The 64499-nt window shown below is 39.6% G+C and overlaps 1 protein-coding gene across 1 annotated transcript; it reads left to right on the top strand.

Moving 5' to 3' along the window:
- The first annotated feature begins 21806 nt into the window (after window positions 1–21806).
- Window positions 21807–29543, top strand: MMP1 (matrix metallopeptidase 1). The gene is made up of 10 exons (XM_066360741.1): window positions 21807–22291; window positions 22696–22940; window positions 23035–23183; window positions 23415–23540; window positions 24267–24422; window positions 24560–24677; window positions 26707–26840; window positions 27767–27929; window positions 28684–28787; window positions 28981–29543. Exons 1-10 carry the CDS (start codon window positions 22190–22192, stop codon window positions 29082–29084), a joined length of 1401 nt encoding a protein of 466 aa, XP_066216838.1. The 5' UTR covers window positions 21807–22189; the 3' UTR covers window positions 29085–29543.
- The last annotated feature ends 34956 nt before the right edge of the window (window positions 29544–64499 follow it).

Here is a 64499-nt window from a genome sequence, read left to right as displayed (position 1 = left end):
TTATGCTCACTTTGATAAAGCTGGTGCTGCCCACGTGGAAGCCCATCGCCCAGGTGATATTAATGTGTGTTGGGGGCGGGTTGTGGGCAAGCAGGATCCTTGTAGCCTGGGGCTTGGTTTTAGGACTAAGCCTTTCCCACCCTTTTTGATGTGGGGTGGTGCAATCCCATCATGCCTCAGAAAAGTGACTTTGTATTAGAGACTTCTCTATTTTGTATATTGGATTAAAGGTTTGGATTTCTACACTATAAAGTGGAGCAGACAGGGAGCTTGCTCTCTCGGTTCCTGAGATTAGCATTAGAGAAAGGAGAGCAGAGAAAGGCCACATGGAGGAGGCCAAGAGAAGCAGCCAAGATGGTGGAGTGCTGAGTGAGAAGCCAGTTTGTGCAGAGTTTGTGCAGAGAGGAGATGGGAAACAGAGGTGAATAAGAATGGTGTGATTAGAAACCTTTGATTCTAGGAAACTCGGGTAAGCCAGTAGGTTTGTGAGCACTGAATGAGTGGGTTTTGGAGCCCAGTGTGTGTTTTTACTTGCCCACTGGGTGCAAGCTAGGATTAAAGATGATGGCCCACCAGTTCTTGGCTCCGTTGTTTCCTTACTGACTGTCCGAATCCAATGCAAACCTGCATGGGCCAGGTGGCTGTGATGGTGGCCCTGGCTACTGGCTTTACATCAGTGTTCTATCCACTGCACCACAACCAGTCAGGCAAGGTCCATATATTCTTTTGAATTAGTGTTTTGAATTTCTTTAGATATATTCCCAGAAAATGAATTGCTGGGTTATAAGGTAGTCGAAATGCCCATCAGTAAATGACTAAATAAAAAAAAAACAACTGTGGTATATTTATACAATAAAATACTACTCAGCCATAAAAAAGAAGAAAATCTTACCTTTTACAATAGCATGAGTAGACCTGAAGATTATTATGCTAAGTGCAATAAGCCAGTCAGAGTAAGACAAGTTCATACCATATGATTTCACTTATATGTGGAATCTAATGAACAAAATAAACTAACAAACAGAATAAAAACAGGCTCATAAAAACAGAGAACAGAGTGACAGTTGTCAGAGGGGAATGGGGTTTGGGGGTTGTTGGGAAGATAAAATGTATTATGCTCACTTTGTTAAAGATGGCACCGCTGCTCACGTGGAGGCCGTTGCCCAGGTGATATTAATGTGTGTCTCTGTGGGCAGGCAGGATCGTTGTAGCCTGGGGCTTGGTTTTGGGATTAAGCCTTTCCTACCCTTTTTGATGTGGGGTGGTACAATCCCATCATGCCTCAGATAAGTGACTTTGTATTAGAGACTTCCCTATTTTGTATATTGGATTAAAGGTTTTGAATCTACACTATAAAATGGGGGCAGAACGAGAGCTTGCGCTCTTGGTTCCTGAGATTATCATTAGAGGAGAGAGCAGAGCAGAGAGCAGAAGGAGGCCACGTGGAGGAGGCCAGGTGAAGCAGCCAAGATGGCGGAGTGCTGAGTGAGAGGCCAGTTTGTGCAGTTTGTGCAAGGAGAAGGAAGGAGATGGGAAACAGAGGTGAATAAGTCTGGTAAGCTAGAAACCTTTGATTCTAGGAAACTCGGATAAGTCAGTAGCTTTGTGAGCACTGAATGTGAGTGGGTTTTGGAGCCCAGTGTGTGTTTTACTTGCCCGCCGGATGCAAGCTAGAATTAAAGATGACAGCCCATAAGTTATTGGCCCCGTTGTTTCTTTACCGACTGTCCGAATCCAATGCGAACCTGCATGGGCCAGGTGGCTGCTGTGATGGTGGCCGTGGATACTGGCTTTACAGGGGTGGGGTGAAAAATGTAAAGAGATTAAGAAAAAAAGGCTCATAGACATCACAGACACAGGCAACAGCTTGGTGATTATGGTAGGAAAAGGAGCTGGGCGAGATAGCAGAGGGTACAGGGGGAATAAATGGTGATGGGGGATACTTGACTAAGGGTGATGAATGCATGGTGCAGTGTACAGATGATGTATTATGGAATAGTACATCTAAAACCCATGTAAAGTGATTGACCAATGTCACCTAATAAATTCAATTAAAAGTAAATGAAAAAGAGATAAAGAAAGTTTATTTTTTATTTACATCGCTTACAAGAAAGAACAGCAGTCAGGCAGGTTTTAGTTTCAGTATGATCATGAATCTGGCTCCTTCACTCTAGCCTTATCTTGACTCTGACCTCTGTGTCAATTTTACCTTTAGGCTGGCTTTCGTCACAACAGCATGACACCAGAAGTCGTTCCAGGAACCACACCTGTGTAAAGAATACTTCCAGCTTTCAAACCACACTTCTGAGCTTCCCTCTGCTGTTACATAGTGGGGCAAGGGAAAAGCTATCTCTGTCCATCCACTACAAACAGCATTTGGGAGTTGAGAAAGTAGAAACAATAACTGCAGATAATTCTTAGAAGTTGGGCTGGGAAGGAAGCAAAAAAAAAAAAAAAAAAAAAAAAAATATATATATATATATATATATATATATATATATATATATTTCTTTTTGTACTATTCTAAACTAATGGTTTTAGATGTACTATTCCATAATACATCATCTGTACACTGCACCATGCATTCATCACCCTTAGTCAAGTATCCCCCATCACCATATATATATGTTTCTTTTTGTACTTCTAAACCTGATTCATAGTTCTTATGTGTGTCTTTTTTTGGTTGAGAAAAAAAACCAGACAACTTTCTTTTTACTGACTACTTGGGGTTGTTTGTTTGTTTTTTTTATTTTGCCAAGCACTGCATTGGGGTGCACTGTTTATTTAATCCTCATAATGATTAACAAGTTGGTGGTTTGTCTCAATAGTACAGAAATGCAAGCTTAGGTGATTCAGTGACTTTGCTTTGGTTACATAGTAAGTAGCACAGTCAGGATCTAATTTCCTATCTTCTTAGTTTTAAAGATTATATTCTTATTCTGTCTAAGATAACAGACAATATATCAGTATGGATGACCTTATCTTACTTTAGCTTTGACTCTGTTCTGAACTAGATGTTCTATCATATTCTGTGGCCACAAAGGGTGGGAGCTGACTCTTCCTCTTCCATGTTTCCTGGCACCAACAAGAGGCCAAGATCAGAGACCAGATTTGTAGTCTCTGTCAGGACAAGTTTAGCCCTAATGGTGATGTGCTTCTGAATCTCAGAGTGATACTTGAGAACTGGCTAATTCCTCTTGCCTTGGAAATTTGGAGAATGTCTGCATTTATGGAAAGTGGTCCAGTAATAGTAGTTTGGGAAGATGGGGAGGGAAAGCAGAAGCTGGGAATCAGATTAGAACTTGATACTGAATGGTAGATTTAACACAGACAAGAAAATAAAAAATAAAGAAGGCACAGAATCTCAGCGTAAGTAAACAGACAGGTTATGATCTCAGAAGCATTTTTTTTTCTTTCTTTCTTTCTTTTTTTTTTTTTTTTTTTTTTGGTATTTTTCCGAAGCTGGAAACGGGGAGGCAGTCAGACAGACTCCAGCATGCACCCGACCGGGATCCACCCAGCATGCCCACCAGGGGGCGACGCTCTGCCCATCTTGGGGTGTTGCTCTGCCACAGCCAGAGCCATTCTAGCGCCTGAGGCAGAGGCCACAGAGCCATACCCAGCCCCCGGGCAAACCCTGCTCCAAGGGAGCCTTGGCTGTGGGAGGGGAAGAGAGAGACAGAGAGGAAGGAGAGGGGGAGGGGTGGAGAAGCAGAGAGTAAGTCAGAGAGAGGGATAGATAGGGACAGACAGGAACGAAGAGAGATGAGAAGCATCAATCATTAGTTTTTTGTTGCGACACCCTAGTTGTTCATTGATTGCTTTCTCATATGTGCCTTGACCGTGGGGCTACAGCAGACTGAGTAACCCCTTGCTCAAGCCAATGACCTTGGGTCCAAGCTGGTGAGCTTTGTTCAAACCAGATGAGCCTGCGCTCAAGCTGGCTACCTCAGGGTCTCGAACCTGGGTCCTCCGCATCCCAGTCCGATGCTCTATCCACTGTGCCACTGTCTGGTCAGGCTCAGAAGCATTTTTAAAAGCCCATAATAAAAAATCAAGCATCATGGAGATCTGCTGTGATCTCACTGTGAAGAGAGATAGTGGAAGAGCATGCATGCTGAGTCTATTCAAATCCTGCAGGAGTGCTTTGTGAAAGCAAGATTCTGTAAAACTGAAGAAGTTGGCAGGGCTTCATTATAAGAAAGTGTTTATTTTGATAATTTAGGATTGGGGTAGAATCCTCCTGGAATCAGTACAAAAGTCCTTTGCCTTGATCTACCATCATTGATAATGATCATTATGTATAACTTTAGTAGCTATAGGAGACTTGAAATAGCAATTTTCTTTCTGTTTGGGAGAAAATTAGCCACTTCTGGGAGGAGGGTATAAAAATGAATGCAATAGAGACTATTATTTATGCTGTGCTACTCTTTGTAATTATCCTACTGTTTTGGATTTTTTTTTTCTGCTTTTAAGGTGTTTTAAAAGTATATAAGAACATTATTTAAGGTATTTAATTTGTTGCTTTTTTATTAATGGATATTTAAATATTTTTAAATACCTTACTTGTTGGATTTAAAATCTACATAATAGTTTTGGATTATTTGAAAGAATTAGCTATATTAAAATCACCATTATAATTTAAAGTGTTGATTAAATATAATTTATGAATATAAATAGTATTCAATATTTAGGAAAAATTCAATATTTGAACTATGTGATTTAATTAAATATTAATCAAAGAACTAGTGAAAGTGATAGTACTTATTTCTATACATATTTACTAGAGTAATAAACACAATAACAAAACTAAAAATTTGAATTTAAAGTTTTAAGTAAACAAGATTTGTCTTTAATGAATTATTAATTATAATACAAGTAAAACTGCTATAGGTAGGCAAATAAAGCTGACCCCAGATAGTAACAAACCCAGCTGAAAACCTAATGTATTTATTAGTCTTACTTTAAGCAGAAAAAAAATACTTTATATATACTATCTCATTTAATTCCCACGTGTGAAGTAGATATTATTAGACCAACTTCACAAATATAAGGATTGCTGTTGTTCATTGCCATAACCTCAAGGTCACACAGAAAATAAATGACAGAGCCAGAGACCTAATTCATAGTGACTAACAAGCTTGCATTTGATCCACTCTGCTCCCTTCCTACTCTTGGTCTCAAAATGAATTGATCAATAAATGTGGTTAACAGCAAAAGGGATGGACAAAGAGAGGGCAAACAGAGGTAATAGGGTAAGAGAAAAGAGATAGAGAAAGGATTTGACTCTTTGTAGCAGGTTGAATCAAAAGAGGTAAGTTGAAGTGGCATTCAAAAATCAAAAGCTCATAACTTGAGAAGTTCCTATAGGCTGCTTTATGTTATTTTCTCATTAAGATAAGAAATGTTAAGTCATGTAATCAAATATTTTATGTGCATCTGAGTACATAGGAATATAGTCTGTTATTGATTTAAAAAGTACCTATTTTTGTAATTCAGGAATACTTGATGATTTGTCAGTTGGACTAATTGATTAAAAAAACATTATTGGGAGCTTCACACTTCTAGGACAACATGTGACACGTAAGACCACAAATAGATTTTTTAAAAGCACAGAAAATTTTATATATCTGTACAGAACAATAAATCAATATCCATGACAAGTTCTACATTTGAAAATAAAAATTTAATCCTTAAAATTTTCTGTCGGTTCACTTGTTTTGCATTTCTTTTCCCACAAAGTTCTAACATGTTGCCGTTTGACTTCGAGGCAAATTACAGAGTCTTTTGCTCAATGATCTCAGCCCACATTGTCTTGTGATTAATCAGATTCAAATCACATCCTCGTGAGTGAGTGACAAATTTATGAGGAGAATCCCAACCACAAGACTAAAGTTTGCAGAAATTTACGTCAAAATTGTACTCTGCTAAGAAAAGACAGAAGTATTTCCTTTTGAGGGGTTTACAATTTGGGGATGATACCACAGACATGGAGATAAAAGTAAAGATAGAGTAGGAAATATTTATTTGTTTCTTCACTTATTCACTCTCTTGGCAATTTTTATTAAGCAATATATGCCAAGCACACTGCTAAGAGCTGGGATAAATTAGTGAACAATACAAACAAAGATTTTTGCCTTCTTAGAACTCTTATTTACAAAGAAGGCAGACAAGAAACTAAAATTATAGTCTTACATACACTATATATTCATATGTCAGAAGGAAATTAGTGCTGTGGAAAAAGAAAAAAAGCAGTGTGAAGTAAAGGGATTAAAGGTAAAGCAGGTTGGAGTGGTGATGGGTTGTATTATAGTGTGGTCAAAGTGAGCTTCGCTGAGAAGGTGGTGTCTGAACAAAGATGAAAGGAAAGGGAGAGTTTGTCTAGTGAATTTGGTGGAAGAGCACTCCAGGGAGACAGAACAGCTAGCTAGAGGAAAAAATCCCGAGGTGGAATCTGCTCAGCATATTCCAGGAACAGCAAGAGAACTAACAGCAGTAAAGTAAGTGGGAGGGGGATGGAGTTACTAGAAGACAGAGTCAGAGAGCTAAGCGTTGAAGTGGCGAACAAATTGTGTGGGGTTGTATGGGCCAATGTAAAACTTTGGTTTTCACTATGTGTGAAATGGGGAAGCCATTAGTGGGTGTGAATCAAAAGATCCTCTGGATAAAGGGAAGAGCCTCTGCTCAGTCAGATTGTAGGGGGAGCAAAGGTAGAAGCATGGAGACCTGTTAGGACTCATTGTAGTATTCCAGGCGAGAGAAGATGTGGCTCCAACCAAGGTGGTAGCAGTGGAAGTGGACAGACTTCATCCTAGATTTATTTGAATGTAAAACCAACAGGATTTAATGATGGGTGCTCTGTGAAGTGTGAGAAAAAGAGAAGAGTTTAGAATGACTTCAAGACTTTTGGACTTAGCAACAGGAAGGATGAGTTGCTAAGTTGCCGTCACCAAAGATGTGAGGGTGTGGGTGAAGCCTGCTTTGGTGGGAAGATCAGAAGTTCAGTTTTGGACCTGTTGTATATTTAAGATGTTTGTTTGATATCCAAATAGAGATGTTGAATATATAAGCCTAGAATTTATGGAAAAGACCTGGATTGGAGATATAAATTTGGGAATCATCAACATATAGATAGTTTTTATGTCTTTCTTTCTTTTTTTTTTTTTAGGTGAGAGGAAGGGAGATAGTGAAGCAGAATCCTGCATGTGTCCTGACTAGGATCCACCTGGCAACCACACCTGGAGCCAATGCTTGAGTACTGAGCTATTTTTAACACCTGAGGCAGATGCAAGCCAATAGAGTTATCCTCAGTTCCCAGGGCCATGCTTGAACAAATTGAGCCACTGGTTGTGGGAAGGAGAAGGGAGAGAAAGAGGTGGGGAGAAGCAGATGGTCACTTATCTTGTGTGCCTTGACCAGGAATCAAACCCAGGACACTATTTGTACACTGGGCCAATGCTCTAGCCATTGAGCCAGTTTTTATATCTTGAAACCGAATTTGTTTATTTATTTAATATTTTTCTGAAGTGAGAAGCGGGGTGGTAGAGAGACAGACTCCCACATGCGCCCAACCAGGATCCACCCAGAATGCCCACTAGGGGGAGATGCTCTGCCCATCTGGGGCTTTTGCTCCATTGCAACCAGAGCCATTCTAGCACCTGAGGAGAAGGCGGTGGAGCCATCCTCAGTGCCCAGGCCAACTTTGCTCCAATGGAACCTTGGCTGCAGGAGGGGAAGAGAGAGAGAGAGAGAGAGAAAGAAAGGAAAGCTGGAAGGGTGGAGAAGTAGATGGGCACTTCTTTTGTATGCTCTGGCCTGGAACTGAACTCAGGACCTCTACATGCTGGCTGTTGCTCTGTTGCTGAGCCAACCTGCCAGGGCTCTTGAAACTGATTTTTAATAGAGTAAGAATCTATAAAAGAGAAGTGGCCCAAGGACTGAGCCCTGGGACACTCTAATACTGAATTTCAGAACACATGTATGATACACTTGTATCTATCTTCTTCAATAATGAATTGAAGCATCATAGTCATCAAGAATAAATCAGGATAACAGGCATATCATAATTTATTATTATAGATTACCTCTTCTTGTTACCTGTGAGATTCAGATGTATGAATTATTATATTTATATAAATGTGTCTGACTTAGCAAGGAGAGTATAATATGTTGGTGTTATGGCTAGTTTGGGACAAGAGTATGTAAATCCAGACAGATGATCCAATGATGAGCAGATCTTGAGTAGAGTAGTGTGTCAGCAGGTCAAGGAAGGAAATCAGGAAGAAACTAGTAAAGAAAGGAAAGGATTAAGATGACAATATATAGAATCACATATTGAAAGTAATCTAGATTGGTCATGTAGGAAGTGGATAGGGAACAAGGAAGAAAGAGATGTCTGGAGAGAATTTTTATCAAGTCCCAAGGTTGAGACCAAAGAACCTGCAAGAGGGCTTTCATTCCTCACAGCCTGAGAGCCAAGAGAGTGCCAGCTGGTCCACCTGAGAAGTAAAAACTGAATTTAACCTTCAACAAGGAAAGGGCAACTGCTGTAGGTAGACTTAACTTCATCTCATTCATTGATTTATTCATTCCTTAAGCAGATATTTACAGACTGTCTAAGATTAGCATGCACTGTGCCAAGGAAAAAGATACATTCAGACAAGGTTGCTGTTTATATTCTAGTGAAAGAGACAGAAGAGTGAACAGGCAGTCAGAAGACAAAGAGCGACCTGAGCACTGCTCAGAAACACACAGAATTAAGGGAACACATGACTCAACCAATTTTAGGAGGTCAAGGAAGGATTTCAGTGGAGGTATGCCTGAGCTGAAACCCACACAGGAAATACTTAGTGAATGAAGAGGATGGATGGATGGTGTCCCTCAGACAGAAGGTACACCACGTGTAAAGGTCTAAAGAGGATAAAGTGTGGCTTTTATCTACTTCAACCCCTTATCATGGCATCAAGGGCTATCATAATTCTATCCCTGTTTGCTTCTTTATGTCACCTCTCCTTATGTTCCACTCTGAATGCTACACTCAGCCATACTGAACCATTTGAAGTTTTCTATATAAATCTCTTCCAGTCTTATGCTTGCTGTATCCGTTGCCTGGCATACTGTGGTGGACATATTTAGTATGCCTGCCCAGTTCATTTTTTCTTCTCTGGACGTATTTTCCCAAAGTCCCAGTGGATATAGGGGCCTAAGCAACCGTGTTTGTACAAGCAACCCATAGTTTTTCCCACAGCAGATTGAATTAGAGGGACATGAGAATAAAATGGAGCCAACTGGGTACTCTCTCTTAGAATTAGAAACAACAGATCCAGAGCACATGGTCAGACCATGTTGAAGACAGGGTCTATAAGATTACCCAGGGTCGGAACCAAACTTTAGGGCCAGGGCATGTCAAAGTCCTGTATAGGCTCTTGCTACGGGGAACATCAATCTTAAAGTAAAGCTGGTCTACAGAAAGAGGAAAAGCAGCAAACATTCAGGCCGAGGCTAAGAATTTGAGAAAGAGAGAGACTGAGGGAGAGAAACAGAGAAAGAGACACCCTGTGATCTTTACATTTCTCAAGAAGACAGTCCTGAGATTGGATTCCAAGAAATTTCCCAGGTTTCATATTATAAATTCTTTTTTTTTTTTAATTACAGAGACAGAGAGAGAGTCAGAGAGAGGGATAGATAGGGACAGACAGACAGGAACAGAGAGAGAGATGAGAAGCATCAATCATTAGTTTTTTGTTGCGACACCTTAGTTGTTCATTGATTGCTTTCTCATATGTGCCTTGACCATGGGCCTTCAGCAGACAGAGTAACCCCTTGCTCCAGCCAGTGACCTTGGGTTGAAGCTGGTAAGCTTTTGCTCAAACTAGATGAACCCGCACTCAAGCTGGCAACCTTGGGGTCTTGAACCTGGGTCCTCGGCATCCCAGTTCAACGCTCTATCCACTGCGCCACCGCCTGGTCAGGCTGTTACTTTTCATGAATGAATGAATAAATAAATAAATAAATAAGTTTGAGAGCAAAACAATGCTTGACCCTAGATGTGAACAACCAGTAGGAGTCTATCAGACCAAACATGGAGAGGAAGGAGCCAGCTCGTGCAATGGCGTGAAGATATGGAAGAACACACCATATCTGGGGAATCACAGAGCATTGGTTTGACTGGTTTGACTCTCTGGAAGAAAAATGCTTATTTTTTTTTTCTGAGTTATATTGTACAGGAGAGAGTATTAAGTATTCAACTTAATAATTATATTATTAAAAACATTAAATTTTACTTAATAAATGTATCAACAGAGAAAACAGTTCCCAAAGAATATTAATTAATTAATTAATTCAGTCTGTGACTAGTTCAGCAGCAAATTCATTTTAGAAGCAGTCAAGCTATAGTCAATAAATTAAGCTAACTTACTTTGCTAACCGTGTTACAAGTACTTCTTGTACAGAAGTAGATCATCTCTGAAGCTGATGGAACATGCTTCAGACAGGAGCAAAGAATATGGGGGATAAGCACTCTGGCCTTAGAGATTTAGAGAAGAGAGGAGCTTAAGGATCCACGTCAGTTATTTAATCCCTGTAGGTCAGTAGGAAAAAGCTGTTTGGGGGGAGAATTCCAAGAATTCTACCCTGGACTAGGTCCTGGTAAGTGACAGGACACAGAAAAACAGCTGACTGTTAACATAACCTACATATTAAAGAAAATTTAACATGAATTCAAGTGACCCACTCAAATATAACTCCTTCACCCTCACCCCTTCGTCCCCCATTACTCCTCCTTTGCTCCCCTCCCACATTCCCTTTGGGATTTGCTGTCCTGTTATCTGTATCTATGTGTTATATATATATAATTTCACTAATCCCTTCACTTTCTCGGATTCCATCCCCTCAACCCCCTTCTCTCTGACAGCTGTTCCTCTGCTCCCTGTGACCCCATCTCTGCTTCTATTCTGTTTCTCAATTCACTTTGTTCATTAGATTCCATATATAAGTGAGATCATATGGTATTTTTCCTTCTCTGCCTGGTTTATTTCAGTTAGCATAATAATCTCCAAGTTCATACATGCCATTGCAAAAGGCAAGATTTCCTTCTTTTTTATGGCTGAGTAGTATTCCATTGTGTATATATACCACTGCTTTTTAATCCACTCGTCCTTGTCCACTGACAGACACTTGGGCTATTTCCAGATCTTGGCTATTATAAACAATGCTACAATAAACATGAGGATGTATATCTTCTCTTGAATCAGTGATTTGGTATTTATAGGATATATTCCTAAAAGTGGGATAGCTGGGTCAAAAGGCAATTCTATTTTTAATTTTTTGAGGAAACTCTATACTGTTCTCCACAGTGGCTGCACCAGTCTGCATTCCCACTAGCAGTGCAGGAGGGTTCCCCTTTCTCCATACCCTTGCCAGCACTTATTATGTGTTGTTTTGTTAATGAGCGCCATTCTGACAGGTGTGAGGTGGTATCTTATTGTGGTTTTAATTTGCATTTCTCTGATGATTAATGACATTGAACATTTTTTCAGCTGCCTATTGGCCATCTGTATGTCCTCTTTGGAGAAATGTCTATTCAGTTCTTTTGCCCATTTTTAAATTGGATTGTTTATCTTCCTGGTGTTGAGTTTTACAAGTTCTTTATAAATTTTGGTTATTAACCCCTTATCAGACATGTTGGTGAATATGTTCTCTCATTGTGTGGGTTGTCTTTTAATTTTGTTCATCGTGTCTTTTGCTGTGCAAAAGCTTTTTAGTTTGATATAATACCATTTGTTTATTTTGTCCTTTATTTCACTTGCTTGAGGAGATAAATCAACAAAAATATTACTACAAGAGATATCGGAGAGTATACTGTCTATGTTTTTTTCCAAGATGTTTATGGTTTCACAACTTACATTTAAGGATTTTATTCATTTTGAGTTTATTTTTGAAAATGATGTAAGTTGGTGGTCTAGTTTCATTTTTTTTTTTTTTTTGCATGTACTTGTCCAATTTTCCCAACACCTTTTAGTAAAGAGACTGCCTTTACTCCATTATATGCTCTTACCTCCTTTGTCAAATATCAATTGACCATAAAGGCTTGGATTTATTTCTGGGTTCTCAGTTCTGTTCTATTGATCTGTATGCCTCTTCTTATGCCAGTACCAGGTTGTTTTGAGTACAATGGCCTTGTAGTATAACTTGATATCAGGAAGTGTGATACTTCCCACTTTATTCTTCATTTTCAAAATTGCTGAGGCTTTTCATGGTTTTTTTTTGGTTCCATATAAATTTTTGGAATATTTGTTCTATATCTTTGATATATGCCATTGGTATTTTAATAGAAATTGCATTTAATCTATATATTGCTTTGGGTAATATAGACATTTTAATGATGTTTAGTTTATTTTTCCTATCCATGAACATGGTATATGCTTCCACTTGTTTGTATCTTCCTTGATTTTTTTTTTTCAAAGTCTTATAATTTTCTGAGTACCAGTCTTTAATCTCCTTGGTTAAATTTACTCCAAGGTACTTTATTTTTTTGTTGTTGCAGTAGTGAAGGGGATTGTTTTCTTAATTTCTCTTTCGGACAGTTTATTTTGTTGTATAAAAATGCCACTGATTTATGAATATTAATTTAACATAACTGACATTAATCAATAAAATCTCATCAACATGATTAAGAGGAAAATGCGTTTCACTTCCTTAAGGTAAAACTAAAGGTGAGAACTTATGATACATACTGCCTATGTATGATTTATGCAACAAAAATAATTTTCACTTTAACATTTATTCTTATAATCACATTTAAATTATGGCAATAAAGATGATGATATGACATCTTATAATATGGCTGTTTCTTGGTCAAGGTTCTAAAGTAAATTAGGGGGGTAAGTTACTCTGTTGGTTTATGATGTACACTTAACAACAAAATATATTCCCATTGATGATTTAATTACATTAACAAAAAGCTTACGCTTAAGGTTACAGATCAAAAAAGCTGCAAAATCTAGATTTGAATCCAAATCTGCCTTACAAAAAAATTAGTTTCCTTTCACATCAGAATGCTGTTTCTGGTTTTATATTCTGTTTCTGTGTACATCTAATAATTATACATTTGCAGTCAAACTACCTAGAGTATCAGTGGGACTATATTGAATTTGTAATGTATATATAATATTTTGTTTAATTTTTTAAGGAAATATTTTTTTTTATTTCAAGAAAATCCTAACTATAGACTGAAAAAATAAAGGGTTTTATGCCTGTGATCCTGTGTGTTCTGTATTACTACGTAGTACCTGAGCATGGGGGCAGTCTTACAGATCAAAAAGTAATGATGGTTATAGTACAGGGTGGGGCAAACATAGGTTTACAGTTGAGTACCCAAAACAAGGAGTTTATGCTTGTGTTATTATATATTTATTAAATTATTATATTATTTCCCATATGAACAACTGTAAACCTACATTTGCCCCACCCTGTATGTAGTCATTCAATTTAAAAAGCACCTATTGGTTCAATTTTATCATGAGCAAATGGACTCGGCATTATTATTTCCTTTTTACAGGTTATAACATCCAAGATTGCTCAGCTGTGATTCAAACCTACGTCTATCATTTCATTGAAAATTCTGTGCTTTTCCTACCACACCCTTTTGAAGGCACTTGAAGGAGGATTGTCCTACAATCTCCTCCACATAAACAAAGTAACTTAGCTCATTACAATATGAGAGCTACTGTTCCCTACACAAATCACTGATCCTGGAATGCGCATTGACTGAAAGCAGCGAACCCTGGATTTAAATTACCACTCTGCCACCTAGTGGTGCCTTGGAGAAGGGAATATCTGAGTTCCAATTTTTCCTCTCCTGTGCCTCCCTAGACCCACCTCACAACCACTCCAGGAGTTTCCAAGGAGCTGGAAGTAGAGCATGAGTCTTTTTGCTGATGGGAACTGCCCAAATATTCCCACTTCCAGTTTCAAAGAATTTCTCTTCTCTTTCATGCTTCCCTCAATCCTTTTTCCTTCTTTCCCTTAGTTGAAGACACATAACCTCTTCAGATGATCTTAAGCTCTCCCAAAAGTTAGGAAGAGATATTGCCTTCAATCAAGCAGCTTTTGATTGAAGTCCTGAAGACAACTGTGAGACTAGGGAACATAAAGCTCTTAACAAGGTCAGGGGATTTATGCAGAACCCCCCCCCCACACACACACACACACACAATTGCAGCCTTACAGGTGGTGGTGTAGTAGATAGAGACCTAGGACACTGAGGACCTAGGTTGGAAATATCAAGGTTGCAGGTTTGAGCACGGGCTTATCTGGCTTGAGCACCAGTTGCTGGCTTCAGCATGAGATCATAGACATAATCTTATGTCGCTGCCTTGAGCCCAAGGTCGCTGGCTTGAGCAAGGGGTCACTGACATGCCTGGAGCCCCTCCAGTCAAAGCACGTATGAGAAGCAATCAATGCATTTGAAGTTTAACTCGAGGGCCAGGCAGTAGAACAGCCCCATGCTTTCATTGTGTAGTTGTTATGACAACCCTCTGAGCAGTTCTGGCTCTAATTCTTGGAGAAGAATTAAAAAAACATTATTATGCTCTCTTTGTTCTATCTATGCTTATTCTCTTTCCCCACCAAGCAGGATGTGTAGCCTAGGAATCTAGTTTCATTTCCCAGATCCATAGAGGGGTATCAGGCTTGTTCCTAAGAGAGGGGCACTAGCTTTTGTGAGCTTTCACATGGAACCCATGCCAGCCCCAGGCCTGCACAGAATCCTGCTGGAAGTGACAAGCTACGGCTACCTCTGTACTTCACATTGAGTTTAGTTGGCAGAGGACAAATAATATAACAATAATAAAGCTAAATCTTCTTTAGCACTTACTCTGTTATTCTGTTCCAGAAAGTCTTCTAACTGCATGTCATTTATTTGGAAAATAATATTATTATGTTACCCCAACTTCAAATAAGAAAGCAGAAGTTGGTTTTCTTTTCAATTGAGCTCTAAGAGTAAATTATTTCATCAGGCAAATCAAAGGCTCAGTAACTTAGCCCCCTTTCTGTAATGGAATAAATCTCCAAATCCTCTCCAATGTCATATGTGATTCTGAAATTGACTAGGTACATGCCTTTACCCCTACACCAAATCCCTACTAATATTTACTCATGTTTGGTGTACAGAATGGCTTGAGAGTCCTTCACCTTCATCAGCAGCCCAGCACTCAATAGAAAATCCTCCAGGAGAGCTTATGAAAACATAGTCCAGACAAAGATCTAACCACACAGCCCCTTTAAGACTCTCTCCACTTACCTTCCTAAAATGCCCCACTGATGTTACTCATGCCAACATGACAAGATCTGTTATCAGTACTAAGAAGTACCAGAAAGAACTATGCTTCTATGAGTAGTAAAAAGGGACTTTGATTAAATTTGCTCTAGCCATTAATGGATTCCTAGATAAATTGTCTGGAAAGCACGTCCTTATATTATGAATCTTATTTTCTCCTGTTGTCTTTTATAATAATTTTAGAAGTACATGCCTATGTAAATATTCATTGGTATAATATAAATTACACCTAAGATTTTAACATCTACTTGAAAAAATGATAATTTATACAATAAACAGTCTCCATCCATTGCATGAGAAAATTAACTGCTGAGATCAAAATTAGTGTCTGTTATTTCTGCAATTTCTAGCATGTAGTCTGATGTCTTACATATCATACCTGTACAAAGCTGGTAAGTCCTGGAAAATGGAAATGGATACAAACACAAATAACATACCAGCACATTTTCAAAAAAATTATCTTCTATTAGGAGAGTGAAGTCACTGTCAGGATAATATGATGTGCTTTAAAAAAGTATAATGTTCTATGAAAATTCAAAGCAAAACTACCTCACAGAGAGAAGAAACAGAAAACTTTGTAAATGAAGTAGTACTTAAACTAGACCTCAAAGAATGGGATTTTTTAAATTTTATTTAAAAAACTTAATTTTATTAAGTTAAAGAGCAGTAAAAAGTATGAAGAGTTAGGGGAACAAGGTGCAAGGTGTATCTAGAAAACGAATGTCATTCTTTGATAAGTTTTCTTGGAAGAATCTGACTGAGGAATCACTTTTAGACCTGACAGCGGAGGGTTTTCAATGCTGCAGTTAGTTTATATTTGCCCTGGTAGGTAATGGAAGTCACTGAGAATTTCACTCATAAAAATAATTACAAACATTTATATGTGTTCTCTGTATCCCAGCCATTATATGTTGTACATGTATTATTTCTGTGTCAGAAAACACATGTAAGGTAGGTGCTAAAATGATCTCACTTTCTAGATGAGAAAATCAATACATAAGTCATTTAGCTAATAATTGGCAGGCTAGTATTTGACCCCACATCTGTAGTTTAGGAAGCTCTGTGCTAGACAAGAAGTGGGAAAGTGAGAAATAAGAGTTCTGGTTTAAAATGAAATACTGTCAGCTATGTCCATGGGGAGATGTCCAGGGTCCGTTGAAACAGAGATTCAAGAAAAAACTAGGGCCAGAATTCAGGGAAATTTTCTGTGAGAATGTTTGCTAAAAGTATAGGAGTAGGTAAGATTGTCCCAAGAAAAAAGTGGTCAAAGAATAAAGATGAAGACTCAGAGCAGGATATTGGTGAATGACTAGATTCAGCAGGAGAGAAAGGAAGAGATGATAGCAGAGGAGAGGGAACAATCAGAAAGGGACAAGGAGAAAAAGAAAGTGCAGGAACTCCCAAGCCAAAAACAGAAGAATTTCTGAGACTGAGCATCATATGCCAAAAAGAAACAATGAGAAAGTGATCTGAGAAGAAGCCATTTGTCAGGTGGTGGGAGTGAGTTAGTAGTAAACATTGGGAGTGCGGTGCATACAATATACAGACACTGTATCATAGAATTGCACAGTTGAAACCTATATAATCTTATTTACTAATCTCACCTCAATTAATTTAGTTACCCCCCAAAAAGAAAGAAAACTATACCCATGGAATTATTCAGATGAAAGGTGTGTACATGTTAGACACAAAAGTCAAAGAAATATCAAAAGAATATGTTTATTCCACTAGATTCGTTTTTATCAGAACCATGTGACTTTTGTATTCCTTTCTTGTACCTGTCAATTGACAATGAAATATTGAACTACAAAAGAGAAAAGAGTGCAGTGCAAGAAGTTACAGTCAACGTGAGTTTCAGTGTAAGACTGATGGTAAAGACAAGACAGAGAATAGCGGGTTACAATAATAGTTACCACTGTGATCATCAGTCTATTTCACAAGCAGACAGGTGCACAAAATGAGGAAAGAGCTATACCAAAGGAAACACAGGAAGACAGAAGGGTTGAAATCACAGTGTGACACTTTAGCTTAGGCAAAAAATCTTACCACTATCATTTGCTAGTGAGCAACCTGAAAAAAAGACTTGATCATGAGAAATTGCCACAGTTTTTTCACTTATGAAATAGAAATAATAGTATGCACCAAATTATTCCATGGGATTGCTGTGAGAACAAAATAGTCAAGCATGTTAAAGTTGTCAGAGACCCAGTGAATGTTAAACACTCTTTCTTTCACCCAGCACTCATAAGGGTAGACAGACAGAAAATCAGCTGACCTGCCAACTCTCATTGCAATGAATTACAACTGGTGCATGAGTAATTGGGAGATTTTTTTTTAACTGGACAAAAAGCTAGTGGTCTTACTGAACATTCTGCTTCATTCAAAACAGAAAAATTCTTTAGCAATAAAATATATTATGAGGCTTAAATTGTAGATAAAAGTTCTGAAGGCAACACAGGCACATACATCAGAGAGTCTTAACAGGCAAGTCATTGCTCTGGACATTGCCACAATATTAAAATTTCATAGGCCTGTCCTGAGCTTCCTCGCATATCTCAAATCTATATGCACAGACATGAGGGCTGAGTGAGAATATTCCAGCATGGCTGAGCTGAGCCATGGTCCAAGCAGCACTCGTCCCCACCAGGGCCGTTGGTTTGAACTTCTTTAGAGGAGAGCCAAAGTGGCAAAAGTCCATAGGCTGGTCTCAAGGATGTACTCCTATAAGCACTTTCCAGAGTGTCTAATAAATATCCAGATGGGGAAATACTATTGGCAAACAAATCAATAAAATGTTCAAAATAATCTGAGACTAAATGGTTACATCATAGCAGGCAAATAGCCAAGAGTAAATGTTTAGTGCTTCATTAAAAATCTCTACTCAATGGACATATCCAAAGTTTTTCTATATAGAAATATATATATATTTTTTATATAGAGAAATATATATATATTTTAGCAGTGTAGGTAAAAGAAATAAAAGTCTAACCATGAGCATAAGACATTTTGCAGGCAGCTAAGCCTAATGAGAAATGGTCCTTCTATTTATATCATTGAACATCTACTTATTCATTGATTTATTCATTCATTAGTCCATTCAAAGTCATTTATAAACATCTACTAAGTCGAGGTAATTACTGTAAACTGCAATTTCATGAATTAGTGAAGGAAATAGAGGCAATTGAGTAGCAGTTTAAAGATCCTTTCAGACCCAAAAGACAGGGAGGTGGCATGGAGAAATTATAAACATGACAGAATTAATGTAGCTAGCCTGGTGTCTCACAACATTTTCTATATTGTTGAAAGGGGGCAAAATTTCTCTACCCAGATATGTGTCTCATATCTCGTAACAGGAACACTACAAACACTACGTAACAGCCTCCAGGAGGCTGCACAGACACCTGACAATAAGTGGTTCTGGGCTGAAGTGTCAATCTTTTCTACCTGGAAGGTTGAGGTAACGAAAAGGTACAAAGTGTCAGCTAAATGGTGCACAGTGGTTGTCCATAAAGCTACCACATGGCTGTAATTAAGGAAATACATGGGGTGAGACACATCATTCCCTCGTGTTACTCCCCAAATAGAACAGGATATTAAAAGTTTCTGGCTAAAGACCATTTGTGACTTGTAGGGTCAAAGAAATAGAACATATATCTGACACTCAAACTGAATTATAAAATTGAAAATGCTGAATTTCCAAACCTAAAAAAAAAAAAAAAAAAGAAGCAAAATGGAAATTCCAAGATTTGAATTTAATATGGAAAAATACAAACTTAGTTGAGTCTTTTTACAGAGCAGTCAGTGTGAAGCAACCAAGAAACCATGAAAAGGAAGTAATTTGCCTGTTTGGAAACCATCAGGGGTTAGTCGACATGGCCACAGTCATGAGAGTCTCTTAAACCTGTCATGCTCCCAGGGGATAAAGAGTCCAGGAATGATTTCCATGAAATTACCTCTGAAAGGGGTTTATGGGGAAAGAACAAGCTCCTAGAGAAATAAAACCACATCTGGATGGGAAGAGCAACAACATTGTAATATGTTTCGGGTTTTTTTTGGAAACTATGCCAAATCCAGGCATTGCTAGGATTGGGGTGAGATTTAATCCCTAGCTTTTCTGTTCTACATTTTTATGTGTTCTTTTTTCACTGTCAGTATGCACTAACCCTAGCCTAGAAGTCACGTGTGTTCAGCTCCTAACTATATAGAAATGTCAGGAATCAGGGTGACGTGAAACTTTGAAGCTTGTTATTTAGCCAAAATTTAATTTTAAAGTCTTTGTTATTTTAGAAAGAAATCTAACAAAAAGTTGTTTTAAGTAAACAGTTTCCAATCGACATCAGCATCCTTGAAGTTGTAAGCAAACATGTAGAGCTTCGAGCTCAAGAGCCAGGAGAAAATGTTAGTCCAAGTTCCATCTGTGATGTTCCCCACTGCGTCCCCCTCCCGCCTGGTGCAGAGAGACAGGTGACCCGGGCCTGACGGCAGGCAACTCTGCTCTTCAGTTTCTTCATCTGGAAAATCCAAGTGCTAGACTAGGTCCATGGTTTCTGAACTTCATGCCACTGAACCCTCATTGTTCCATAGAAATTGGGGACGTTTCTAGAGAAAGGGGCACAGGGGACAAAGTGGAAATGAGGTAGGTAGGACTCCCAGATCCCATTCCCACTTCCATCAAAAAACTTCTTTCATCTGCATAACAAACTGGTTTCCAAAAAAAGGCTTTTAAAAAAGGATATAGTAGTTTTTAAAGGTTTGAAAACTTCTAAACTGTAGGATATAAAACTTTGCCAGACTGAATCTTTTTATGAGACTTTTCCAGAATGATATGTAATTTCTTGCCCAGTCCAAATGGTCACAGTGGTGTTCTCTCGACTGAACTCTTGTTTCTGGACCCCAGAGCTGGAGGCAGTCTCACCACACTGACCAGATTCCCTAAAACCCGCGTGTGTCTGCCACCCCGTAACGTTGGAAACACAGCCTGCGTTCAAGCATAAAGAGTTCCTTTCACTATTTTGGCTTGCCTGTGCTGGAGTCACTTCAACTGCCAGTGTTCTTTGGACATTGCCGCACCCTCTGTCAGATATCAGTGAGAAGGGGAGGATTCCATCCCATTCCTCATATGCCTTTGGACTCACATATTGCTCCACTTTGACGAGGAAGTTGTGGTTAAATGATTAGGGAATGAGTAAGTTCTTTCATATCAGTACAAAACATAGTGGAGCAACATATATGCACATGATGTTGTTTGTAGTGTGGGGAGGAAAACAGAAGTAGGTAAGCTGAGAAAAGTTCTGAGAAAGCAAACCTGACGTGGTGGGAAAGGTGGGAGACACCATGAGGTCCCAGTGGGAGACCTCAAATTGTTTCTCAACTTTCTGTCTCATTTAAACACTTGCAAGGAAGGCGGGTGGGACATCACTACTAAAAGCTACAGATATAAAGCAACTTTTCTCTCAAGAGTGGAATGGATACCACTGGTGGTGCCTATGACAATTTGATGTGGCACATGAACACGTGAATGTGCATTTTTTGTAACATAACCATATGTTTATTTTAATGTGCATATAAGAATAATAGTTTATTTAGCTATGATTTTACAGATATGATAATCCATAAAATGGCAAAACTTTTAAAGTAAATTTAAAAAAAATATCTGAATAATATTACAGGTGGTACTAGTATTGGCAAAGATTTGGCAGAAAATGATGATGCAGGCAAGAGGATTTATGAAGGTCAGGAAACTTAGGGCTGGACCAGCTCCAGAATCTCTCCTATCCCTGCACTTTTTGGTAAAACTAATCTGTGCAACTTTTACAGACTTCCGTTAAAGCTACTGTAAGGTGTCCATAAGATGTCTGTTTATTAATTACCCCATCTCATAGTATTTGGTGCACAGAAGATGCTAAATAAGATCACTTGGATGAATGAATGCATAAATACATAAACCGGTGCACACATGAAAGAATAAATAATTGCTGCTTAGTCCCAAGGAGCAATCATCGAGGGAAACAAGGATGATTAAAAATAAGATCCCAGGGTCACGCTTGATCTTTTACCAGCCCCTGCCTCACCTGATACATTCTGACAGGTTTCAGAGAAGGATCCTATTTTTCCCATAATGCCAATGGACGGGGTCTACACAAGGCAGAACTTTATGTCATAGTCACCTGTGGATGACAGTCTTCTCAGCCAAGGTTCTCAAATCCCGATCCTGGATAAAGATTAAGGGAAACCATGCACTGTGCAAACAATGTACCAAGCAGCTTAACAGGGAACCCCACTGAATTCAGGAAAACTACCCCAAAGGGAATGTATGTGGTGCTAAATAAACTTTAGTCACTACAGGTGTTGAACAGCCACAGAGTATGTGATGTCAGCAATCCTGCCCTTCGCCCTGGAAGCAAGGTGTGTATATATGACTTGGATCACTTTCTAACAAGCAGAATCAAGTAGCAAAGTTTGTTTTCTTAAAAAGGTCATGGAGTACTTTGTGATCTGCTCCTATAGAACAAGCAAGGTATTTTTCAAATAGAATAGAAACAAATTCAAGAAAACAGCTGTTTACATGATAGCGTGTGTCTCCTTCACACACGTTCTGTTTGATTTAATCATAAAATTGCAACACCTAGCAAACCCAAATAATCTACTTGGAGTCATCACTTCTGATGATTGCTTAGGCTATTCACAACTAATCAAGAGGATGTTATGAAACATGAGTCAGACCTCTTCCGGCTTTCTAGAAGTGCAAGGACTCTATATATAAAGAGGGAGCTTCCCAGCAGGGATATTGGAGCAGCAGGCAGGTGAGGAGCCATCAGATTTCTCCAGCTGAGAAGGAAGACAGCAGACAGCATGCACCAGCTTCCTCTACTGCTGCTGCTCTGGGGCGTAGGGTCTCATGGCTTCCCAGCAGCATCTGTAAACAGACAAGACGATGATGTGGAGATGGTCCAGGTAAGTGTTGAATTTTAATGCCAGAAATGGAAAGGCCTTTATTTGCATTTTTTTTTCCTACAGTAAAACAGAGTAGTTGTAGTTAGTATAATGAAGTTTTTTTAAGGTTGAATTTTCTGCAATGAGTTAGTTGGAGGTGAAAGGGAACTAAAGGAATGATATGCAAATATGGCTCTACACATTGTAATTCTGGCTTCATAGTAACTAATGGTGGGGAGATTTCTCTCTGAAATTACAGTGTCCACCAATGGTAAAGATAATAAGGACCATGAAATCAAAATACAATCTTTAAGAGTAGAGCCCTGTTTCTCCAAAACTCCATACTGTCAATCTTTAGAAATATTATATAAGAACGATTTCCCATCCAGCGTTACAATAACATCATCTTTATCATCTTTCACCAGAAATACCTGGAGAACTACTACGATCTGAAGAGTAATGGAGAACAAATTGGAAGGCAGAGAAAGAACAGCCTAGTGGCTGAAAAACTGAAACAAATGCAGGAATTCTTTGGGTTGAAAGTGACAGGGAGGCCAGATGCAGCAACCCTGGACATGATGAAGCAGGCTAGATGTGGGGTGCCAGACGTGGCTAGCTTTGCCCTCACTGAGGGGAACCCTCGGTGGGAGAGCACACACCTGACCTACAGGTAACCTGACAGAGCACCAGACTGAAAACAAGACTTCCCATCAGAGCCATTAGAAATGAGGTTCCATATGTCTCTATTTTTATTTTATTTTTAGAATTGAAAATTACACGCCAGATTTGCCGAGAGAAGATGTGAACAATGCCATTAAGAAAGCCTTTCAACTCTGGAGTAATGTCACACCCCTGACTTTCACCGAGGTCTTCGAAGGTCAAGCAGACATAATGATATCCTTTGTCTGGAGAGGTAAGCTCCGCTAGTAGCACAGAAGTATTCTCACCTTAACTTCACCCTGCCCCTAAATCTCTCCAGCTTCACAGCTAGAATTCTTTGTGTGAGAGGATTGCTGATTTTATGGGCTTGAAAAGGGAACCTAGGTTACATTTGATAGAATTTTGTTTGCCTCTCAGCAAAGCAAATACTTGCTCTCCTAAGTAAGAAGCAAGGGGGATATTTGTTAAATTCTGTTTCTTGCAGATCATGGTGACAATTCGCCCTTTGATGGACCTGGAGGAAACCTTGCTCATGCTTTTCAACCAGGCCCACGTCTTGGAGGGGACGTTCATTTTGATGAAGAAGAAGTGTGGACTAGTGATTTCAGAAGTAAGTCAACTAATCTTGCCTTTCTCAATTCCCCCCACCCCTTTGTGATTTATTGTAATAATTGGTTGATTATACTGAAAAAAATACATTAATGAAGTATGCATTTATAAATGGTTTCTACTACCATTTAGGAAATTCATGATACATTGAGAAAAGTGTAAGAAAAGCATATTTTGTTAGTAACAACATCTTATTGGCTATAAATAAGCCACACTAAAATCTCTATTAAGAAAATGTTTAAATCCTCAATGGTTGACTTGTGTTTCCATAAGTTTTTTTTACCAAATGACACATCACAATTTAAGATTATGTGTTGTAAGATTATGTGTTTTATAAAATTCCCAACATTAAGCATGTATTAGTTTTGTAAATAGAGAGAAAAAAATTGTGCTAATAGAAGCTGATCGCTTCTCTGAGACACAAGATGTGTCATCTAGTCATAGAGAAGACTGAGGAATCTGTGCTCGACCCTCCGGCGGCTGAGTGTGCCTGTTTATTGCATCAGTGTATTCACAGAGTTTTAGGCTTTAACCTCGCCCTTCACTATTAATAAATGCATGTCTCTCACTTTAGGGAAAAAGTTTTATATATATAGTTTAAAAACTATGAAGAAAATATGAACATTAGTTCTTATAGAGTTATAGATTGCTTAATTAAGTATCTTAAAACTGAAAACACTTTAAATAAAATGCAAATGGGTATAAATGGGTATATCGGCCTTTTTAGATTACAACTTGTATCGTGTTGCCGCTCATGAACTGGGCCATTCCCTTGGACTCTCTCATTCTACTGATATTGGGGCTTTGATGTACCCCAGCTACATCTTCAGTGGTGAGGTGCAGCTCTCTCAGGATGACATCAATGGTATCCAGACCATCTATGGTGAGTATAAAGAAAAATATCACAGAAAAGGCCCATTAGAGCAACCATTTGCTATATCTTTTAAGAAACTGTCTTTCATTGTTTATATAGTTGTCTCATGCCGGGCAGCACAAACTACAGATCTCTTTTCTCTTTAGGCCCCTCCAAAAACCCCAGACAGCCAGCAGGCCCTCAAACCCCAGAAGTCTGTGATAGTAAGCTAACCTTTGATGCTATAACTACGATTCGCGGAGAAATGATGTTCTTCAAAGACAGGTAAGACATCAATTCTTCTTGTTTTGTGTTTGTAATAATAACGGCACTCACTGTTGTGGATCCTTGTGGGTCACTACGATGCTTCGCTCATCACTTATCTTACGTTTGTTTGTACATATAATTATATTATAGCACTTGCTTGCATACTCAAGTAGGCAAAACCTAATGAATTTATAACACCATAATTTTCCCACATGTATTCTGCATTTTGATTCTCAGAAAAAAAAATATTACTGAAGAGAGAAGGAAAGAGAGCCTTTTAGGACACAGAGTTTATTGATGACAGAGCAGTAATTGGTCTTCTGAGTTCTATTCTGGGTGTTTTTCATTTATGGCATTCTTTATGGTGATTGGGATGTTAGTACATAATTAGGAAAAATAATTTCTTTTTCACTGCACCATCATGCTGGTACCTGTTAAATATCATCCCTTCCATTCTGGAAAAGATGATTTTTCCAAAGCTTGTGATTATGACAGGTCTCCAGAGGCCTCCAGAGGCCCAGAGAAAAGTAAGAGTCACTGTAAGAGAGTCCTTATGAGTTCATGAGGCCCTCTTTGGATGGAGATGAGCAACACAATGTGCTTCTCTCCTCAGAGCAGGATTCTAGGTCTCCCCCTGCAGCATCGGCCTCAAAAAGGCAAGGGTCCCCCGACACACAAAGAACAGTCTTGCTCTGCACACCACACTGATTGCTAAAGGACCTGGTAAAATCATAATCTAGTCTTTTTCTGCATGATGCAGTCCACAGCACAGAGAAAGTAGGGATGCTCAGAAAGGCTCGAGTCTCCTCAACCACTCTTCTCATAGTGTTGTCGGTACTGTTCTAATATGTTGTGGCCATCTCTACTCAAGAATTCAGGCTATTGGCTGCTAACACTGTTCATCTTCTTAATTATTCTTGAGTTTAACAGGTAAGGCGGGGTGTGAGCCACCCAAGGGGTGGCTCAATGTCAGGGCTGCTAAGGAAATACATGGTGTTTAGGGGAAGCCCTCGGTACAGCAAGACACCTAGCCAAGCAAGTATGTGGAGGATTACTCCAAGGAGTAGGACCAAGTCTAGCATTTGCAGGAACTAAAGGGACATGGAGACCATTTAAATGTCACCAAGTTATTAAGATATGGAAGATCAGAAACAGTAATAGTAACTGACTTACCCAAGGTCTCACAGTCAGGCAGAGAGGCAAAGGCAAGATTTCTGATTACCAAGGTCATAGTCTTTCCTGCAGCTTAGAATCTGAAAAGACTTCCATCAGCCGACACGACAGTCTATGCTTTGCTGTTTCTCCCAGTCTCTGTGGGCTTGTAAAATCAGCTTTGTAAACCACCAACCAAAGCAAAACAAAGGAGGAACTGCCAGACCCAAGTTTACAATTAACCTTCGTCTCTTAGCTGTGTAGGCTTAGCAGCTCCCTTTGCCTCCCTGCCCTGAACTTCTCATTTGTAAAATGAGAGTAATATTCTCTTGCAGGGGTTTTCGTGAGGTAGGGTATGATGAAGTAAAGACCCTGTGTGTTGGAAGTGTACACTCAGGTGAGATGTCAGTGCTGTACTCTGGCCAGCCATGTGCTGCAGTGGAGTCCTAAGGGCTCACACGCCAACGCTGAGTTTTAAATTTTGAGAATTTTGTAAGCTGGTTGTGAAACACAACCACTATTAAAAAGTTAAATTAGATTTCAACTAAACATACCATAATAAAATTATTCAAAACATACCCCTTTGCAATATTTTTGCTACATTTTACTTTTTATTAATGTTCCTGAGGTTATGCCTAATGTACAGTATTTGTGTGATAGAAACACTACACATAGGTGTGCTACCGCAGATCTCTTGAAATCTTCTATGGTGAGAGTATTTCCATCCTGGAAATGAGCAGGAGCGACAAGCTAGGACTCCTCCCACCCTCACCTTGGAGCCCCAGATGTTAAACATCTGTCCACACACCGCTAGTGCCTCAGTGAGAAGGAGCTAGATGTCAGCCAGACTTGCAATAGATTAGATCAAAACCTTGTCTTCTTTTTTTCAAACCAGGTTCTACATACGCACAAGTGCTTACTACCCAGAACCTGAGCTCAATTTCATTGCTATTTTCTGGCCAAATCTGCCAAATGGACTCCAAGCTGCGTATGAGGTTGCTCACAGAGATGAAGTCCGGTTTTTCAAAGGTAACACTTCCAATTACTCTATGAATTAATTTTTCACTGTCTGAGATAAGAAAGCACTAGTACTTACTTTCCATGGAATGTTATGAACCTAAGTCTCACCAAATCAAATCAAAAGTGAGGGAGGGAGTCCATTACCTTAAGAATTACATAGTGCATTTCTGAGTCTTTTAACATAAAAAGCATATGACTAGGGATGAAAATTTTCTGGCCTGTTTATGAATCTAGACTTATGAAAGTGTTTTTCTGTGAAAATTATGTGTGCATTTAAAACCCTTTCCATATCTCTGGGAGTGCTGAGAAATCAGATTGAGAGCCTTGGACCAGTACTGTAGAGAGCATGCAGCAGAAGCATTTGAGTTGTGTGACTCCAGAGGGGAGGCACCCTGCAGGCGGCCAGCTAAGGATGCTGGGGCCTTGCTCTCAAAGTGTAATCCTCACACCAACCCGCTGACATCACCGGAGAGTGTGTTAGAAACACAGACTCTCACTTAGCTTGATGCCCTCAAGGTTTATTCCTGCTGTCAGGCCCCACTCCAGGCCTTCTTGAACTGTAACAAGATTTCCAGGCAATTTGTATATACACTGAAGTATGAGAAGTCCTGAATCACCATGAATTGACTGTCTGTGAGGTGGTATCATGGACTCCTGAGTCATTTGAACATCTGGCTTTGGATAGAAGTTCCCAATTGCATAAACCAGTCATTCTCAAAGATGTTGCATGTTAGAATCATCTAGAAAACATTTTTAAATATACTGATTTCATTTGTCTGTGGTAGGATACTAACATCAGTATTTTTAACAATATTCCTAGTTAATTCTAATGTGCAGCCAGGACCCTGCTCTAATATATGAGGCTAACTTCACTGGAAACTTGCTCACTGTCTCCTGCTGCCTTGGGTGTTTCCATCACTGTTCTTGATTGGCAGGTACTAAGTACTGGGCTGTGCAGGGGCAAAATATGCTGCCCGGATACCCCAAGGACATCTACAGGTCCTTTGGCTTCCCTAGAAGTGTGAAGAATATCGATGCTGCTGTCTTTGACGAAGATACTGGGAAAACATACTTCTTTGTTGCTAACAAGTACTGGAGGTAAAAAAAAAAAAAATGTTAAGGCACCAGGTCTCTCTATATAGAAAGAAAGCTCTAGATCCCTGGTCAGAAAACCGCGGCTCATGAGCCACATGCTGCTCTTTGGCCCCTGAGTGTGGCTCTTCTACAAAATACCACATGCGGGCGCTACCTCTATAAGGAATGTACCTACCTATATAGCTTAAGTTTTAAAAATTTGGCTCTCTAAAGAAATTTTAATCGTTGTACTGTAGATATTTGGCTCTGTTGACTAATGAGTTTGCTGACCACTGCCTAGATATTTAAAAATGATTCTCGTGTTGCCTTGGCTAGCTGCCTTTTCTATGAATGGTTGTAGACAGTCCAGTATCCACGTCTCTTGGTCAATAGTCATCATGCAATATCTGTCCCAGGAAACCAGGGAGCACTTGAGCTGAATTTGAAAAAGGAAGCCATAAAAAGGAGGACATTCATCCTTACAGAGCTACTTCAGCCAACAGTAACTTATTTTTAGTCATACTGTACCTTAACAGGACATTGTGTGGCACCAACTGGAAAATTAGAATCAGATGCTGGAGTTCAAAGGGACCTTATAAGTCTTCTAATCTACCCATCATCTTCCCTCACCTCATCCCACCCCCAACTCCAATTTACACATGATCTATGGAATTAAAAGTTCTTATTTAATTCTTGTTGGTGAATTCTCTGTGAAGATTTTTGAGAAGGCTTTGTGTTTAACAAATGGTTCTGACACTTTTTATTATTTTTTGACCAGATATGATGAGTACAGACGATCCATGGATGCAGGTTACCCCAAAATGATAGCAGCTGACTTTCCTGGAATTGGCCAAAAAGTTGATGCTGTTTTCCAGAAAGATGGTGAGTGAATATATATGTACTTCCTCTATTTACTGTTCTAAATAATGATACTGATGCTATACTATCATTATTTAGAACAGCAAATGCCAAAAAAATATTTATTCTCATAAATAACTTGGGTTTTTCAAGAATTCAAGTTAAACCTAGAAAATACTTGTATGATGTAGTAAATCTCTTTTGTTTTTGTTTCTAGGATTTTTCTATTTCTTCCACAGAACAAGGCAATACAAATTTGATCCTAAAACCAAGAGAATTTTGACTCTGCAGAAAGCTAATAGCTGGTTCAACTGTAGATAAAATTGACTAACTATTTCACCATTGAACAGAAAAATATATTTTGAGAACCCAAGGAAGGTATTTTCCTGAAGAGCCATTTTAAAAAAAGTATAGAGCTATTAAGTATAATTTTTATACCTCATTCTGCATATGTTTTTTATGATTTAGAATGCAATGCTTTATGTACTGTTATAATTTAGTTCCACATGCTAAGGAAGGTCAAGTTTATGGCTTATCGATATATATTAGCTAGTTTTGCAGAAAGTAGCTCTTTTTTGAAGTAAGAGACTCTGACATTAAGCCTAGGGAGCAGTCCCAGTGATGAACATCTCCTCTCAAGAGAGAAAGAGACAAAGACATGAGTCTTCAGCAGAGAAGAAGCAATTCAAGAACATACTTGCGGCCACTAGCTAATATCATCCTAATAAGCAACAACTTTTGTTACAGAAAATAAAATATTTTATGTTTGAAATAAAACCATCTTTGTCTCTACTGTTTTATAAATGTTCTGTTATATTTGTTATAATGCAGTTATTTCTTGATTATAAAGCCACACTTAACTTAATTTTCAGATTTGAAATGGGAAGTAGATAACTATGCAAAATATTTATGTGGGATATTAAGAAATACAAGTTCAAATATTTTTCATTCTAATAGAATTTACATCAGATAGAAGGGGAGAAAAATCAATTTTCTATTTCCTGTATAAGGATTCCAAATTAGTTTTAGGTAAAAGCAAGGACATCATGGTAGAGTTTTCTAAGGGTACATTCTTCTCTCTTCTGGGCACATTGAGGATTATGTTTCCCCATAGTCTAACTCCCTGTAGTTGTGGGGGGAGGGCTGGGCAGTGGCATCTGACTAGTCCTGGCCAGTGGATTGTGTCCCGATGTGAACAATATCACTTCCAGGTGGAAACATTTGATTGCTGGTGCAAATTTCTCCAGTGTCTCCCTGTTCTGCTCTGCTGATTTTAGAAACATGTCTGGAGAGAGTCTCTACAAGATAGAAGATGAGTGAATTGCTGGGCCACTACTCCAGTTACCCCAAACTCTGACAAACTTTGCTTAAGAAGTAATCATTTGTTGTGCTATGCTACTAAGATTTTTAGATTGTTCACCTCAGATGCTAAGAGCTTGGTTGCTGAGCAACTGAGCAATGCCCCAGATGGGCAGAGCATCACCTTCTAGTGGGCTTGCTGGGTGGATCCCAGTCAGGGAGCATGTGGGAGTCTGTCTCTCTACCTCCCCGCCTCTCACTAAATAAAATAAATAAATAAAAAATAAAAATATTTTTAGGTTGTTAAAGCTGCATAATCTAGTTTTTCTAGACAAGTACTTCCTAGTCTACCATGCCTAATTTGGGAGGTTGTTTTTTGTTTTTGTTTTTTACAGAGTCAGAGAGACAGTCAGAGAGAGGGATAGATAGGGACAGACAGACAGGAATGCAAAGAGATGAGAAGCATCAATCATTAGTTTTTCGTTGCAACACCTTAGTTTTTCATTGATTGCGCTGTCATATGTGCCTTGACCATGGGGCTACAGCAGACCGAGTAACCCCTTGCTCAAGCCAGCGACCTTGGGTCCAAACTGGTGAGCCTTGCTCAAACCAGATGAGCCCGCGCTCAAGCTGGTGACCTCGGGGTTTCGAACCTAGGTCTGCCGCATTCTAGTCCGATACTCCATCCACTGAGCCACCGCCTGGTCAGGCTGGGAGGTTGTTAATATATGTAGGAGTCTTGCAGGTAGCTTCCAGCTCCATGAGTGTTGAGTTGTTCAGAAAGTGCTCACAGTGCTGGGAGACTTTCCAAGGACACAGAGAGTTGTGAGAATATTTTGAAGTGCTCATGATTATGACAGTTTACATCTCAAGAATTTGAAAAGCAGTGTAACTTCTCCTTTGACCAAGTCTCTGTCTCTGTCTCTCTCTCTCTCTCTCTCTCTCTCTCTCTCTCTAAGAGACAGTTTTACATTGAAGCAGAATATAAATGCAGAAAAATTTACATGTCATAAACATTTATATCAATGAATTATTACAAAGTTAGCAACCCTTTACAACTTAAAAAATACAACATTACCAGCACTACTGCAGGTCTCCCTCGAGTCCCTGTCACCAATATTCAGCTCTGTGTTAGCTTAGTTCACTAGAATCAGCGCCTGAAACAGGAATTTTTCATTGTGGTCATGGGGGAGGGGTGTTCTTGGGAGAACAGAAGTGGGGAAACATTTTAGAGCAGGGAAAACGGTAAAGAATGTGGTCTCAGACAGAGACTGCTTCATGAACAGGGAGTTCCAGGCATCAACTGAACTTAGTTCTACCTTGAGGCAAAGTAATTTGAACCTCTGTGTGAATTAGTTATCAGTTGAGGTCTGGTTTTGAGTGGAGAGGAATAGCTCCCAAACAAGATAGCTCCTCTCTGACACAGGCACAGGGAACACTGGGAGGTGTAAGCAACCAGCCCTCACACTAGCCAGGTGGATGGCTGCAATGGGGCTAAAGACGATCTGGAGAACACCACCAGGAGCATCCACTATACATGCTCTCTTTCCAAAAGGTAACCACTATTTGACCTGTAACCTCTTAGATTAAAATTGGCTATTCTTGAACTAAAATGAACCAAGTATATATTTTCTTCGATAGACCTTATTTTGCTCAACATTATGTTTGTGCATTTTATCCACTGGTGATAGGTTTTGGGTTGCTCCCATTTGGGGATTTATAAATAATGCTGCACATTTATAGGCATTTTTTGTTGATATATACCATATTTCCTTATGTATAAGAAGCACCTTTTTTCAAAAAACTTAGGGTCTAAAAACTGGGTGTGTCTTATACAGTGGTTATAGTTTTTTTTTACTTGCATTTCCCCCTTTTTTGCGTTTGTCTTTGCACTCATTGTTGAAGACAGTGATTTGTCATCAGACACAGTGAGGAAAAGCTAATGGATGGGAGTTTTGACAGTAATGAGGAGTTGTATGAATTTTATGATGAATAAAACTTGAGTTCAATAACTTTATGTAATACATTTTTTTCCAAATATCAGGCCCCAAAATTAAGGTGTGTCTTATACATGATATTGTCTTATACATGGGGAAATATGGTATTCCTAAGAGCATGACTGTTGAGTCACAGAGATTGTCAGACACCTCTTCAGATTCTTCCTTGGCCTCTTCTATCTTATAGCTCAACCAAAACAGTGGTAACTGATTCTCTGAAGGTTCTAAACCAGCCTCTAAACTGACAAGCGGGCTCATTGGGCCTGTGCAGTGGGCTTCTTACTTCCCTCTGTAAAGCTTTTCTGCCTTTTCTGTTGATGTTGCAGAGAGCTCTGCTGTGCGGTTCACTCAGAGTTTGTGCACATGCAGCCTAGAAGTGAGAAGATTAATCCATTGTGGAGCAAACATTTTACCAGTGTGAGAGGAATGAATGAACCGATGCAATCCCCTTTCTTTCTTCAGAAGATATACTTAAAACAAATTTCAAGTGGATTTCAGTCCCATACTAAGCAACCTGTTCCTTATATCTCTGTCCAGTTGACAATTCATCTTTGTTTTATCTCTCCCGCTCTTCCTGCTTCGTTGTCCCTGGCCCTCAATCCAGCCCTCTGGGTCATATGCCTCAATAGGTACTTGTGCTTAAACTTTTGTCTCAGGCTTTGCTTTTTAAGAATACCAGATTAAGATAAATTATGTTGGAAGTGGGGTAGTGATAACCCTCAGTTTGTAATGACATCATGGTTACTCACCTCGGTTGATTGGGAAGAGACAAAGGTGAAGTGTTGAGTCACCAGGTGGTTGTGATACTTCAGTAATGTGTGATGAATGATAATTATAGGTGTGAAATTGGCTGCTAAACTGCTCTGGGAATTTCATAGAAGAATGTAATTAGTTTAAGGCTTAAAACAACCAAATACTGACTCAAAATATACTATGAAAGCCAACACTCATGTCAACATTTAAGGAAATCATGTTTCTATCAAACCTAGATCTAATTGTGAAGTTGGAAGCATTTTAGTTAGAATAATGGTGTGCATAAACCTGAAAATTTTTAACATCTAAATTTTTCTGAAATTTCCATGTGAGCCAAGGTAGGATTTCCTTTTGCCGGGGGAACACAATCTCCCTTGCATGGAAAATCAACAGACTTTATCTGAGTCAATACCTCACAACATATTAAGTCCTCCTCAATTGCTTCCCTCACCCATTGTTATCTTCAGGCAAATTGCTAAGGTCAGGTTTTAGCACAGTTCAAATCTTAGTTATAACAGCAAATCACTTACAAACCAAAGGGTCTAGTGGATTTGTCCCTTAATGAGGGGGAGCGTGTGTAGGAGTGGCACTGGGTTGGGGTGGGGAAATGCAAGGCTGGACAGGGAGGAATTTACTAATGTGTTGTACTCATTCATGATTCAAGAATCAATATTCTGGCAAGGAAACCAGCAGTTTGTTGGATACTCTACTAACATTCATTCTCAAATCTTTGGTACAACAATGTCTTATAGTATATGAGGCAGAGATGCCAAAACTTCTGTAGCATGGTATTATGGAAGTGTTGTGGACCATAAATGGCAAGAAGCCTTTGTAGATTCAAGGCTTAGCAAAAGGCTAAGTTCTCCCTCCTTCACCTTCATATTGGCTATGATGCTGAGTATTTGCACCCACTTCACTTGCTTCCTTAAGTTGCTGGAAGCAATTTACATGCCCTTCCTCTTACTCTTTGTTTGTTTAGATGTTAGTTGATTTCACTTATGCATGGTAGGGGGATTCCTGTTTATGCCTTGGGAGAGTTCCTGTTTTAGCCTGGATGTGTAACTTTGTATCAAGGACTTCCTTGATTTGCATATGGCTATATATGTATAATAAAGCAAACTGGGGCTATGGGGCACTCGGATATTGCCATCAGCATTTGAAGAGTCCTCCTGGTCCCATTTTTTCTTAATAAGTGTGTTTCCTTAATTCCGCTCCGTTATTAGGAGCCATGCTGGTCTGCAGCAAGGAAGTAGCCAGAGGGCTATGGAAATGAAAACCTTAGAATGATTTTATTACATAAGATTAGAGAACCCATCACTGGACTCTGTTCCCTGGGAAGAACCAGAGGACTCTCCCTTCACTGAGCCTTTAAGGAATACTCTAGTGAGGAGACACACTGGTGTCTCACTGATACACAATGATGGTTGTTCTCTGTTTTGCCACTTACTCCCTCTGAGCCTAAGCAAATGACTTGGCCTTTCTGAATTTTGGTTTCCTATCTGTGGTAAAGGGAAAATAATAACTCCTAGGATTTTCATGAGGATGGACAAGGCTATACCACCTAGCATAGAGCCTGCCATATATAAGGTCTATTGGAAAGTTCTGTCCATTTTTGGAATAAAACAAAATACAAATTCTTCTGACTTAATTCATGTGGCACCCATCTTGAATATTTCCACACTAATCCTATCTTCCAAATATGGTCCAAAATGGTTTGCTGAGCTGAATTAAGCCTTTCTGTGATCTCTGATGTTGTCAGAAAAGGATCTTGCTCTAACATGGTCTTAACAACATCGTCATCGATCAAAGATGATTGCCCAGAATGTGGCTTATCAGAAAGGTCGAAATCACCTGTTTCGAATTTTTCGAACCATCTTCTGCATGTCCTATCAGAAACTGTACCTTCACCAAACACTTTCAATAAATTTCTACATGCTTCTGTAGCATTTCTTCCTTATTGAAATTCGTATACAATACAGTGGCGTAAATGAACTTTATCAGTGGCCATGGGTACACTATCGCTTCACACATAAGACTAACGTGAATCAACTTTGTTTAGTTAATTTGCTACATCAGTATGTATACATTAAGTGATAAAAATAGAGAGGTGCACATGCACCAAATACACATGTGCTTAGGTGTCAAAACTTGTGATAGAAATGGACAGAACTTTCCAGTAGACCTTATATAAAATATTGAATAAATGGCAATTACCTTTTCCTTCCCACATCATCCTAAGGCCAGAATTTTTCACCAGGGTCACTCTCTTCCCTGGCAAGTTTTTTCCCACCACAGAGCCTACCATAATAATTAGGGTCAAAGGACCCTAATCCAAATTGAAAATATAGTAACATTATCTATGTATCCAACTATTATTAATAATAGTAACTATTTAATGTTAGAATATTTTTATTATGTTACAGTGCTTTCTAATATTTATGACAGACACTGAGGCCACAGTTCTGAGTTGTGTCTGATCTCTACTCTGACATTTTGCCTCCTCCAGCAGAGTCTTTTACACGGCAAGCACTAGTGATCTAAAATCTTTAGCTAAATTACGATGAGAAAATAAAATGAGGAAAAAATAAAAAATAAACTGTATTCACATTCTGAAGCAGTCAAACTGGTATTAAAAGCATGGGAAATAAAGTGGACTTTTTACTTGTTCTCAGTTGGTATCAGTGATTTAGCAGAATAATCAAATCTGCAATAAAATTAAGAGTTTCCAAGCAAACAAGAAGTTGCAAAATATATATTTTATCATACCACTACTGATGCAAGATCATGTGTATGTATCTACAATCCATATCAGAGGTTGTTGGTTGTTGAAAATTGACAGCTAACCAGTTTTCCCAAGAATTGGACCACTTATGAATAAGGAACTGTTACACATGTCTCAGTCTTAGTTCCAGGATGTAACAGATTGCAGACATACATTCTATCTGGACAATATTTGTTCAGTGAAGGCCAAAAGCCACAGGTGATAAAACAGATAGACATAGATAAAAAAAAAAGTCATATCAGATAGCTGGGGGAGGAAAAAAACATAGGGTAAGAAGGTAAGTTGAAGCCAAATTCAGGGGAAATTTTCAAGGATAAGAAAAACAAACAGTGTCAAAGCATGAGAGAAAAAAGTTGGGGGAGAGCCAAGGTTCAAGGCAAAAGGTTTTAGATAAACATAAATTATAATAATTAGAATTCTGAATAATCTCTTACAACTTGTTAGCTGGCTGACCTTGAGTTTATTACTTAATTTTTCTGATCCTAATCTCTACCCTGCTGAGTTGTCCTAAAGATTAAAAATAATACATAGCTAGGGCCTGGCATACAGTAGCAGCTGTATAACAAGAAAGATTTCACCTTTATTTAAGGAGCAATTCTATACCTGCTTGACCACATGCATACTTCAGTAAGTTTAATAAGTAATTAATTACTTACAAACATAGAACTCTTCTTGCTTCAAATAATTAATTTTGTCCACATGTAATTGTTTAATATAGGATAAGCTTACACACCAACATATCTTCTGTGAGACATCTACTTGGTAATTAGCCAGTATAATCACAGCTCTTACTACATTAACTTTCACTGTATCCTTATGACATAATAAAATCCACCAACAGGATGTGCCAACACCAATAAAATTATGACTCAAACGAAGATGAGGTATTTCAGAGCTTGCTAAAGAAGTGACTAAGAGCATTGCCACAGATTTTTCAGGCCAATGAGCTTTGCCTAGTACGTAAAGATATTGTAGTGACTAGAAAAAATTTGTTGCCAACATGAAGCATACTTGATAACCCTGTGAATGAGATTACATCCACTCCATTTTTATAGATGGCAAAACAACAGTGCACAGAAATTATATACTTGCTCCAAGTCCAGCTGACTTCCTCCAAGTCTGATTATTGGGGCTGCTGCCCACCTACCCCCTCTAATTTTTAAGCTGATGTCCATTTTATTGCCCCATGATGCAGAGCAAACACTTGGGCTGCCTTAAGCCACAAGTTGACTTGGCTGGCTCAGTGCATAGTTTGGATATCTCAGAGTCTAGAAATCCTACCCTGTCCAATATACCTCAAGTCAGGTAGAAGTGGTGGGTGGTGCCCAGAGGATCATTCCTGCACACGCATTAACTTAGTCTCCCATCACTTTGAAATTACATGATTCAGGTCATTTATCTTTGGTAAAGAAAAATATATATAGTCCTACACAACAAAAATTTTAGGGTCTTTTATTGTAATAGGTTAATTTGATAAAGCAGTTATTGCAGACTTACTATGTAAAAAGTATGATACTATAGTTGGCTGAGGGAAAAAAAAGAGAGAGAGAGATGCTAATCGCTGTGCAAGGTGAGTGACTAGATTGGGAGGATTTGAAATCATTCTCCCTTAGAAATCTCAATCTATCTCTTCCTCTGTCCTTGAGAATGAGGAAAAGAGGATAAAAAGATTTTTTTAAAGCAAAAAAAAAAGAGGAAGGTAGGAGGAACACTTCAGTTTAATATGCAACTTGATTTATTGCCATGTAACAAGTTTGCATGAAGTGGTTACTATAAACATATCATCCATTCTGAAATCTGTCATATCCATTCAAGAGTTTACAATATAATGCTAGCAACAGCTTTGAGGTTAAATGAAAATAACAAATACAAAATGCATGAAATTCCTCTTGTTTAAGAATTTTAGTTAAAACAATTAGGGAGGGAAAGCTAGCTCATTCTGATCTTCAAATAATTTCAAGTTCATGTTATTTGTCAGAAGAATTTATTCCACTTCAGTCTTGAACCAAGTCTATATTAACAAAGCGAATAAAGATATATATAATGTACCTAAACTCTCCACAAAGTCATATGAAGGAGGGTTTCTTTCTCTTTCTCTTTTTTATTTGTTGATTTTTAGATAAAGGGGAGACAGAAAAAGAGGGAAGAGAAGCAGGAAGCATCAGCTCATAGTAGTTGCTTCCTGTCTGTGCCTTGACCAGGCAAGCCTAGAGTTTCAAACCAGCAACCTCAGCATTCCAGGTTGATGCTTTGTCCACTGCACCACCACAGGACAGGTGGAGGGTTTCTTTTTCTTTAAGTGTGTAGGACATGTGTTGGTCAAATAAGTTTGTAAATATGATATATAGGTTTGCTCGTTTATACTTTGCATTGGGTGTGGGGGAAAGGCTGTAAGCAGGTAGGGTTGTTATACCCCAAGGCAGTGGTCCCCAACCCCTAGGCCGTGGACTGGTACCGGTCCATGGGCCATTTGGTACCGGTCTGCAGAGAAAGAATAAATAACTTACATTATTTCTGTTTTATTTATATTTAAGTCTGAATGATGTTTTATTTTTTAAAAGTGACCAGACTCCCTCTGTTACATCTGTCTAAGACTCACTCTTGACCTTTGTCTCGGTCACGTGATACATTTATCCATCCCACCCTAAAGGCCGGTCCGTGAAAATATTTTCTGACATTAAACCAATACATGGCCCCAAAAAGGTTGGGACCACTGCCCTAAGGCTTAGTTTTAAGACTAAACCTTTCCCACCCTAAGTGATTTTATATCAGAGACTTCCTTGTTTGTATATTGGATTAAATGTTTTGATTTCTACACTATAAAATGGGGCAGACCGGGAGCTTTCTCTCTCTCAGTTCCTGAGATTAGCATTAGAGGAGAGAGCAGAGAAAGGAGAGCAGAGAAAGGACACGTGGAGGAGAAGAGAAGCAGCCAAGATGGCGGAGTGCTAAAGGAGAAGCCAGTTTGTGCAGAGTTTGAGCAGGGAGGAGATGGGAAACAGAGGTGAATAAGGCTGGTGAGGTAGAAAACTTTTTTTTTTTGTATTTTTTTCTTAAGTTGGAAATGGGGAGGCAGTCAGACAAACTCCCACATGCACCCGACCAGGATCCACCTGGCATGCCCACCAGGGGGTGATGCTCTGCCCATCTGGGGCGTCACTCTGTTGCAACCAGAGCCATTCTAGCACCTGAGGCAGAGGCCACAGAGCCATCCTCAGCGCCCGGGCAAACTTTGCTCCAATGGAGCCTCGACTGCAGGAGGGGAAGGAGAGGGGGAAGAAAACTTTGATTCTAGGAAACTCGAATAAGTCAGTGGGTTTGGGAGCCCTGAATGGAAAGGGAAGTGTTTTCCTACTGTGTATATTTCTTGCCCGCCCGGTGCAAGCTAGGATAAAGATGATGGCCCACCAGTTCTTGGCTCCATCATATCATTACCATCTGTCCAAATCAAATACGAACCTGCATGGACCAGGCGGCTGTGATGGTGGCTGTGGCTACTGGCTTTACAACATGAAATTTTAATTTCAAATTGCTTACTCAGCTAACAAATTAAATTGCAATGAATTTAAAATTTAGTATGGAAGGCCCTGCTCATTGGCTCAGCAGTAGAGCATTGGCCCCATATGTGGAAATCCTGGGTCCAATTCCCAGCCAGGGCACACAGGAGAAGTGCCCATCTGCTTCTCCACCCCTCCACTTCTCCTTCCTCTCTGTCTCTCTCTTCCCCTGACGCAGCCAGGGCTCCATTGGAGCAAAGTTGGCCCAGGCACTGAGGATGGCTCCATGGCCTCTGCCTCAGGTGCTAGAATGGCTCTGGTTGCAATGAAGCAATACCCCAGATGGGCAGAGCATCACCCCCTGGTGGGCATGCCGGATGGATCTCAGTCAGGCACACGTGAGAGTTTGTCTGACTGCCTCCCTGCTTCTAACTTCAGAAAAATACAAAAAAAAAAAAAAAAGAAAAGAAAAGAAAAGAAAAAAAAGAAAAAAGAATAAAATTTAGTATGAAGGAAAATTAATTAAAATAATTGAGAATTTTAGTAAAAATGACATAAAGTGTGATAACTACTTTTGTTTAAGTAAACTAGGCAATAACTAAAATAAAGTGTGAAATTTGGCTTAATGGCTAAAAATAGTAAAACTAACCTTAAAACTGTATTTATTACTCCATTAGCAATATCTGAAAAAGTGCTATAACCTTGCAAAAAATATGACCCTGTTTGCTAGAAGAAATGACAGTAGCCCTGTTGTTAAAAAATCCGAGAAATGCAGAAGTTCCTGGGGTTGAAGGTGACAGGCAAGCTGGACTCTGACACGCTGGAGACCATGCACAAGCCCAGGTGCAGAGTTCCTGACATTGGCGGCTTCCGCACCTTTCCTGGTGCACCTAAGTGGAAGAAAAGTCACCTGACCTACAGGTAAAGGGTCTGAAGAGGTTTCCCCATAATACTGAATTTCAGTATTATGAATCTGAGGACAAAATACTTTCTCAGGACAAAATACTTTCTTCTTCAATGTTCTCATACAGGATCGTGGGTTACACATTGGATTTGCCAAGAAAGGCTGTTGATTCTGCTATTGAGAAAGCTGTTGTAAAGCCAGTAGCCACAGCCATCATCACCACCGCCTGGCCCATGCAGGTTCGCATTAGATTCAGACAGACAGTAATGAAACAATGGAGCCAATAACTGGTGGGCCATTACCTTTAATCCTAGCTCGGACCCGGCGGGTAAGTAAAAATATACACTGGGCTCCAAAACCCACTCATTCAGAGCTCACAAACCTACTGACTTATCCGAGTTTCCTAGAATCAAAGGTTTCTACCTCACCAGCCTTATTCACCTCTGTTCTCCATCTCCTTCTCCCTGCTCAAACTCTGCACAAACTGGCATCTCCCTCAGCCCTCCGCCATCTTGGCTGCTTTTCCTGGCCTCCTCCACATGGCCTTCTCTGCTCTCCTACAGCATGGGTTCCTCCTAGAATATAATCACTCTTCTCCCGAACAACATGATCTCTCCTTTTTAAAATTTTTCGGCGCGAAAGCCCTCCCCCAACACACATTAATACAATCACACCCATCCTAAGCAAGAAGGGCAATTAATACTATCACCTGGGCGACGGACTTCCACGTGGGCAGCACCATTTTTAACAAAGTGAGCATAATATATTTTATCTGCCCAACAGCTGTCAAGGTCTGGGAGGAGGTGACTCCACTTACATTCTCCAAGATTTATGAAGGCAAGGCTGACATAATGATTGCTTTTGCAGTTAGAGGTAAGAAAAACAGAAACAAAAATACCATTAACAACCACAAAAACATAAAATGCATTCATTTTCATGGTGGTGTTTTATTGGAAAAAATTTTTCTAATTACCTATTTTTTCAATATTTTTTTTCTCTGCTAGAACATGGAGACTTTTACCCCTCTGATGGACCTGAACAGGTTTTGGCTCACGCATACCCAGCTGGGCAGCAGATTTATGGAGATGCTCACTTTGATGATGATGAACAATTGACACAGGATGCATCAGGTTAGTTACACATCACACAGAAGAATTTTGCTGTTTTTTAATATTTGGGAAACTCTTTAACTAGTAAGAATATTCTGGAAATGGGATGTTCTGAATTTTCCAATGGGTCAAGCATCTGCAGACTATATTTTTGTGTTAATCATTATTGGAAACATTTTTAGATGCCTAAAAAATTTATTTTCTGTCTTGGTAAGTAATATATAGGAAGTCTAATTAAGTATTTCTTTGATGACATTGGTTTTTGTGTGCTCTTAGAACCTTCATTAAGAACAATTTCTCATCATATCAAATTGCAGATATGCAAGGGACAGTGTATTGTATTGAATCTACAATACAATATCCAACTGGGGAAAATGTTCCCTAATTACTTCTTTACTCTTCCAAAGAGAAATTGTTATCAGACTAAAGGGTCTGTTTGCCTGCACTCTAAGACATGAACAAGGGCTTGCAGCATAGAAAGTAAGGGTTAATTCTCAAGTAGGGTCCACTTCTGGGGACAGGAAGCTAGTGCTCAAAGACCTATGACTCCCCTATGGATCCCAAGGCATGGGTTATATGGGGGAAAAATCATTAATCATGGTGACTAAGGGAGTTAGGGTCATGGTCAGGGTTGTGGTCTAGGATACAGGGTCACTGATCAGTGTATCTGGTCCTGAGGTCAGCTGTGGCATCGCTATGGTTTCGTGGCTTTTCTAGGCCTGGAGCTGAAACACAGTGAGGCCTAGATGTTATTTTTAGTTTGACCTGAAAACTGTTCCTAGGTCAGTAGACCTGCAGCTTTGTTCCTAAGAATATTTGATACTGATCAGAACTTTATTGTCCTGAGGGCTTAATTATTAACGGAGTGGTAGTGCAAGGGAGAAGGCGGGTGAGTTGGTGCTGGATGAGGTCAGTTTGAATCAAAAAGAAAGAAAAGAGAAAAGTCATAGGAAAGAAATGAAGATTCTACACAGTTACAAAATAAAAAATAAATTCTAGAAACTGAGATTTGGTTTAGGTTTTCCTGGTTAAATCAACATTTTACTCTACATTAAAGAGATTTTATGGACTCGTTTTGAAGGAAAAAACTATAATCCCCAATAAATGTTCAAACTTTTTAGGTAGAAGAATGTTTCTCAGTTCAAAACTGTATACTTTGAAGAATGGCTTCCAATGTTTTCAAACAATTAGCTAAATTGTTATTCCAATTTGCTAAAACAAATAATAATACTCTTTCTGAAATTTAATTGGTATTTATAATCAAAATACAAACATTATCTCTGTAGAAAGTATAAATGTACAGTTAATACTAAATAAAATTCTTGGTTTAATTGAATCAAATTCTTCCTATAAAGTTTCAAATGAGAACCTTACTAGACACACAAATTATACAAATAACACTTATAAAAGTAAAGTTGACTTACTTGTAATGTCAATCACAATTACCCAATAACTTTCCATTGCAACAGTATTTTTTCAATAATATGAAGAAAAAATCTGAATACAGCTAGTGTTTGTGACAAATACTAAACATGATTGAGCATGTTTTAAACCAATCTTACAAATCCTATGTATGTTGGAACCAACATACACTGAATAATCATCATGAGGCTAAAAATAATACAAGAAATATTCCAATTGCAAATAACAGCAATAAGGTTGTTTAAGGATTTCAGAACTGAGATACATAAACTATGATTCATTTAATTTAGTAACTCAGAAATGTTAATTCTTTGATATAGTGTTAAATTTTTCACTGAAAAATGAAGAGAAATATTTATTGATATGCTAAACAAATGGGTTTATTCCATTCTAGAGTACAAGTAAAAGGACCTGGTTTTCATGAAATTAATAGGATCCTAAGAGGAGAGTAGTTGGATATAGCTTGGCCCTATGTCTCAAAGATTGATGTCAAGAATGAGCCTTGACAAACACTTAGTTTTCCTTAAGTATGTACACAATTGACCTAGTAACCAAAAACAAGGCAAAAACAAATTTTAAAAGCCCTGCATTTCCAGGAAGTAAACAAATGTAATACACTGCTGACATCTGGACTGTACATTTATTTAAAAAATAGAAAATTCTTATTCACAACTTATTAAATAGGGGACAATTTATTCCTCGTTGCCACTCATGAACTTGGACATTCCCTGGGTCTCTTTCACTCGGACAACACTGAAGCTTTGATGTACCCACTCTACAACACAATCACAGACCTGGCCAGGTTCTGTCTTTCGCAAGATGATGTGAACAGCATTCAGTCCCTGTATGGTGAGTGATGCTGACAAAATTAGGCATTGTAGCATTGCAGTGATGGTTTTCAGGAAAGATTTAAAATGCTGCATAAAGCATTTGCAGTCAACTCATAGCTCTTTGAGAAAGTCTGGAAAGCACATGCATTGATGGAAGCATCACATTTCTCCTAACGTTTGCATCCTCACATCTGTTCTCTGTAGGACCTCCCCCTGCTTCCCCTGATGACCCGGTGGTGCCCACAGAACCCATACCTCCTGAGACACCAGCCATGTGTGATCCCACTTTGTCCTTTGACGCAGTCAGCACTCTGTGGGGAGAAATCCTGTTCTTTAAAGACAGGTCAGACCAGAATATTATATTTTTCTATCTTTTTTAATGTATAATGCTTAGAAAGGAACAATTAACCAAGATTGTTAAATAAAATATTTCCGCTACAATTTAAAATCACTCAGATCTGATGTGTTGCATTTTATCATTTTATTAAAATTATTCCAATCATTTTTTTCAGACTTACAAAGATAATTCTTTGTCACTAGAATGTAAGGTCGATAAAGGCAATAGGTTTTATCTGTTCTTCCTTTTTTAATTTTTTTAACTTTTATATCCCCTGAGCCTAGAAAAGGCTTAGAATATGTAGTCAATATGCTGAATAAATGAATTATTGCATTTAAATATCATAAATCATGCAATTTCTTCAAAAAGTGCTGGTAGATCTTGAGAGGCAGGACTATATCTTTACCTTTGCTAACAAATGTTATTTATTTTTTTTTTTTTTGTATTTTTCTGAAGCCGGAAACGGGGAGAGACAGTCATACAGACTCCCGCATGCACCCGACCGGGATTCACCCGGCACGCCCACCAGGGGCGACACTCTGCCCACCAGGGGGCGATGCTCTGCCCCTCCGGGGCGTCGCTCTGCCGCGACCAGAGCCACTCTAGCGCCTGGGGCAGAGGCCAAGGAGCCATCCCCAGCGCCCGGGCCATCTTTGCTCAATGGAGCCTTGGCTGCAGGAGGGGAAGAGAGAGACAGAGAGGAAGGAGGGGGTGGGGGTGGAGAAGCAAATGGGCACTTCTCCTGTGTGCCCTGGCCGGGAATTGAACCCAGGTCCCCCGCACACCAGGCCGACGCTCTACCGCTGAGCCAACCAGCCAGGGCCACAAATGTTATTTTTAAAACTAATTTTAGGTAATGTGTTATATGCTCATGGCACAATATTAAATGGTCACCAAAAGACAGAGGTAAAGGAAAACTCTCTCTATCTCTGACCTATACACTCCCCAGTTCTTTCCATATACGCAGTCACAGCTACCAATTTCTTTTCTTTCTTTAGAATGATGTTCTCATCACATACAACCACACATCAGTGCATTTTTTATGCTACTTTTTTCAGAATGAACACATAATAGACACACTGTTTTATAGACTTTTTAGAATGGACACTAAATAAATAATTAGTACATCGTTAACAGTTTCCCACCAGGTTTTACTACCCTGGGATCAATGAGGAGAACAACTTATGCGAACACAGACTACTGAATTAGCATAAATTGAAACAAAAAGGAAAAATATGTTTCTTTTAAAACTATATCTAAAGGTAAATGACAATAATAATTAATTTTTATGTATTACAGATATTTTTGGCACAAATCCCTCGGAACCTGGAACCTGAATTTCATTTGATTTCTGCACTTTGGCCCTCTCTTCCATCAAATTTGGATGCTATATATAAAGTTCCTACAAAGATACAATATTTATTTTTTAAAGTAAGTAGTATATAAAAAATTTTAACTTATTGAAATAAATTCTTTTATAATAATTTTATTATGACATGAATTTTCTCCATTATATTACATTTTAAATGGTTTATTACTATAAGACTAGTGTTAATGCTTAAATAAGATGTGTATAAAGAATTATAAACTTTATTTTAGAGTATTCAATGACACCTAAGTAAATAGGTGCTATCCCATACTCATGGATAGAAAAATTCAATATAGTAAAATTGCCAATTTGTCTATAGATCACATGGAATTTTCAGTTCAACTGCCAAAATATTTTTCATGGGACTTGACATAGTAGCTCCATAATTTATATGGAAGAGCAAAGGCCAAAAATAGTCAAGTTACTCCTGGAGAAGAATAAGATGAGTAGAAATGTCCTGCTTTATAAAGTCTTAATGTATAAGATAATGCGGTATTAGTGCAGGGATTGATAAATTAACAATGGAACTATCTAAGCTTGTTGACTTCTTTGTCAGACTTTTAAACTACTGTTTTAGTCAGTTCTATTGTTATATGCTATCTGAGCTTCTATTTCTTGAGCTAGTTTTATAAATATATTTTTCCAGGAATTTGTCAATATATTCTGTATTCAAATTAACTGTTATAAAATTTTCAGAGTATTTTTTGTTATCACTTTAATTATTGCTGAAGATTTGTTTTCTTTTTTATTCTTAATACTAAATCTATGTGCCTTTCCTTTCTTTATCAATTGCATAAGATAATAGGATATTTGACAATTTTATTAGTCTTAGAGAACTAACCTTTGGGTTTGTTAATCATCTCTGTTGTACTTTGAATTTCAATTTAATTATTTTCTGTCCATATTCTTATTATTTTCTTCATTTTTGTTTTCTTTTAATTTATTTTGTTACTATTTTTTATAACTTAAGTATGATACTTACCTTTTTAACTTGTAGCCTTTCTTTTTTCTAATATAAGCATTTATGCTTATAAATATCTCTTTTTTCCAGTTTTTGCTTTATCTCACAAATTTTGATATGCAGTATTTTAATTTTGTTTATTTAAAATTATTTTTAAATTAATTGAACAGCAATCAAACAAGAAAAAGAAATAAAAGCCACCCAAATTGGAAAGAAGGAAGTAAAACTATCATTATTTGCTGATAACATGATATTGTACATAGAAAACCCTTAAGACTCCACCAAAAAACTACTTGATCTAATAAATGAATTTGGCAATGTAGCAGGATACAAAAATAACATTAAGAAATCAGTGGCATTTTTATAGACTCCTAATGAATTGTCAGAAAAAGAAATTAAGTAAACAAACATTTTTTTTCTTAACTCATGAGTTATTTGGGAGTTTTTTTAAATTTCAAACTGTATGGGAATTTTAAAAATTACATATGTATTTCTAACAATCTCATTTTTATGCAGATTAAGTGAAATTACATTGCAAATTGTAAAAGGTTATAAAACTCTGAAGTATTACTACTGTCCATTAATTGTCCTAAGATTTATTTATTGCTTGCAATGTGCCAGGAAGCCTGTTTATTAGTAAAGGTCTAAACTAAAAGGTGCTAGTTAGTCTAGAGCAGGGGTCCCAAACTTTTTACACAGGGGGCCAGTTCACTGTCCCTCAGACCGTTGGAGGGCCAGACTAAAAAAGAAACTATGAACAAATCCCTATGCACACTGCACATATCTTATTTTAAAGTAAAAAAACAAAATGGGAAAAATACAATATTTAAAATAAAGAACAAGTAAATTTAAATCAACAAACTGACCAGTATTTCAATGGGAACTATGGGCCTGCTTTTGGCTAATGAAATGGTCAATGTCTGGTTCCATATTTGTCACTGGTAGCTGTAACAAGTGATATGACACGCTTCCGGAGACATGAGGCGTGCATCCCGTGTCACCGGAAGTAGTACTGAACATGAGCGATGCAGTGTTTTGCGGCACCGCCACATACAGTACTCCAGGAGCACAAGATGCATCTCTCACTGACCACCAGTGAAAGAGGTGCCCCTTCCAGAAGTGTGGTGGGGGCCAGATAAATGGCCTCAGGGGGCACATGCAGCCCGTGGGCCATAGTTTGGGGACCCCTGGTCTAGAGACTGGAGCTGAGATGAAGTCATCCTCATACTCTATGATAACTGCTGGGACTGAGGGAAGTTGGTGCCATGGGAACTCAGAGGAGAAAACTTGATCCATAGCCAGGGTTTAGCACAGGTCTCTGAGAGGAGATGCCATTTAGAATGAGTGTTAAAGAAGAACTTTGCTATGTGGAGAAGGGCTGGATGTGTAGAGAGTAGAAAGGTCTTTAAGGCAGAAGGAACTGAACATACAAAAGTAAGAGTGTATCTGAAACTTCACAGCCAGGTATAAGTCATTCAGTCCAGGTGAAGCTAGAGAAATACAATAGTGTCAATACGTGGCAGTGATGTGAAGGAGGAATTCAGGGTTGGCATGGGAGGGGTGATGTAACAAAGTAAAAGCAGAGAGACCTCTAGAATTGTATTGTCTTCATTCACTCAAATTTGTGCACATTCCTAAGTTATTCAGAAGCAGCACAGACTGAATGAGGTGACCAAGAGATGTCCAAGAGGAAGTGTCCAATAAGTAACTGACTTACTGATATGAAGCTTAAAAAAGAGTATTAGGGTAGAAATTTAGATTAAGAAGTCACCAGAAACTATAACTATAAGAAATGACTAAATCTAGGCACTCTTATTTATAAATAATAAATATAAGTCCCAAAAAAGGTAGTGGACTAGAGTTATCTATTCATTTATTCACTCATTCAGGCAATATTTATTAAACATCAGCTATAGATTGGGCATTGGGTTAGTGGTTGGAATTAAAACTCAGATTTCCTCTTTTTTATAAAAATGCATTAAAATAATTTCTAAGACCAAAAGGCTTCCTTCAAAATTTCTTGGGTTTCTTTTTTCCATAGGAAATAAGTTCTGGGCCACCAAAGGAAATGCAGTATGAACAGGTTATCCAAGAGATATCCACACCCTGGGTTTTCCTCCAACCATCGGAAAACTGATGCCACTGTTTCTGATGAAGAAAAGAGAACACACTTCTGTGTGGAGAACAAATACTAGAGGTAAGATACAATAGGAGTGGTTTTTTATGGAGACTAATTAAGAAAATTATTTCTTTCTTTAAGGATATCCCTCACTCTTACTTTCTAATTTTTTCTAACTTCAAACTTTCCGATTACGAGAGAGACAACATATAGTTATTCAAATTCTCAGATAGAATAAAGGGTTCTCAGAACAGCTGATAACTGGCTCATCTATCCAGACATCAAAAGACACCAGGGAGACCAGCAGCAACCCTGACAATGGCCACTGTAGGAAGTCCATATGTGTAAAGACAAGGTTTATAGGGCAAGTGTGGTAGAGAACCAAAAGTTTATTTTTAGTCAAATGATTGAATTCACTTTGAATCTTTATGTATATGCAGTCTTCATGTATTTCTGGCAGAAAGGCACTTGGGCTCCATATGTTTAGGCTTAGAAAATTGACCTCAGACATATACACGGAACCTCTGTAGAACAGCCGTATGTCCTTGTTTCTGGAGAAAACAATGTTTTATGTGCTGAGCTTAAAATCCAGGAAAGTCACACTTTTTTATAGTTATAAAAATGTTTAACACTTCCTTACACTACTTGAGATTATCCAGACTTCCAGACTGTAACATTAACATGACATCATACTGCCACACAGAATGGGGGTCTCTGTCTGCACAATGTTGAGCTGTATTTCTTCCCTTTGGTACAGATTTGATGAAAATACACAGTCCATAGAGCAAGGCTTACCCGGGCTGATAGCCAGTGACTTTCCAGGAGTTGAGCCAAAGGTTGACACTGTACTACATGCATTTGGTAGGAGGACACTCATGTCATTGCCAAGGAGGATACTGGAGCATTTTATATCGAAATGATTTAAAGAATAGAAAACTTTTTCAAATCATTCAGTCTTACAGACTTTTTATTAATTTTTGAAAATTTTGACTTTCTAACTTATGCAAATAACATTTAAAGTTTGTTTTTCTTGAATAATTTTCAAGTCTCTGTTTCATACATACCTGTACATAATAACATCAAAGGATACCTCCTTGCAACATAGCCATTATTATTCAGGTCACTGTGTTGGCATAAAATTACAACCACGTGTGAGCCAGGTTTACTAAGGGCTGGGTGTCATTCTCCTCCATCTCATTCTCTTCTGTTCCATCCCAAGGTGCCTTGCTTGGCTTTCTGTTGCAGTCTGCAGCTGTTGGCATTAAATAATTCATGTGTAAATAAATAGTAGCCTTCCCATATGCTCTAAATAGATAAGATTTGATTCCTGGTAATGGGAAAATAGGGAAGAATAACTTGTTCTTTTTCTGAAGAAATATTGAAGGGAAATGTCAGGACTTAACAATCATTATGCTCATGAGGCTGATGACCTTGTTACTAAGATAACTTAAGCTTAATGTATGCTCAGCAGGAAGTTGACCTCAGTGCATCTTATTGTTGGCCAAATATTCTTGGGTTCAATCTCTCCTAAACTGTGATTTAGGACCTAGTGGGGAAAGAGAAGGCGGTGAAGAAAGAGGAGTTAAAACAAGGTTTTAAAAATCATAGAAATTTATTAATTTGGAGGTAGTATAATTTAATGTTTTAGAGCACTGGCTTTGGAGTCATGCAGATAAGATGAAGAGCTTCCTCCATCTTTCATTAGAGAAAATAATGGGACAATTGCAATAGCTACCTAATTTTATACGTTTTCCTCATTGGTAACATCTTACACTTTTTTGTAAGTATCGGTGAAACAAAGCATGCAAAGCACGTAGCACAGTGACTGACAGTCTCCACTTAAACGCCATTTATTATTAGCTCTCTCTGAGTTATGCTTGTTGCAAAATTGATCATTTGAAAAATTCCTTATTATCTTTCTCACTTATATTTACAGGGTTTTTCTATTTCTTCACAGGATCCTCAAAGTTTGAGTCTGACCCCAGTGTCAGGACGATGACACGTGTAGTGAACAGTAACAACTGGTTATGTTGGGTGAGATAAGGGGAAGATAGATTCATTCCAAATGAATGTAATTATTCACATAATTTATTATGAATCAGAATGATCCATTTTTTTCTGCATGTGCAGTGGCCGAAGAAAAGGAGCCTTGCAGCCATCTTCATGTGTCATGGGGCATTATCTGGACCGCTTCACTTGCTGTTGGATTATATTAAGGAGAAGTGGGAAATACCCATGTGCAATAGGCAGAGACCATATCTCCATAGGTGTTATACTACTATTTAATAAATATTTTTATTTTTGGTATATTCCTTACTTTTTTTAAAAAAATTATTTTTATTAGCTTTTTAAATTTATTGTATTAACATGAATTCAAGCTTCCCACTCAATATAATACCTTCACTCCCATTATACTCCCTTTGCCCCTCCCCCTGACTCCCTCACCCCCTTCCCTCTGGAATTTGCAGTCCTGTTATCTGTATCTATGTGTAATATATATATATAATTTCATTAATCCCTTCACCTTCTCTGATCCCATCCCCTCATCCCCTTTTCCTCTGACAGCTGTCCCTCTGCTTTCTGTGACCCTATATCTGTCTCTATTCTGTTCCTCAGTTCACCGTGTTTATTCCTTACTTTCTAGAATAATTTATTTTCAATACAATGACCATGCTGTACACTGAGCATTTAACAGATGTTCTGCTAGTAAGCATAGTAGGAATACACAGTCCGTGGCTAGGGCACATAGCTGTCACATACCCTCTCCCTTCTTTCTACCAATGGGATTTTTATTTTTAGCTCCCAGATATTGTAAGCGTTCCTTACACATCTAAGAATAAAAGACCTTACTCAATAGTTGAATGGATCTGAAAAAAATTGGGAAAAAGTATTCTAGAATATTGGAGTTTAGAAACTTAACAAATCCGCCTGACCAGGCGGTGGTGCAGTGGATAGTACGTCCGACTGGGATGCTGAGGACCCAGGTTTGAGACCCCGATGTCACCAGCTTGAGTGCGGACTCATCTGGTTTGAGCAAAAAAAGTCACCAGCTTGGACCCAAGGTCGCTGGCTCAAACAAGGGGTTACTCCATCTGCTGTAGCCCCACAGTCAAGGCACATATGAGAAAGCAATCAATGAACAACTAAGGTGTCGCCACGAGAAACTGATGATTGATGCTTCTCATCTCTCTCCGTTCCTGTCTGTCTGTCCCTATCTATCCCTCTCTCTGACTCTCTCTCTCTCTGTCCCTGTAAAAAAAAAAAAAAAAAGAAAAAAGAAAAAAATAGAAACTTAACAAATCCTGCAGTTCATGTCATCATTTACAGGTAAGGAATCAAAATTACCTAGGAATCCAGCCACCTCTCTGTTAACCCTCATATTTCCTTGGTTGTGTTCCCTGTCTGCCCGGGAGACAAAATTTGTCAGGTCCTCCTCACTGTCTCATCAAAATATTCTCTTGTTACTATTTTGTGCTTGTCAGGGCCTGGTGATAAGTGTTTGTGTGCAGAAGGCAACTGTATGGCAGGCTTATCACCACCAAGTTAGATGCTTCCGGTCATACCACATAAAATACAGAAACTTGTCCATGCTTCTATTGAGTCACCTAGATGATGGGCACTGTCTTGGATTCAAGGTTTGGACAGTGAGAAAAACACATTCAATGCAACCTCATTAAGTTTTGTCTAGTAGGAGTAAGAAATTAAACAAAGAGAACTCAAATAAATACTGTATAGCATTTTTAATTATAAAGATATTATGAAATACATGACAAAGTGGCAAGGGAGAATACTGTTGTGCAGGAGGAACCCAGCCACTAAAGTTTGGTCATTGGTGGCATATTATAAGAGCAGAAATCTCTAAACAACTAAAACAATTCAAGTTACCCAATCTGAAGCCAAGGACTATCGAACAGACTTTAAGTTGCACAAGCCAGAACTGATGGTGAACTGAGGAGAGTTCCTGGAAGAGGCGCAGTGGATGTTGCGCCCAGGCAGCTGATTCCTGCCTGGGATCAGTTTTGGTTCAGGCAATTGTAAGAAGTATGAATGCAGCTGCAGGAAGGGATCGAGTCATTCTAGTTTGGGGGAGCTCAAGCGATGCTGAGGTTGTAAACAGGCTGAGACTTGTCAATAAATAGTCATAGGATGTGGTAATGAGACAAAAAAAAAAGAAAGTAAATACAACCTGAGGAAGCTTGGAAGCAGATTTCTCCCCTGTTAAGCCTTCAGATAATGCCTTGAGATCCTATGCAGAGAACTCAGCTAAGCCATGGACAGACAACCATCTCGCAGAAACTGAAATAATAACTGTGTGTTGTTTTAATCCACTAAATTTGTGATCATTTTAAATCTGAACATATGTCTTCTACAGTAAATTATGTGGAGTCACAAACATGCAACATTTAACCAGGTAATTCAGGTCAGAATCTAGTTCAGAAGGTATAAATGTCTCACTCTTTCTTCATGTTCATATTCTGGCAGTGATACCCTTGATGTAGACATATACCTCTGTCTAGGTGATCCCTGAAGCAAGCTTTTGAAGTAGGAAAAATTGACCATTGATGCCCTTGCTTGATTTGGGATAGCTCTTTCCTGCTATATCTCAGTCACCTCCTGATCCAGGCATCAAATAACACTATTCTGCAACATTTGCAGCCATTAAGGAAATTCTAAATGCTAACATGCCTGATGTGCTTGAGTTATAAATGCCCCTTTTTTGCTATTGACAAGTATTGGGGGTTGGGTGTTAAATATGCTTGTAAGAGACAGAGAAATGATAAAGTCAGAGCAAAACACACACAAATAGATAGAAAAGAGACAGAGACAAAGAGAGAAAGGAGGGACAGGGGAGGAAAAGGAAACATGGTAGCAATGAGAACAGTTTTGGCAAGAATGTGTTAACCGGCCCTGGCCAGTTGGCTCAGCGATAGAGCGTTGGCCTGGCGTGCAGGAGTCCCGGGTTCGATTCCCGCCCAGGGCACACAGGAGAGGCGCCCATCTGCTTCTCCACCCCTCCCCCTCTCCTTCCACTCTGTCTCTCCCGCAGCCGAGGCTCCATTGGAGCAAAGATTGCCTGGGTGCTGAGGATGGCTCTGTGGCCTCTGCCTCAGGCGCTAGAATGGCTCTGGATGCAACAGAGTGACGCCCCAGAGGGGCAGAGCATCGCCCCCTGGTGGGCATGCCGGGTGGATCCCGGTCGGGCACATGCAGAAGTCTGTCTGACTGCCTCCCCGTTTCCAACTTCGGAAAAATGAAAAAAAAAATGTGTTAACCATATTTGAAAAGCAGGAAGATGATCCAGACGTGTGCAGACTGAAGAAGGAGTGAATTGATCGAGGGACAAAGTGAATAAAGAAGGAAAAGATTAAGATAACAGATGGCAGGACTACATTAGGAAGTTACCCTGGGCCAGGCCATCTAGGAAGCAACCTGCAGATCAGGGAAGGGAGAGTAGCCTGTAGAGCAGTTTTGTCCTAAATCCTTGGGTGGATAAAAAACCTGGTGGGATCTGACCTGTGGTGGCGCAGTGGATAAAACATCGACCTGGAACACTGAGGTTGCCTGTTCGAAACCCTGGGCTTGCCTGGTCAAGGCACATATGGGTGTTTATGCTTCCTGCTCCTCCCCCCTGCTCTCTCTCTCTCTCTCACTCTCTCTCCCCCTCTCTAAAATGAATAAATAAAATCTTTTTTAAAAAAAACATTTAAAAAATCTTGGTGGGAGGGTCTTTAACCCTCAAAGACCAAGATCAGAAAGAGTTCAAGCTGGTCCACTTAAGCCCTGACTGCTCTCCAAATGGAGAGAGAAGTACTTGCATGAAGTAGATTCCTAGAGATTGGGTGACAGCAGTACCCTCAACCCCTTCATTCTTTGATTAATTCACTCATTTAACAGATATGCAGTGAGGTCTACTGTATAGTAGGCGCAATATTAGGGATGTAAGACACAGAACTTTACAGACATGACCCCACTCCTCCAGAGCTTATATTCTCCAGAGGAAGACTGTCTATGTGATACGATGCCAAGTGTTATGGGCATAGTGGGAGAAGCATGCAGAGCTATGGGATCATATAGTAAGGGCTCCATCCCAATATCCAATACTTACAAATCATGGGAAGCCACCAAGAGAAGGAAACACTTACGTGGAAAATCAAAGAGCAATAATTTAGGAAGCATGGAGGAGAGTGGTGGTTCAGATAGAAAGAAAAAAGAGTATGGAAGGTGTTTAGACCTTGTAGTCTAAACCAGTGTTTTTCAATCCATCTTTAGTAGAGAACCAGTTTCTCAAACTTTCAAAGAATTATACACCAGTACTTTTGTAAAATACAATATAGGAAGAATTACTAGGAAAATAAAATGACAAAGGTTTTAAGAGTGCCCAATTTTTTTTTTTTTTTTTTTTTTTTTGTATTTTTCTGAAGCTGGAAATGGGGAGAGACAGTCAGACAGACTCCCGCATGCACCCGACCGGGATCCACCTGGCACGCTCACCAGGGGTGATGCTCTGCCCACCAGGGCGCGATGCTCTGCCCCTCCAGGGGGTCGCTCTGCCACAACCAGAGTCACTCTAGCGCCTGGGGCAGAGGCCAAGGAGCCATTCCCAGCGCCTGGGCCATCTTTGCTCCAATGGAGCCTTGGCTGTGGGAGGGGAAGAGAGAGACAGAGAGGAAGGAGGGGGGTGGGGATGGAGAAGCAAATGGGCGCTTCTTATGTGCCCTGGCTGGGAATCGAACCTGGGTCCCCCGCACGCCAGGCCGACGCTCTACCGCTGAGCCAACTGGCCAGGGCCAAGAGTGCCCAATTTTTAAATTACTAGGCTCAATAGACAAAAATCACTCTGTTAAATTGCTAGAAAAGCTTCCAAGCACTTGTTTTCCATTTTTGTATTCATGTCATTATAGAATAATAACAAACTGTTAATAGGCCAGCAAAGGTGACACTTTGTGTAGCACCAGGCTATAGTAAAGGGGTCGGGAACCTTTTTGGCTGAGAGAGCCAGGAACGCCACATATTTTAAAATGTAATTCCATGAGAGCCATACAACGACCCGTGTACGTAAAGCACTGTCCAAAAAAATTTGGTGTTGTCCCGGAGGACAGCTGTGATTGGCTCCAGCCACCTGCAACCATGAACATGAGCAGTAGGAAATGAATGGATTGTAATACATGAGAATGTTTTATATTTTTAATGTTATTTTTTTTTATTAAAGATTTGTCTGCGAGCCAGATGCAGCCATCAAAAGAGCCACATCTGGCTCGCGAGCCATAGGTTCCCGACCCCTGCTATAGTATACAAGCGAAGATGCACATTATGGAAAGGGGGTGGGGGATCAGGAAACTCTGCTGTCAGAACTACTTTCTGAGTATAGCAAGCATTCAGACTACTGAATGGTCCAAAAATTTATTTTGCTCCTGAGTCAAGTGTAACAGTTAAATCTTCAATACCCCTAATGGTTAACACCAGGGCTAATATTCAGACAGACACAGTGGGATTCCAGTAACTGAAACAGGAAAAACGGGAAAAAGTTGGGGAAGGAGATGAGGAAAACTTTTTCTTCAACCTTTCCCCAAAGTCATTTTATTATTTGTTGCCATATAAATCTTCTTATAATAAGCCCTCTGTTGGGCAAATGAGTTTGTAAAATATGATATTTTTAAGTTTACTCACTTATATTGTTAAAAATAGCTGCCCAGATATGTGATCTGTGAAACTGTTAATTACCTTCCTGCTTGGGAAGAGCCATTGTTATGCTAATGTGTGCTGGAAGAGGGGTTTCCACTCCAAGAAAAGTTTGTGAGGAAGAAGGAAAAGAGGAAGAAAAAGCCAAGATGGCAAGGTGCTGAAGGAGAAGCCAGTTTGTGCAGAGATGAAAAGGGCAAAGGTGTGCAGATGGGGAACCAGAAGTGACTAAGGCTAGTGGGGGCCTTTGATTCCAGGAAAACTCAGAAAAGATTCTCCTGGTTGTGGAACCAGAGAATGTGTGAGTAGGTTTTAGAGCCCTGTGTGTTTTCACTTGTCTGCCTGGTGTGAGGCTAGAATAAAGGAATGGCCCACCAGTTTTTGGCTCTGCTGTTTCTTTACCAAATTGAATGGGAACCTGCACGTGCCTGGCTGTGATGGCCGTGACTACTGGCCATACACCCTCTTTCGTTCAGTTTGATTGACATGATTAAAAATGTAAACAGAAAATCAAACAAACTGCAAAACTTCTCACCAACAATTTCTCTCCCTTGCTCACAGCTACCTCTTTGTGCTTCCGGATTCAGCTCAGGAGCTCCTGGTCTGAGATGTCCCTCCATCCTCACAGATTGTTGCATATCATACCAAAGTGTTTCCAAAATATCTCAAATTTATTTCATATCAGGCTGCAACTTCCTTGAATTATTTACCACTCTAACTTACTCAAGGGCTCAATAATTGGCATGAAGTAGGGCCTCAATAAATGATTGTTGAATGAATGAATGAATGGGTCCCTAAGCCTAGGAAGAAGTAATGTTTGACCTTAGATTAAACAATGAGTAGAAATTGTACAACCACAGGTTTCGAAAGGAAGAAGGTTCTAAGTGCAAAGAAACCACAGGAGTAATGACATACAGGTGTTGAAATGCCTTACTTGGGGACTCCCAAAATGTTCAGTAAGAGTTAAGAAAAGTAAGCATTTTGATATATACTTTGGAAAGGAAATTATGAAACATTCAACTTGTCAATTTATAATTAAGAGCATAAAATTTTATTCACTATATGAAACAATTGAGTTAAATGTCTCCCCATAAAGTTCATGTCTAATCTTACCTTATGTATTCAATGATTCATTTATCACATTCATTCATTTCTGCATTCAAAAATCATTTAATCACAGCATTAAATTAATTTTGAAGCAAGCAGGATATAAATGAAAAAAACAACAACAATGTATTCAGTCAGTTAAGAAACACACTGAACTATCCCCTGCTACATGCTTACTGCATTTCCTCAAAAACTCAGTAGACATTATTTCGGTAAATGTGCAAGGGGAAGGAATGACCTGGTCTTTCAAAGATTTAACCAAGGGAGATGTCTGGTTATTTATTGCTACATAACAACAACAACAAAACCACTCCAAACGTAGTGGCTTAAAATGACAATTCTTCATGGTTCCGTGGGTTGATTATTTACAGCTGGAGTCATTACAACCTTCTTTAAAGACTCACATGTCTGGCGCCTGGCTGGAATGGTGAAATTAGCCTAATGGCCTCCATGGAGCCATTCCATCTGGCTTGGCCTTTCTTTCAGCATGTGGCCTTAGCAAATATAGATTTTGTGCATGGCAGCTCAGGGCTTCAAAAGCAAATGTGTGACATAAGGTAAAGGTTGTCAGCCTCTTAAGGCACCCTGTCGTTTTTGCCTTCATCTAATGACCAAAGCAGTCATAGGCTTCACCCAGATTCAAGAGCATAAGATGTAAACTTAACCTCTCAAAGGCCAGGGGTTAGGGGGTGGGGCTGGGGAGAATGTCAAAAGCCTGAGACCATTTTTTAATCTGCTACAAAGGCACTTAAGGAGTCATACAAACTTGATCCCTGCAAGGTCAGTAGGAAACACTGCTCTCTAGGAAGGGTCTTCCCTGGGACATGGACATGGCAGGGATAGATGAGCTGACATCCAGAAGCTGATTTCTAAATGATTATGTCAATAAAGCTTTCCCAAAACAATGGGGTAGTACTGAATTGTCATTAGCTATCCAAAAGTTTGGTTACATAAGATACATGAAAATTTATCTCTCTTAGAAACACATCATTTGAGCAAGTATTTTGAGAATCACATTTAACTCATGGTGACAATGAGGGAACACTGATCACATGGCCAAACCTTGGGCAGGCTCCCAAATTCAATAAGATAATTTAATGTGTAGTTTACAATGTGAATTTAGCTGAAAATAGTTCTTTTTTTTTATTTTCTCTCATTGCATAAAAATAATTTCTCCAAGAGTCACATGTCCCTTAAGAAGTTAAAACCAACTTCAAATGATCTCACCCTCTTCCCTGAATCATTTCCCAATTGTTTTCTCTATAACAAAGTAAATAACAGCAGTTCTGGATCTCTGTCTTTCCATCGCTCATGTAAGAAGGTTTGATTAGGTGATTTTTATTTTTTTAGTTTATTTTTATTTATTTTTATTTTTTTTATTTTTCTGAAGCTGGAAATGGGGAGAGACAGTCAGACAGACTCCCGCATGCGCCCGACCGGGATCCACCCGGCACGCCCCCCAGGGGCGACGCTCTGCCCACCAGGGGGCAATGCTCTGCCCCTCTGGGATGTCGCTCTGCCGTGACCAGAGCCACTCTAGTGCCTGGGGCAGAGGCCAAGGAGCCATCCCCAGCGCCCGGGCCATCTTTGCTCCAATGGAGCCTTGGCTGCGGGAGGGGAAGAGAGAGACAGAGAGGAAGGAGGGGGGGATGGAGAAGCAAATGGGCACTTCTCCTATGTGCCCTGGCCGGGAATCGAACCTGGGTCCCCTGCACGCCAGGCCGACGCTCTACTGCTGAGCCAACCGGCCAGGGCCAGATTAGGTGATTTTTAAACACCAGTTTTCCAAAGTGATTGTAGAAATTGTCTATGCTATTTTAAAGGAACCAAATCTTTACTATAATGCCCACATTTTCATAGATTATATCTCTAGTTTAAAATGAAACAGATTTACAATACAATTATGTGGGAAAATAGGAAGTTATATAAGAAGTTCAAATAGTCTCCCTTCTCATAGAATATTCTGTATGTCACATGGAGTGAGGGGAACCCTGGCTGTTGACCTTCCTCACTTACTTTGTCCTCAAACTGTGCCTTAGATCCTACATGGAGGAAGTCATCAGCTCTGGTGGTTTGATGAGTATCTCTTAAGTTTCCTGTAGATGATCCAGACTCATTCAGATGCATGAAGTCCATGGAATCTTCTGAAGTGCTCCTGACCATCAGGTAGGTCCACCTGATTTTCTTTGGCATACTGAGGTGTTGAGCGGGCTATAATTCTTAACTCAGGCCATTAGAAAGAAAAGGAAGGCCCTTGGCTAATCTTCCCTGGCTGGGACAGAAACAATGTCTCCACTACCAAAGACTCTCTGAAAGTTTATTCCACACAGGCTGAGAAGCAGTGACTTCTGAAGGAAAAAAAACTTCAAAATACCCCCAGCAAAAGCTGACCTCAAGGGTCCTCACTCCCTCTGAGTGTACTCAGCTCTCACCAACTCCTTCTTCTCACCTACTGAGTGGTCTCAGGACCCCCACATTGCTGCATTAATGAGTTTAAACATATTCAAAATTGGGTTTAAATAAAAGACTGATAAATCTTTCTAGTTTATGCTTTGTGCTGGTGAGTTTACTATTGGAATGTTAGAAATTCAGACAAGGGCCTGACCTGTGGTGGCGCAGTGGATAAAGCGTCGACCTGGAAATGCTGAGATCACCGGTTCAAAACCCTGGGCTTGCCTGCTCAAGGCACATATGGGAGTTGATGCTTCCAGCTCCTCCCCCCTTCTCTCTCTCTCTGTCTCTCCTCTCTCTCTCTCTCTCTCTCTCTCTCTGTCTCTCCCTCTCCTCTCTAAAAAAATGAATAAATTAAAAAAAATTAAAAAAAAAACTTAAAAAAAAAGAAATTCAGACAAGAACAAAGATTTCTTTCTTTTTCTTTTTTTTTAAATTAAGTGAGAGGTAGGGAGGTAGACAGAAAGACTCCCACATGTGTTTCTACAGGGATCCACCTGTCAAACCTCCTAAGGGGCGATACTTTGTTCATCTGGGGCCACTGTATTGTTGCTCAGGCAACCGAGCTATTTTAGCACTTAAGGCAGGCCATGGAACCATCTTCAGCACCTGGAGCCAACTTGCTACAACTGAGCTATGGCTGCAGGAGTGCAGGAGAGATATAAATAGAGAGAGGGAGAGAGAGAGAGAGAGAGAATAAGAAAGAAGTGGAAGGAGTGGAGAAGCAGAAGGTCACTTCTCCTGTGTGCCCTGACCGGGAATCAAACCCATGACTTCCACACATCAGGCAGATGCTCTACCACTGAACCAACCCACCAGGGCAAAATTTCTTTTAAAAACATTTGGGGCAGAGAATCTTTCTGGAACCCTCCCAAATGTACCAACACACAACTTTCCCTTCTACTGAAGCACCCAGCTGGCTCTAAGAGCATGCAAGGAACTAGCTGAATCTGACTGATCCCCATGTTCTTCTGCAGGGATAAGTACCTGTTTTTTCAGGAAACTTCTCCTCCCTGCACTGCAGCCACAGGAATTGGAGTAAGAGCTCTGAGTTGGAATGAGCAAGGTTCAGGAGCTTCCAACATTATCTTTCTTTGGATTTCATGTGAAAAGTACAAATCTATACTGAAGATCCTTTGTAAGAATCTATAAGAATCCTTATGAGACTCGAGGTTCTGGCAAGAACTACAGCACACTTATTCAAGTAATTGAGGAGGAATTCAGGAAAAGACAACCTGTAAAAGTGTCGGCTTGGTTAGAGAAAACCAACAAATGAGGGTGAAGCCCAAGTAAGAAACATGGAGGAACCAGCACCCACAAGCCTGCAGCAGCAAGGAGAGAACTGTCACCAAACAGAGGGCTTTACCAGTGGCGAGAGCTAGAGTTAGTGAGCAGCTCTATAGAAACTGTGACCTTTGATAGAGAAATGCAGCAGCTGGCAACTCAGAGCTGAAAGGACAGACATGGGGGAGTGAATTCCCTAATATCTCTCTTTCTCTTAGTCTGTTATCACTTGTGGTGACTGCAACTGGACAAAAGTACTAGAAATCAGAGGGTGGGGGAGGCCAGAGGGTGATACAGCCCATGGAAGTCAGCCTTCTAGCACTCCAAATGAGTACTAGATACCCTCTTATAATAAAGTCCTCAAATATACAAAATAGAGGTTGTCGAACAAACTCAAAAAGAGTCTGGAAGCTTTGCTAGAAATAAATGATAGAGATTTACCAAAGGGTCTTAGAGTTTGCAAACTGGGAACATAGCGAGACAAAACTCCAGAAATATTACAAAGAAGAAAGAAAAGTTAAAAGTTCTTATAATTAAAAAAAATGACAATTTGATAATTATCATTCCCACACTTTAGCCCTACGATTGGTCCAGAACGGTTATCGGTCAGATGTCAGGCGGTCAGGATGATGGATGCTAGGTAGTCCAAAAGACAGGTGAGAGGAGGTCTAGTTAGTCCCAGAGGTCTGGACAATAGATGTCCGTTGCCCTGAATAGATGAGTCCTTCAGGGGATAATTAGAAGGTTATCTGGACGTCCGTATGTGTACATCCAGACATTGACAGAAAGTTCAAAAACATTTAAGTTCCCAGGCTAGTTAGAACAAGAGTAAAGTCTTTTCTCATGTGTTGGGCAGATAAAACATATTATGCTCACTTTGTTAAAGATGATACTGCCCACATGGAAGCCGTTGCCCAGGTGATATTAATGTGTGTTGGGGGCGGGCTGTGGACAGGCAGGATCCTTGTAGCCTAGGGCTTGGTTTTAGGACTAAGCCGTTCCCACCCTTTTTGATGTGGGGTGGTACAATCCCATCATGCCCCAGATAAGTGACTTTGTATTAAAGACTTCCCTATTTTGTATATTGGATTAAAGGTTTTGATTTCTACACTATAAAATGGGGCAGAACAGGAGCTTGCTCTCTCGGTTCCTGAAATTAGCATTAGAGAGCAGAGCAGAGAAAGGCCACATGGAGGAGGCCAGGAGAAGCAGCCAAGATGGCAGTGTTGAGTGAGAAGCCAGTTTGTGCAGAGTTTGTGCAGGGAGAAGGAAGGAGATGGGAAACAGAGGTCAATAAGTCTGGTGAGCTAGAAACCTTTGATGCTAGGAAACTCGGATAAATCAGTGGCTTTGTGTTGTTGTGAGTCAGGGGCGCAGAGAGAGAGATCAGCAGACAAAATCAAGGACTAGCAAAGGACCACTGCTCACTCAGACAAATGGCCATGAGTTCGTGCTGTGTCCTATTTTTATTCACAAGACTTCAGAAAGCTTGTTTACTGAGTGTTGGGCAGATAAAATGTATTATGCTCACTTTGTTAAAGATAACACGAGGAGGCCGTCGCCCAGGTGATATTAATGTGTGTTGGGGTGGGCTAAAGGCAGGCAGAATCCTTGTAGCCTGGGGCTTGGTTTTGGGATTAAGCCTTTCCTACCCTTTTTGGTGTAAGGTGGTACAATCCTATCATGCCTCAGAGAAGTGACTTTGTATTAAGAGACTTCCCTATTATGTATATTGGATTAAGGGTTTGGATTTCTACACTATAAAATGGGAACGGAGCGGGAGTTTGGTTCTTGGTTCCTGAGATTATCATTAGAAGAGAGAGCAGAGGAGAGCAGAAAAAGGCCACGTGAGGAGGCCAGGAGAAGCAGCCAAGATGGTGGAGTGCTGAGTGAGATGCCAGTTTGTGTAGAGTTTGTATTTGGGATAAGGAAGGAGATGGGGAACTGAGGAGAATAAGTCTGGTGAGCTAGAAACCTTTGATTCTAGGAAACTCGGATAAGTCAGTGGCTTTGTGAGCACTGAATGTGACGGGGTTTTGGAGCCCAGTGTGTATTTTTACTTGCCCGCCGGGTGCAAGGTAGGATTAAAGGCTATGGCCCACCAGTTTGTGGCTCCTTTGTTTCTTTACCGACTGTCCGAATCCAATGCGAACCTGCAAGGGCCGGGCTGCTGTGATAGTGGCCCTGGCCCTGATTACTGGCTTTACACTGAGAAATTGGCATAACATCAAGCATAACTTTTACTTAAAGATACATGGAGGGCCCTGGCCGGTTGGCTCAGCGGTAGAGCATTGGCCTAGCGTGCGGAGGACCCGGGTTCAATTCCCGGCGAGGGCACACAGGAGAAGCGCCCATTTGCTTCTCCACCCCTCCGCCGCGCTTTCCTCTCTGTCTCTCTCTTCCCCTCCCGCAGCCAAGGCTCCATTGGAGCAAAGATGGCCCGGGCACTGGGGATGGCTCTGTGGCCTCTGCCTCAGGCGCTAGAGTGGCTCTGGTCGCAACATGGCGACGCCCAGGATGGGCAGAGTATCGCCCCCTGGTGGGCAGAGCGTCACCCCTGGTGGGCATGCCAGGTGGATCCCGGTCGGGCGCATGTGGGAGTCTGTCTGACTGTCTCTCCCTGTTTCCAGCTTCAGAAAAATGAAAAAAAAAAAAAAAAAGATACATGGAGTATACCTGCATGATAGCTTAATAACAATATAATATCAAAAGGCATTAATTGCTATTGCTTCTATGGTTCCCACAACATTCCTCTCTTTATCTCAAGGGATAATCTTGAAAGAAACAGAAATCTTATGAGAATGTTTTACTGAGAAAAAAGCCCAGCAACTGCCTTCAGTCACATAGACCTGTTTCAGTGACCCGCCCTCAAGTCACAAAACAATTCTCTTAGCAAAACATTCTTTTCTTGTTGGCTGTGTTCCTATCCAAGGCCATGCAATGGGTTATTCCACTACAGCTTTGTGAGCACTGAATGAGTGGGTTTTGGAACCCAGTGTGTGTTTTTACTTGCCCGCGGGGTGCAAGCTAGGATTAAAGCTAATGGCCCACCAGTTATTGGCTCTGTTGTTTCATTACTGTCTGTCCGAATCCAATGCTAACCTGCACATATTCCCTATTTTCAGTCTTTCTTTAAGATAGATCAACCAACTCTATATATTTCAAAATAAAGAAGACAAACAAAGACTTCTACTCACCCACTTTCCATTCAATCTTTTTCAAAATTAAAGACTTCTCACTTTTCACAAACCCTATTATAGCAAATTTAATTTGCGCAACAACCGGCTCTGGTGGAACAATAAATATTCTTTCTTTTATTGTTGTTATTACAGTGCTTATGTTCTTCACTAAGCATGGACAATATCAATTGTGATTTAATCCAGTTATAAGGTGATCAGTAGGGGAAACAATCAGAAAAACAGATCCATTTCAATAGTGGGTTGGCAAGCACAATGACAAGAGGAAAGAGAATGAATGCAGCTTCTGGGATGGGTGGGAAGTGTTTTAGGGAAATGAAATAAAACGTGGTTTCCTCAGGGAGATCACAAACCATCCAAGTGATGGCTCTGCCACTTGTTATTCCTAGCCTTTGTGAGGTCAGTTAACCCCGGAAGACTTTGGACTCAGAAAAGTTTTGATTCTACAGAATAACTTGGCCCGAAAGAATAGACACACTCTGAGAAGAGACCTAGAAATTGCTAAATCCATTCTAGGTGTTAGAAAGAAGACCAAGACACCCTGCTGTGGGTATTAAGGACTTTGAGTGACAAAGGACATTTTCATGCAGCCCAGACAGTGTGGGGTGGGAGTAAAGGTAAACACATGGCAGGGGACC

This window comes from Saccopteryx leptura, chromosome 1, assembly GCF_036850995.1.
Source record: "Saccopteryx leptura isolate mSacLep1 chromosome 1, mSacLep1_pri_phased_curated, whole genome shotgun sequence".
Classification (NCBI taxonomy): domain Eukaryota; kingdom Metazoa; phylum Chordata; class Mammalia; order Chiroptera; family Emballonuridae; genus Saccopteryx; species Saccopteryx leptura.
The sequence above is the reverse complement of the archived record's forward strand: the minus strand, read 5'-3'. Positions and strand labels throughout refer to the sequence as shown.

What these genes read in the sequence shown, in the direction of transcription:
- MMP1 (XM_066360741.1), top strand. Translation starts at nt 22,190, where the DNA reads ATGCACCAGCTTCCTCTACTGCTGCTGCTCTGGGGCGTAGGGTCTCAT. An exon ending in ATGATGTTCTTCAAAGACAG is followed by an intron (nt 24,678 to 26,706) that starts GTAAGACATCAA and finishes TTTTCAAACCAG; the next exon opens with GTTCTACATACGCACAAGTG. An exon ending in TGAAGTCCGGTTTTTCAAAG is followed by an intron (nt 26,841 to 27,766) that starts GTAACACTTCCA and finishes CTTGATTGGCAG; the next exon opens with GTACTAAGTACTGGGCTGTG.